Source organism: Siphateles boraxobius, unplaced genomic scaffold, assembly GCF_051911475.1.
Source record: "Siphateles boraxobius isolate OS27281-9 unplaced genomic scaffold, OSU_SipBor_1 2, whole genome shotgun sequence".
NCBI classification, from domain to species: Eukaryota; Metazoa; Chordata; class Actinopteri; order Cypriniformes; family Leuciscidae; genus Siphateles; species Siphateles boraxobius.
The window spans coordinates 728358-800446 of record NW_027508810.1 but is presented as its reverse complement, the minus strand read 5'-3'; the positions used below and the strand labels follow the sequence as shown (position 1 = coordinate 800446).

Below are 72089 nucleotides of genomic sequence, written 5' to 3'. Positions count from 1 at the left end.
AGTGAGTCAAGTGCCACCGAGTCTACCGAGTCAAGTGAGTCAACTGCCGAGTCAAGTGCCACCGAGTCAAGTGAGTCAAGTGAGTCAAGTCCCGAGTCAAGTGAGTCAAGTCCCGAGTCAAGTGAGTCAAGTCCCGAGTCAAGTGAGTCAAGTCCCGAGTCAAGTGAGTCAAGTCCCGAGTCAAGTGAGTCAAGTCCCGAGTCAAGTGAGTCAAGTGAGTCAAGTCCCGAGTCAAGTGAGTCAAGTCCCGAGTCAAGTGAGTCAAGTGAGTCAAGTCCCGAGTCAAGTGAGTCAAGTGAGTCAAGTCCCGAGTCAAGTGAGTCAAGTGAGTCAAGTCCCGAGTCAAGTGAGTCAAGTCCCGAGTCAAGTGAGTCAAGTCCCGAGTCAAGTGAGTCAAGTCCCGAGTCAAGTGAGTCAAGTCCCGAGTCAAGTGAGTCAAGTCCCGAGTCAAGTGAGTCAAGTCCCGAGTCAAGTGAGTCAAGTCCCGAGTCAAGTGAGTCAAGTCCCGAGTCAAGTGAGTCAAGTCCCGAGTCAAGTGAGTCAAGTCCCGAGTCAAGTGAGTCTACCGAGTCTACTGTGTCAAGTGAGTCTACCGAGTCTACTGTGTCAAGTGAGTCTACCGAGTCTAATGAGTCAAGTACGTCCAGTAGTGAATCTAGCCCTGTGAAGCGCCGTCGCAGAAGGAAGAGAGGGAGGACTCGTTTGGCTCGCCAGGCTCCGGTGGGCGTTCCCAGACTCCTCGCCCTGCCGGCCCCGCCTCTGCGCCTCGCCCTTCCGGCCCCGCCTCTGCGCCTCGCCCTGCCGGCCCCGCCTCTGCGCCTCGCCCTTCCGGGCCCGCCTCTGCGCCTCGCCCTTCCGGGCCCGCCTCTGCGCCTCGCCCTTCCGGGCCCGCCTCTGCGCCTCGCCCTTCCGGGCCCGCCTCTGCGCCTCGCCCTGCCGGTCCCGCCTCTGCGCCTCGCCCTGCCGGTCCCGCCTCTGCGCCTCGCCCTGCCGGTCCCGCCTCTGCGCCTCGCCCTGCCGGTCCCGCCTCTGCGCCTCGCCCTGCCGGCCCCGCCTCTGCGCCTCGCCCTGCCGGCCCCGCCTCTGCGCTTTGCCCTGCCGGCGCCCTTCAAGCACCTTCCTCCCGTGGATTTCCCCAAGTATTTTTTGGGGGGGGGCAGGAGGTACCCTGTGAGGGCCCTGGGGGCTGCGTCTACATGGACCTTTGCTAGTAGGTACCCTGAGAGGGCCATGGGGGCGGCATCTACATGGACCTTTGCTCTACTGCCTACGTCTGAGCTTCCTGGATTACTGGTTCCGGCTAGCCCAGTTAGGTGTGATCTACTCCGTTCCCGTGTTCAGTGTGCTCCGCCCTGTTCTCCTGTCTGTTGTGCTCCGGCCTGGTTCCCTGCCAAGCTTGCCCCGCCTGGGCTGCCTGCGAAGCTTGCTTCTCCGTGGTCTCGGGTCTTGCTCCTGTCTCCAGGTCCCCTGCCTCTCCACGGACCTGGCCCTCCATCCCATCCCCCGTTGACCTCCCCCCAGAGCTCTTAGGAGCGTCTGGAAGCCGCTCCTTAGAGGGGGGGTTATGTGACAATCAGCGGCTGGAGTGCCCGCATGAGCCACTGGAGGGCACTCTCTTCCTGCGTTATGTTCCACCATGGACTCATTATGTTTGATTATGGTTTCATCAGTTTCACCTGTGTACCCTCAGCAACCCTTTATCTGGACTGTTCTGTTCTGTGCCCATTTGTGAAGTATTGTTTTACCCAAACTCTGTCTTAGTTTGTACCTCTTGTTTCTCCGTGCTTGGACTCGATCTTTTGTGTTCCTTTAATAAATATCTGCGAATGGATCCGACCGCCTCAGCCTCTACGTGACAATAGTGACCACTACAGCAGCTCATCTTCTCTATTTTTCTCCGTCCAGTGTAGAACCAGTTACAGCTCTGCACTTTCAGTATTTTCTTCTCTTCTTACTTCCTCTGTCCTCACAATATCCATCTGTCTCTCCTGCATCAGCTGCCAGGACATCTGCAGCCTTCCAAAACTTTGGAGGTAGACATTTTTTACACCTACCGCAAGCTATTTTCAGCCAAATGTGCAATCAGAACTGCACAATGGAATGACATTGGGCACAATATTGCACTCTTTGTACTCCCATCAATATTTCTCACCAGGCATGAGAACTTGAAAACCGTTCAAAACCTGCAAGCCAGTAATAAACAAATAAACTTAAGATTTGTCTAGTTTCGAGCACAGGATCAACCCTTGTTCATACGCTGCCTTCACACTGGCAGTTGAAATCAGTAATACGCAATACGCCCCCGGCGGACGTCGTGCTACACCGTTGAAAAGCGTCGGAAGCGAGTAGAACAAAAATGGCGGAGAGATTAGAAAAGTTGATTCTGTCAGTGTCAGAATGTACAATTCTGTATGATCTCTCTGATGAGGGTTATAGAGACTTAAATAGAATTATACATGCAAGAATTATACAATCATATTATTACATAAATTTAATTATAGCCTACATTTTAATTGTATTAACTGCCCTTATAACGTTAGAAAATCATGACAACTTATCGTTATAAAATCATTTATTTTGTTAAAAGGTAAGAATTCAGGTTTGTTTATCAGTACCATAGCAACGCTAACTTCCGGTGGAATTGTCGGATAGGAACCGTCCGTGGCCTTTCACAAGAGTAACATTTTTTGGATGCATCCGGATGACCAACTGACACGATTTTCTTCGCACCACACTCGTTCAGACCCGTTTCGGACCCATTCGCATGCGGTCTGTGAATCTCCATATTAAATGAATGACTTCCGGTCCTTTCGGAGCCGTATCGGAGCTGATTTCAACTGCCAGTGTGAAGGCGGTGTTAGGGTTTAGAAGGTTTACCATATACCATCATTATATTATAATAATATACAGCCCATCCTTGTGTATCCTGATTTAATAGAATATCTTACAAAGAAAGTGAAAACTGGATTTATAATTTGACCTTTTGACAGTTTAACCCACTCAAACTCTCACCTCAATGCAATCAAAATATCGGCACTAAAATATCTGAAGCAATGCGCCATTATAGACCTTTTAGCCCCACATAGCAACCCACCCTCAAGCATCAACAGATTAATTCCATTCAACAGATTCCCTCTCCTTTATCATTTGTGTTCCTGAAATCAGTCAAACGGCAAGTTGGGGAGCCTTGTTTGCTCTAGCAGAAACCAGCCTTCAAAGTCAGGCCAATGTCATCCTTCCACATTCCTCAATGCCCCAATCTATCACAATTATTAGTTTGTAGTCGTCTGTTTGGGTTCCCTATTAAGGCAGCACATACCTGATGAGGAAAGGATTGGATTTAAAAAAGAATTTTGACTGGAGCTGTTGCTGAGGTGTTAGCGCTCATGCTGTGGAGCTCATGCTAATACCTGGTTTTGCCTCCAAACATTTATTTTGTAGAGAGACAATTAACAATCTAGCCTTCATTCACCACACTAATAATACGTAAATACCCTTTAAATAAAATAATTATTGAGGCATCTTATGTGGATCTCAGCCTGTAAACCAATCACTGTCATATTAGTCGATCATATTCCTTGAAGCAAAAACTGATAGCTGACTTTTGGTTTCCTTCCAGAAAGGCACATTTTGGATGCAATAAGATCACTGTATATATACACTGTATATAATGGGGCGTATGATTTGGGCTTTGGCAGACTAAGATGTATAACAAAATGGCATATCTGCCATAAAAAACAGTTAACATTTATAGTGAAACAACATATCTCTTTAATAATGTTTTAAAGCTAATTCAATCTGTCAATTTCAGTCAACAAATACACTCGGCTGTGCTGTTAAGGAGCTACTCCCAGTCGAAGCCTCAAAAATTATTCATATTCAAGTTAAAACTAAGAAATATAACAGCTCTTTCATTTTAAAACATTATTTTCACTAACTTGCTACATTAGCTTCATCGTGCTCTTTGATGTAAGAGCCTTTTATTTTTATGTAAAAAAAATAATAATTTAACATGAAAAACAGTTCCAAGAAATGCCTCTGTCTGTTGTACCATTCTCTCAATCCCATGAACATTACTTTTATACAAGCTTTTATAAGGACAAGTTGATTTTGGATTACTTAGAGCTGCATTAAATACAACATATGTGTAACCTATATGTAGAATAAAGCACAAAATCAAAAAAAAATCAGAATAGGACAACGATAACTATATACCGAATCCAGCACAGACAACAGTGGACAGAAGTGCAGAAGTACAAATGTGAATTTAAGATAAAATAATTGGAAAAAATTTTATTTGGTAAGAAGATACTCATAGTGTAACATTAATGTCCAGATGATAAGGATTAATGTCCAGATGAAAGTTACAAAACAAAGGTTTTTATTATAAAACAAACTCAAATAGTCCACAGATGAAGAACAGGTAACATAAGTGCGTGTAAGACACAACAATACCGGACAACTAAGTGAGCACACAGAGGAACTTAAATACACAGTAATAATGAGACGATGACCAACAGCTGTGATGATTAATGAGTGTCCATAGAAACTGATAACTGGCGGGAAACTAGGAACAACGGAAACAGGAAACGTCTTGGTTACTAATGTAACCCTCGACTTGCTACGGCTTGCTCCACGCAGAGGCCTAGGTGAAGGCTGCTGCTGAGGCTTAGCAGAAGCGGAGGACGCCGCAGGAGGTCGGCCTCGGCGACGAGCGGACAGAGGGTCTGCGGCCGGCGGACGGGTGTGAGCAACAGCGGTCCACCGGGGCAGGATGTGCCGGATGGCCTCCGTCTGCTTCTGGGCAGCTGAGAACTGCTGGACAAAGCTCTCAACCGAATAACCCAACCTGGGACAGATGGGCATCCAGGGACCGATATTTGTGACACGTCACAGAAACCAGGGACACAAGTCGGCAGCACAACTTTCGAGCAAAATGAGAAAGAGGTTTTTTTCAAAATTGGTGAATTTCAATTTTTTGCAGAATCTGTTAATTGAAATCACGAAGAAGCCCCTCCATGTTTGAGATAGCAGTATTGGTATATTTAAAAGCTTACATTTTGAGGTTGAAATCGGCTTGTTTTCGGAGATTCTAACATGCAGTAGGGGCGTGGCGTGTCATTGTCTGTGTGTATTTCCATACTGAATAACCTGGCGCTTTTGTCCCCGACCTCCAAGTGAACCGCATGGCTACTTATTATGCTGTGCTCTGGCCGGCTCTATCTGATATCAAAATTCAATGAAGATGGATGCCGCAAAGATTGTCGCAGACGAGCTGAACCGTGGCAGTTACACCGAAAATGTTTTCACCGCACTTCGTGGCCTCGGGAAACTGAACCGGAGGTATGGGCGCGGCGCGCACGCCCTCAGTGCTTGAATACGGCGGCTCGGCTCGCAGACAGCGGTGGCTGGCTGTTTCATGTTAATGAAACTGGCAACAATCTCCATAGAACATGAACTGGCACAGAGAATCGAAATAGAGGATGCAGTTAAGACCTTTGCTGGGATGAAGGCCTGCCGTGCGCGTTTCTGAAATGTAAGCTTAATTTGCTCTTTAGTAGTTATTTAAGATGCTGAACCTGCTGATGATATAATGTGCTTGCGGACATTTCATTTGTGTGTGTATACGCACATAAGAAAGTGGTGTAAAGAGATTTGCAACAGTAATTTGAGGAAGTGAAATGTGATTATTTGGAAAACTCCTGTCATGACTGCTTAAAGAAAAATGCCAGCAGGCATTTGCCTCCTGCATAAACTTTAATATTGTTGACATTTTGGGCACACGAGCGTTGCGCACTATTTGCGTTATATGTAGGCCTTTGGCATATTGGTCTTTGTATGTTGTTGCTGGTTTTGCGTTATATGTATATGGCATATTGGTCTGTGTGTGTTGTTGCTGGTTTTGCGTTATATGTATATGGCATATTGGTTTTTGTGTGTTGTTGCTGGTTTTGCGTTATATGTATATGGCATATTGGTCTTTGTGTGTTGTTGCTGGTTTTGCGTTATATGTATATGGCATATTGGTCTGTGTGTGTTGTTGCTGGTTTTGCGTTATATGTAGGCTATATGGCATATTGGTCTTTGTGTGTTGTTGCTGGTACGTTGCAAATAGAGGGGCAGCACAATTGTTTTTCGCCTAGTGCGCCTAGAAGTGCACTCATTCGAAGTGCAAAAAAAGCTGTAAAGCACAGGGGGGAGCTTTACAGGGGGTATGGCTTATCTAAATTAGATGTAAATGAGCCCTATTGTCACTCCCAGTAGCAGACCAGTAGGTCCCTAGTTTCCGTGACCGGTCACATTTATCGGTGTCCCTCATATCCGCCTGGTTGAGCCAAAGGTGGCTTTCCTGGACAACCAAGGTGGACATCGCCTGACCGACGGAACGTGCGGTTTCTTTCGTCGCCTAGAGGGCGGGGTCAGTTGCCGAACAGAGCTCCCTGAGTAGCACCACCCCGGTTTTTGAGAACCAGCACGGCCCGCCCCGAGAAACCAATCGTCCAACCACGCAAGCCCGACCTCCTCGGCGGCTCGGAAAAACATAGCCGCCCATTCTGGATTGGACTCGGGCAACACTACACTCACCGAAGGGGGCAACGCAGCCAAATCCTCATCTCCAGAGGACTGAAGCTCCCCCTCCTTTGCTGCAACCGACATCTGTTAGTCAAAAGGAGCTCCAAAAGACACGACTGGTTGTCTATGTGAAGGACCACCACGGTCTTTTGGAGGCTCCGTCGGCGGCAGTGTTAGTGAGGCGTGAGGGGCCCACGGAGATTGCCTCGGCGGAGATGCCCCCATGGTAACCCTCAGATCACCCTGGCTAAGCACCAAAGTAGGCCTATTCTGAGGTCCAGAATAAGCACTAGATCGGGGCATAGGCGAGGGGACTGCACCTCCCTTGAGGTAAGCGAGTCTCGATCTTAACGCTGCCATAGTCATATTCCCGCAATGGGAACATGAACTATTCACAAAGGTTGCCTCCGCGTGCTGAATGCCTAAACACGGGAGGCCGCTATTGTAATAATAATAATAACTTTATTTTGTATAGCGCTTTTAAAAGTCAATTCTCAGAGCGCTTTACATAAGTGAGAAAAAAAGAGAATAAAAAAATCATGATAAACACAATACAAAGCAAAGCAAAGTTTACAACCCTAAAAACAATGTAAAACATAAGTATCAAGACATATAATAAGCCCATGTAATACATCACATAAACCACCACTGAAATCACCTTTCACTCAAATGCTTCCTTAAAAAAAAAGTTTTAAGAGATGATTTAAACATTTTCAAAGATGATGCATTTCTTATTTCGGAAGGCAACGAGTTCCATATCTTTGGGGCTACTGAAGAGAATGCCCTATCACCCATAGTTTTTAGGTTCGTTACCGGAACAACTAAAAGACCAGCGTCGGCCGAGCGAAGATTACGTGTCGGAATGTAGGGTATTAGAAGTGCGGTAAGATATTGAGGAGCGAGTCCATTTAATGCCTTGTAGGTCAACATAAGAATCTTAAAATCAACACTAAATTTGACAGGCAACCAATGAAGGGTCTCTAAGATCGGTTTTATATGATCTCTTTGTCTTGTCCTAGTCAAAATACGTGCAGCAGAATTTTACACCCACTGAAGTTTGTTCAAAATAGATTTTGATGCTCCTGCTAACAAGCCATGGCAATAATCAATTCTCGAGAAAACCAGAGTATTAATTAATTTTTCAGCTACAGGAAAAGGCAGCATGGACCGTAATCTGGATATATTTCTGAGATGAAAAAAATAAACTTTAACAGTATTACGTACATGCAGATCAAATGTTAAATTAGAATCAAATATTACTCCCAGGTTTTTAAGTTTCGATTGGAACTATATTACAGACCCATCCACATGTAAAGCTGCAGGCTTCACTCTGCGTAACTGGTGGGGTGAAACAATGAGCATCACATCCGTCTTATCGCTATTTAGACATAAAAAAAATTCAGACATCCAATTTTTGATATCAGAGATACAGTTAGAAAGATGAGATACAGCCACATTTACATCAGATTTTGAGTGAATATATATCTGGGTATCATCCGCATAAAAATGAAAATCAAGACCAAGAGACCTCAAGAGATGGCCAAGAGGAAAAATATAGAGACTGAAAAGTAAAGGACCTAAAATTGAGCCCTGAGGAACCCCAAATTTTACCACGCCAACCTCTGATCTGCAGCCACCCAGCACAACAAATTGTTTGCTATCTGAGAGATAAAACTTAAACCAGCTCAGAGCAGAGTCAGATACACCAAAAACAGACTCTAATGAGAAAGTAAGCTACAATGATTAATACTGTCAAAAGCGGCACTGAGATCAAGCAGAATCAGTATTGATAAGCATCCAGAATCGGAAGCCATCAATAAGTAATTTGTGACTTTAACTGATGCTGTCCCAGTGCTATGCATTTTACGAAAGTCAGATTGAAGAGGCTCAAAGAGGTTATTTACAGACAAATGAGAGAGCAATTGTGAAGCAACAATACGTTCTAAGATTTTAGCAATAAAAGGCAGATTAGAGATGGGACAAAGATTTGATAGATTCTCAAAATCACGGCTATTTGTTTTTGGAACAGGGTTTACAGCGGCAATTTTAAGTGCAGATGGCACGGCACCAGAAGACAAAGAGTAATTTATAATACTCAATACAGCCGGACACAAAGAAGAAAAGCATAACTGAAACAACCCAGCTGGTATGGGATTAACATTTGTAGTGGTAGCTTTCATTTTTAAAACCACATTACACAGGGATTGAGAATCTAACATGGAGAATTCTGAAAGATAAACACCAGAAAATTTAATGTTACTTAATTTTGGGGTAGCAATTGTATTAATAGTTGTAATCTGATATCTTATCCCCTCAATCTTATTGCCGAAAAACACAAGAAACTTATTACATAATTGAACAGAAAAGGAGACATTGGAAATATTATTTCTGTTAAAAAAATATTGATTGAGTTAAACAAATTTCTTTTGGGTTATCTTGATGACTTGCCATAATCTGGGAAAAGTGAGCAGACCTTGTCGATACAATTTCAGACCTGTATTCACCCAAGCTTTATTTCTAGGCCTGGTGGTATACAGTTAAACCACTAGAGCGCCATCTGCGCTCCATTTTGCGACACTGAGTTTTCATTGCGCGTAAATCATCATTATACCACGGGGCAGATGAAAAAATTGTATTCAGCCTATTTACTTTGTCATCCAATGCATCAGATTGTGAAGTGCAGCTAATAGCAGAGTCAAAGTCAGAGAAGTCAGTAGGCGCAATAGATCTCCACTTACGGTAATGAATAATACGGGAAGTAGAAGTAAATAAATCAGGTAGCTCCAAATTAAAAAGTATGGCTAGGTGATCGGATAGCCCAAAATCGGATACAGACAACCCATACACAAGTGAACCATTTTGAATCACAAGATCCAACAAGTCACCTTTGTTGTGCGTAGGACAATCCACAACTTGATGTAACTCAAAGCACTCTAATAAAGATGTAAAGTCTCTGGATGATGAAGTGTCTTTTTTGTCCATGTGCAAATTAAAATCACTTTTCTGAAAATTTAAAACCAATACAGACAGTAATTCAGCAAAATCAGATGTAAATTATTTGTTACCCTTGGGGGCCCTGTACACAGTCACAATGACCATTGATATTGAAGCAGGAACGCTTAAGGCGAGGCATTCAAATGAGGTAAATGAAGGGATATCCACAGAACATAATCCAAGAGGCTGTTTAAACAGCACAATGATACCACCACCTCTTCCCGTTGAACGCAGAAGATCGCAGAATCCATATCCCTCAGGAGTCAGTTCCGTAAAGTGTAGACCATCAGACTCTTTATGCCAGGTTTCTGTTAAGCATATGAGATCCCAATTTTGTTCCATAATTAGATCACATACAGTCAAGGCTTTGTTATTAATCGAGCGCACATTTATCAGTGCAATGTGCAGATTATTATCAGATATTAATATCAGATTAACGGGAGAAAGGAGCGGCCACCACACACGCTAGCATACCCTTTCAACCGGAAGTTGAGAGATAATTAGTGTCCCGTGGGGACATATTGTGGCTGTCTGCTGGCGCCAGGGAATGACCGTATCCAGAAACACACAAGCGGAATGACATCCTGAAAAGGATGCAGGGTCACACTTGTGTTGCTCTTTCAGTTAGAAAATTTAAAAAAAGAGAAAATAAAAAACTCTTTCCGTTCTGAGGCACCCTGGGATAGCCGCGGTGTAATGTATACCCAATGAAACCGACACACACACACGCACAGAGTGTAATGCTGTGAAAACAGCAGTTTGTGAGCTGTAATGCTCGCAGCCACCACTGATCGCACCGTCACACCAACTCAAGAACAGAGTTCTTTTCTTGATTTCCAACAGCAGAGTCTCTTCCAGCAGCACTCGTGAAGTCAAGTAAATTCTCGGCTCCAAAGTGAAAGATAATGTGTGCGAGAGCCGGCTTCCTGTTTATACCCACGCTGCGTGTATTCTGGGGCACGCCGTTTCACGCACGCCAACGTCCATTGGTTCGTTCTGTAGACACTCGAAGATGATAGGGCTCCCTAAAGTGATCCCAATTACGTCGTCACATCAACATTACGTCGAACGTGAGCGACTGATAGGGAACTGATGATAATAACTAAAAGTCCATAAGAGTACAGCTAAATACACAGATTGTGATGCATAAACTACGAGGGAAGCAATTTTATCAGTGATTGTTTGTCTTTGTTTATTAGTTACTGTTTGTCTTTGAAGCAATATTTTATTTAAAAGGCTTAATCAAAAAATACATGAAGACTACATGGCATTGTTTTGCATTAATATTTAATGCTTTAAATTGTTAAATACAATTGATAAAAGGAGATTTTTGGGGTTTTGGTGTGGTATTGAGTTTGAATTTCCAAAAAGTCAATTCAGCTTGTTAAATTTAGTTGTCAAATGATTATGTGCTGTTCAGGCACTACTGCTAATCTAAAGTGAATTAATTATTCATGCCAACATTTTAACATGAAGAAACAAAGCAACTCCCCCCTCTGAAACCATTTCGCTCACTTGCTTCATTAGCTTCAGCATACTCTTTGATGTACTGTACAGGCCTTTTCTTTTTATGTACAAAAAAACCCCTTTTCAAAGAAATGCTTGTTCATTTTCATTTATTTACTGGATCACCATATCAATATATTGTATAAGTCTGCTAGCATAGACATTCAGAATGCATTTCCTCTATACAGTTGCCAGAGACTTATTGCATTGCAGTCAAAATGTGACTATTTCAGATTTCAGAATCATAGTTGAAATGACTAGAAAATATGAACATCCTACCCAAGTTGACTTCAGATGCTATAGCTGCAACATTACTTTGCTCAACCACTGTTCTTAGTAGCATGACAGTAGTTTAGCTGCTCTCTAAGCAGTATTGCATTTTCAGTAAAACACTACATTTTCTAATGAGTAGCAATGACCACACATCACTCTTTTAATCTTAAAACTGATGGAATAATCAGACACACTCACCTAAAAGGTCCTCTATTTTTCCTCACAAATGTAACATTGGAAAGTCAGATTAATTTTATGAACTGCTTCATCCTAAAAGCTCCTTTCTCCCATATGTAGTGCCGGGAAGTCTGATTTAATTTAACTAATCGGTTCACTCTAATCGCTCCTCTCTCTCATATAGCCTACTGCATAGAGTTGGAAAGTCATTAGGGTTGGATTCATAGAGTCCATAATACATATCCATAATACATATAGCCCTAATATGTCGAAGCAAGATGGCGGTGTACCTTCTCTTAATTAACAACACAAAAATACAGCAAGGTTTTTAAACTCTACTTCTAGAAGAACAAAGAATCATATCCTGTAATGCAAGCCAAAGGGGATATGGGATATATATATATATATATATATATATATATATATATATATATATATATATATATATATATATATATATATATATATATATGTATATATAAGTATATATATATATATATATATATATATATATATATATATATATATATATATATATATATATATATATATATATACATACATGCACACTCTACCAGTCAAAACAAAACAAAATATGTTGTGAAATAGTTTTACAATTGATAATGTAACAAAAGATTATTTTTCAAATAAATGCTGTTCTTTTGAACTTTCTATTCATCAAAGAATCCTGAAAAAAAATGTCTACATTGATAATAATAAAATTATTGATTAATTTATTAATAAAATTGAGCATCAAATTATATTAGAATGATTTTTGAAGGAACATGTGACACTAAAGACTGGATTAATGATGCTGAAAGTTCAGCTTTGATCACAGGAAATTACATTTTAAAAATATATTAAAATAGAAAACAGCTATTTTTAATTATCATAATATTTAACAATATTACTCTTTTATGTTGTTGTATTTTTAATCAAATAAATGCAGCATTGGTGAGCAAGGCTCACTTGTTTTAAAAACATTAAACATCTTACAGATCCAAAACTTTTGACGGTAGAGTGTATATATATATAAATATATATATATACACCAAGATGGTTCACTCATTAATGAGCGTTTACGCCATGTTGGAATAATCCTAATTATGAGATTCTAACATGTAAAAAGCATCCATGTTCTGGGAGAATTCATAATTAAAACTTATAATTAAAACTCAGGTAACACTTTATATTACAACGCGCAAACAACTGAGTAAGTAAACCGAAATTACGGTGTAAGTTTCTGTAATTATAGTGTACTTCTGTGTAGGTATAAGAGAACAATATGTTAAGTTTTGGGTAATAAAGGGGTACAACCAGATGTACAAGCAAATTATTTATAATGTAATTATTTTAAAACTAACAGGTACCTTTTCTGTTAATATATTCCAGGCAAAAATTCATAAAAGAAGAGCAAGAAAAGAAAGAAGAAGGAAAGCAAGAGAAGCAAATAAAAGGGGGGATATAATGTGTTACTTTGTTGTTTGAGTATAATGTAGAAAAGACAATGTTTTATTAAGATGAAAAGTGTTTTTAATTTTTTTTTGTAAACTAAAAGTCAGAAATTAAATGGGATCCTTTATTGTATATTTACTGCACTTACCCAGTAACTTACCAGAACAAGGGGGTAACAAGCGCCACTTCAATATACAGCCCGCAGGAGTTACACTTACCCTGTAAATACACAGTGTCATTGCAATACAATGTGATAAGTACTACATGATACGTTCTAAATTAAAATCATAGCAGAAACTATTTTTTTTTGGCTTAACGTTAAGTAGTTTAATAAGAAAAGCCAATAAATTCAATTTTTATCATAATGTGCTTACATACAGCTATATATATATATATATATATATATACACACGTTTAATTTCAGAGTTGGGTGTTACTGTATTCTAATTACTTTTCGTGGTAACACAGTAATGTAACTCATTACATTTTAAATTTATGTAATTTGATTACAGTTACTGATGTCAATAAAATAAAGTTACTTGTGTTACAAATGTATTGTTAAGAAACAAATATTTAGTAAAATGCATTTCTAATCACGTTTGGCCGGCTGCGTCAGCATGCGCTTTAATGAATTACCGGAGAACACGCTTCATGAGGCACACACACACACACACACACACACACAGCGCTACACGGTTTGGAGCACAGTCTGGCCGTTTCTCAATAGAAGTCGCCTACGCAAACGTCGGACTTGCGTCCTTGGTAGTTCAGACTTGCCAAGTTTGACTCAGGAGAACGAATTCCCGGGTCCGACGAAGTCCGGTTATTCTGCAAACGGAACCGCGGCGTTCTTGATCGCGTCACTCAGCTCGCTCTGGCTACTCCGGTTATCTCTTTATGTAGCTTTATATTTATAACTTTATATTTCAGGCAACAATAAAACGAAATATGGTATAAAGTACAACTCTGCCTCTTTTCGTCAACAATAAAACAAAATGTTATAAAACACAACTCTGCCTCTTTTCATTTAAAAAAATCGTAAACATATTAATGGCCACACAAATGTGGTTCAGGCAACGCGTACATTGATTATCTTCACTGCATATATTTATAACAACAAGATATATAAAACACAACCCTGCTTCTTTTTGTTTTCATTTTAAAAATATGAAACATTATTGATCATTAAAACTGACATTTGACAGAGATAGGCTTGTCATTTAATTTTATTATACATGTAAATACAGTGAAGAGAATGTATAGTAAAATAAATATAAAAATAATCTATATATTTGAAAATATATAAAATAATAAAATTACACAACCCTGTCTCTTTTTGTTAAATGTCAGTTTTAATGCTCAATAATATCCAGTGTAAAAGTATAAGTAGCCTAAAAGGTATAAGAAGCTGTATAATGCTCAATAAAGAAAACAGTTCAGTCAAACATAAGTCAGCTCTCTAATAGGCTACAAAGTTAAAGTCACCTCTCGATGCATCCTGGGTAAAAGGGGCGGATCAGGAACACATCAGGGGTCTTGAACTGGACTTGGCTAGATGTGAACTCTGAATTGGAACAGTACTTGGGCAGCGACTGGTGACGTTTCACAAGTCCACAAGAACATATTGAGAAACAGCCCTCTCTCCTGTCTCGCATGCGCGCTCTTTCTCGCTCGTTCTAGGTTCCTGGAGATTTGAACTAATTCAGGTTGTATATCTGCTAGTTACCCCTTTATTACCCAAAACTTAACATATTGTTCCATTATACCTATACGCTTTTTTTAATGAAATTTTACAGAGGCAGTGCATGTCAGATTTTGTTGTTGATTCGATATATGTTATTTAAATGTGAGTTTGGCTAGAAGTTTTTTATTTTTATTTCAGTAGGTCTATTTCCCCATTCAAGCGCATACAGGAGTTTATCTCGCTGCCCGGAGGTGTTACAAACATGGCCAACGAGTGGAATGACTACTTTGGATATTGACTTTAACGCAACCTTGGCGTTCCAGATTCTCTTTTAAAGCCCAGGCTCTGGGCTTACTCTTAGCCTACCATTAACAAGTAATGTTTTCCACATCAATGTAAACTACAAGTAGAAGAACACGTGATATTAGAAACATAAAACCAAGGACAGAACAATCAAAACGTAATAAACATGACAGATGATCACTCTTTACATGAACATATAATATCAGCAAATGGTTCAATCGGCTTTCGGTTCATAACGATGATGGCAAAGCACTGTCTATACATCTTATTTTGCAACTCGGAAGCTATTTTCATTGAATGTGCGAGACTTCCAATTCATTAGCTGTTATAGTTAAATAACTAAAAGAATAGCAAAGTGCAGTAAACGGTAAAACTATTTTCGGACTTTTATATCGGACAACATTCAACACATACCAGTTACAACATACAATAACAAAACTCAATATCATAGGATGAATGTATGACTTTCCAAACATTTATTTATGGCCAGGAATGATTGAGAAATCAATGTAATGTCTGTGCACTAAAGAGAGACGTGTACATCCATCTCTTTATAGAGAGAGCGGAGGGAATCAGGATGTAAAGTGTGTGTGTGTGTGTGTGTGTGTGTGTGTGTGTGTGTGTGTGTGTGTGTGTGTGTGTGTGTGTGTGTGTGTGTGTGTGTGTGTGTGTGTGTGTGTGTGTGTGTGTGTGTGTGTGTGCCAGTGCCTTTCCACGGCCAGATTAGATCCCCTTCTTCAGAAAAGAAGAAGCCACTTACATATATCCACTGTGAAATCTGGGTCATGTAACAAAACCAGCTGAGAACCACTGGCATATGGAAGAGGCTATTTGCACTAAGTGCAAATAGCGGTAAATGCATTTACACTAAGTGAAAATAGCAGTATTTTCTTTGCAATATTAAATTGAAAATTATGTTAGATGCGATTTATACTTCAATAAGCCTATTTGCACCTCAGAGTATATAAAGTATGTTATCAAACAATATGTAATAATGACAACATATTCAGTGTAGCTATGATTATATTTAATAAAATCATAAATTGATGCTGCTTTATTGGGAGATTAGTGTCCCTATTCCTAAAGCCCACCCTACACCTATACCTAGCCTTGACCATATTTAACCTGCTGACCAGTAAATGTGTCCTCGAAGACATGGAAGGGAGATAAAGATCGATTGGTGGTGTTATGCCCAGTTCACACTGCACGATTTTGAATTTAGCCCAGATTTTCACTCGCCGACAGGTTTTTTGAAATTGCCAACAAATGCCTGAAATCGGAGGCAAATCATTCGTGCTCGTTCATGCGAATGACAATCACGCAGTGTGAATTATCAAAAATGCAATCTGTGACAATTCGACGATGGGTCTCTGACGCCCGTGGCGTAAGATATTTGGCATGCTAAATATCTAGACCTGTCGGCGATTCAAAATCCTGCTGTGTGAAATGTGTTCTAAATTAACCCTCTCCTGCACGCATTATGATAGACCTATAGAAAAAAATATTTGACTCTTTTTATTTTCTTAGAATGGCTTAACTTGAAGTGCTGTAAAAATATATATATATATATATTTTTTTTTAATTTTAAGGTCCTTTATGATATGTTGCCATACGGCAACAACGTACAACAGTGGAATTTTTTTAGAAAAAAAAAAGCCATTTAAATTAGATTTTTTTCCGTAATAGCCTACAAATGCATTGGCAGTATGACAAGCCGTTTTAACTTTTATTCATTTCCAGGATACTAATTATTACTATCAACAATTACATTTTTACTAGGTAAAATGATAGTTATTGATATAAGGAATTAGATTTCTACTATAACAATGGCAATTTTTGATATCAATAATTTAATTTTCACTAGTGACAATGTTAATTTCTGATATCATGAATCTGATTGTTACTAGTAAGAATTTTAGACATTTTAGATATCTAAAATAATATTGATATCAGATTTTCAGATATCAAAAATGATTTTTTTACTGGTAGCAATTCAATTGTTGATATCAAGAATAGACATTTCAACTGACATTTGAATTATTGATATCAGGAATTCACATATTTACTAACAAAGAAATGATTGATATCAAAATTATATTTCTACTAGTAAGAAATCAAGTATTGATATCAACAATTGATTTTGAATGGCAGCCATGGTGACATTTTAGTGAAAATACAATTATAGATATCAAGAATTCATATCCTGGAAATGAATAAAAGTTCAAACAGCTTTCCATATTGGCAGTCCTTAACCTATGACTAATCAACATTATATCACTAGCATTAATGTTGTTATTGCTACAGCTTAACAGATTGTAGCTGACCTGTCTAGCTAGCTTAACTATTGCAATAATGTCATTCCACTATTGCACAGTGTTGCCGCTTGGCAACACAGACATTTGATCGATTTACCAAAAACTGATTTCATAAAAACTTTTTTTGGTGAATATGTCATCATAACTTAACTGAGGTGATGTTTTGATTTTTTTTGTGTATGTGATATGGGATGGTCCTTGTTTGTTACTGACGTTCTAGATTGCTTACAGCAACTACCGACAAGAGACAGCAGTCTGTCACAAATCGCGCCACAGAAAAAAATTGCATGTCATTTGACTTAACCAAAGCACATCATTGGCTAAACTAAGGTCTTCTCATTCCAACAAAAAACATTAGAATGTTTTCTTAAAGAAACATTGGCAATGAAATTAACACAAAGAGTATGTTGCCAAATGGCAACACCATGCAGTAGAGGGTTAAAATTACATCGGCGATGACCTACAGCCAATGTGAGAGCAAGACACAGGGCAGCGGGAAGTTCAGGGAGGAGTTATAGACCAGATTATCAGTATTTTAATGCAGTGCTTCCCAACTCTGTTCCTGGATGCACACCAACAGTGCACATTTTGGATATCTCCCTTATCTGATCCATATATTTCTGGTTTTGGACTCGTTAGCTGATGAGTGATTCAGGTCGGTTTGATTAGGAAGAGTTGGAAAATGTGTAGTGTTGTTGTGCCAGGAACAGGGTTGGGAAACACTGTTTTAATGGATATATTTACAATTGTATCAAACAGAAACAAAGCACAAGCATTTGCTTGACCAGCCACAGTGGAAGCACATTGCAAAATTATTTATTTACCTCCAACACATCACACAATGCCATGTCTCTCTCTCATGCCAATTCCAGTTTCGCCCAGGAACTCAAATCTCACGCACGTGTGATCTTGCGTTATTTCCTTATCACTTCTCACGTGTGTTTGGTTGTGAATTGTAAATTGCGGACAAGACAGAGTTGTCGGTGATTCTTCCTATTGTAAAGCCATGCAATGTGTAACCCCCTGTCGTTGATTCATCGTGCAGTGTGCACACAGCAGCAACTGAATGCTACCCCAGGTAGTCGTCCAGTGTGAAAAGAATAATGATCTGAAGAGTTTGAAAATCGTGCAATGTGAACTCTGCATTAGTGTAAATAGCCTTTGCCAACAATACCAATAGACACTTCGCTCTCACATATACTCTATACCATTAAACCACATTTATGTCAAGAAGATGCCAGACTGAAATGTATCACTTTGATGATAGTTCAGAAGACACTGCAAATGGAAAGTATTTGATAACCTTAAATATTTTCAGCGTCATCTTAATCTTTTGAAGCAGTCATTTTTGTTCACATCTTAGGTCAAAGTAACAAACACAGGAAACTCTGGAGATTAGCAATCCAACTAAACAGCAATGAGAACAGACAAATAACATGCAAACTGAGGAATATATAAACTTACACAAGTTGACTGAAGGAGAAAACATGAGGGTTAATCAATCAAACAATGGGTAACTATGACAACAAAGGAGAAGCAGGATTATAAGGAATAAAGGCACACGGGAAAACAAACATTAACTTAACAAATATGAATATCAAGACTTTTATGCAAACAACATACTGGGCTCGTCAGCATTTATTTATTTATTTGTAAAACCACTGATACATATTCACATTTTCTAATTAACTGCACTCTTCTCTGGAGATCTAGAATGATTTCAGCTCTCAACCCCTGAGGCTATTAATTAAAGCATACAGACTCAACGTACGCAGCCACTCATACTATCTGCCTTATCTTCACTGAGGAAATATAACAGACAATTTGATACATATATTATGTTTAATGAAATGAAATCTCACTGTAGGCTTTTAATTAGCACACAGTCATGTTCTCTGACTATGTATTTACTTATAACAGAACCATTTTTGCAGCCTGTAAAGATATTTGGTCTCTACAAAACATATGAAAAAAAAGAAAAAGATTGTGAACAGTAATTTGTGAAAACTGTCCACACTTTAAATAGCATGTGGACTATAAATAGTAGGGCTGTAGTCAAGTCCACCTATGTCGAGTCCAAGACAAAGACCAGGACGACCTAGTTCAAAGAGCTTTGAGTCCAAGTCAAGAGCGAGTCCAACTGAGACCGTCAAGACAGAAGAAGAAAGAAGAATCCTCTTCAGGACCACGTACTTAACTATCTATTCTAAGATAATCATTGTATCATTATTACGCAATCAAAAAGCATGTGTGCATATTAAAGTGTGCATATTAGCTGCCTGGTTGTTGTTTTTTTTAAATCCACCACAGGTTTAGAATAATCTTTTTATGAATAAAGGCCAGTATCACAAGGAAATAGAGCAGACAGCATTAGTGGCTGCTGTCACTTTAAAACCAGCAGCTGCTGACAGAGATGCGGATCTCACAGGGGCGCAACTACCCAGTGTTAGAGGGGTATGCAGCAACAATTTTGGCGCCCCCATTTGTTTCCATGATAAACCAGCCTTATGGCATAAGTAATGTTTTCCAGATTCTAGTCATGTATTGTGCATACCTTATATTAAGCCTACCAGTTGTTATTTTTCTGTAATACAATTGAGATATGTCATGCATGGGATTGGTACCATAGGGTTAACCATTTTGCATTAAGTTAGCAAACACTTGCCAGTCTGTTAACATTAATATTTGCAAGCCTCCAAGTTTGGTAGAAAATCTATGCATGATTCCATGGTAAAACCAGAGATATTGCATCAGTTGTTTTCCAGATTCTTGTGATTTATTGTACATGCTAACTTATATTTTTCAGTTTTCAGCTCAGCAACCTCGGTTTTGCATATTCTAAGCTAGCTAGCTACATATTCTGGCTGCTACATTCCCAGTGTTAGCAAACACTAGTCTGTTAACATGAATATTTGCAAGCCTCCTCCAAGCACAGACGTCACACTTTAAATCCTACCTGTTGCCTTTCACCATCCACTTATTTAGCTACTGTCGCATCCCTTGACATGCCATCTCCTTTTCCCTCTTTCTTTTTGTATTTTTAGCCCTGACAGCTTTTTTGCTTTATCCATCTTTTTCGAGTTTCAACGACAACTCACTCCTGTGCTGCTCACTCAGCGCTCCCGCGCCCCCGCCCGCTCGCGATATTACCCTTCTATGTCAAAATAAATTCTATGATGGAATCTTATGAGGGCGCCTGCGCCTACTCTAGCCTGTTAGTCCTCTAAAATGTATATAACTTTTTTATATTCAACTTATAAAACTTTTATATCAATTTATATAACTTATATAAATTAGATTATTTTTTTAACCATCACTTTGGCGCCCCCATGATGCGGCGCCCCTATGCGCATACCCACTTTTTGTGCCACTGGGATCTCACACGTGCCTCATTCCCTCACAACTCTTTACGTACATTTAAGACTAACTCATTTAAGACTGCTCTTGATGATACTTGACAAAACTGACATTTTGTGTGGGCATTAATGTGCGTGTTATTGTTCGTTCAAGCGCGAAAGAGAACTCGATTGTGGCACATTGTCTGTGCGCTGACTGGAGAAAAATGAATCGCATGTTAACGCGTTAACGTTAACAGCACTAATCTGAATATAAATAAATGCTGTTTCTAGAGTAGCAACATTAAATGATACAGCAGAAAAGTCACTAAATATTGTCTTTTTACTCACTAAGGTTTTATTGCACGTTCTTACAGTAACAAACTAATGTTCAGTAATGTTGTCAACTCGTTTCTTCAGGCTACACCACGACCCCTGTGTCTGTGTGTGTGTGTGTGTTCATTAGAGGGGCGACAGAGAGAGCAGGGGCTGCCGCTATGCTGCCCCACGGCCCATTTAATAGCAGGTTTTGGTGGCCATAGCTAAATAACATGTTCATATCGCAATGACACTGAAAATACGATTCATCTTTCAGCCCTACTTTCTAACTTCATAAAAAATACCTTAATGTAAAGGCTATCTTTTACGTTCGGATTGGAACATGCCTGCCGTTAGCTAAATGAAAATTATTGATGCCTCCGCAGAGCGCACACACGCGGAGCCAACCATAGGGCGGAGCCAGACACATACCAGACGACCAATGTCAATGTCCATTCTAGATGGATTGTGAATTAAACCAATATTGTTACCCGTTTTCTGAACAAGTGAACTCTTTTGTTAAGGAGAAAAAAAAACTGCTGCTGGACTCGGTCGAGACCAACTGAACATTTGGCAAGACCAATGACCAAGTCAGAGTCCAAATACCACCAACTCCGAGACAATAGAAAAACGTCTCGAGACCGGACTCGAGTACTATAGCACTAATAAATAGCATGACAAAATCTGTTAACATTTCCTGACATGAAACCTCACTTTACAATATTTCACATTCATACCTTCCCTGACCCAAAACAATTGACGTGAACATTTCAACATGTGATTATAGACAACAGTATTGTTCAAACAGGTGAACAAGAGTGAATTAAAAAAAAAGACTCAAAATAAATGTTTATTGGCAGTTGGTAATATGCAGGAGGTAGACAAAACAAAAAACAAAACTTAATTTAAATCAAAGTTATGTCATAAAAATATAAGGGCTGAATCATGTGTAATCCTATGTGTTGATTTGCTTTTCTACTTGCAGCATGAATGTCTCACACTCAGAGGTGTTTAATACTTGGTTTGTTTCAGGGGTCTCTACAAGGGCGGTTCACTTATATTTTGCTTTAAGGGCACATGGGAAGCCAGTTTCCATTCCTTCCGTGCAATTATTGTTTCATTCTGTTACATTAAATCTAGCTTCCTGTGTGAACAGCCACAATGCAGCATTGGGCTCAGACAAAGGATGTGTCCGAAATTACATACTTTTCTACTTTATAGTAGGTGAAAAACAGTGTGTGACAAAAGTAGTACATCCAAAGTCACGGTGTTCAAAAGATTAGACAAAAAGTATCCGGATGACCTGATGATTCTGGAGAGACTCTGAAGTGTGCATACAATGGACATTTTACTATCTCATAAGGCTACCCTGATGCTGTTAGGTCACATGATAATTCAACTTAGCCTCAGTCAATGGATGATTGAAAGAATCCAAAGCAGATTTATTGGAAACACAGGTGAGTATACAGGATAAGACAATGGATCCAGATCAAACAGGTATTGGTAAAGGTAATAATGGTAATGGCAGAGCAGAGCCTGGTGGAGCCAGTTGGAGTGGGAACATCAGTGTAGCCAAAGGGAAGGAAGAGCCCAGTGAAGTTGAAGGGGTGAAGGGATAAAGCATAGCTGGAGGACCAGAAATCCATGGCGCAACCAGGGTGATGACTGACCAAGGCGGAGTTGGAGGGACGAGGGAGCAAGGTGGAGTCTGAGAGATGACAGACCGAGGGGCTGAGGGACCATATAGCCAAGGTGGAGCTGATGGGTCGGAGGGCCGTGGTGATGGGATGACTGGGAAGCCCAAGGCAGATCTAAACGGCAGGGCAGAACTACAGAAGGGGGAGCCAAGGGACTGAAGGGAGACAGCAGAGGTGAGGCAGAGGAGGCACCTAATGGCAGCGAACGTGACTTGCAGATGGGCAGAGCCAATGGTGATGAAGGACACTTGAGGCTAGAGCTGCGTTCCAGTCCACTTTTAGACACGCACTTGCGAACTTCCCTAAGCACTTCCCCTCGGGGGAATCCCTGCCGCCATTTTGAAGTGCGTTCCACTTCGTGAAGTGGACGAGGGAAGTTTATATGGACAGACCCTCGTTCCCTCGATTTTGACAGAGGGAGCGAGTCTACTTCATATGTACACTTCAGGCAGTGCAATATACCACAATGCAACACAATTGTGACGTCACAATATCTCTCGCATGCATGCTCGCTCTAGAATACGGGATATTTTAACTCATTTTCGGTATAACTAGTCGATCACTAGTGGCTCAACAGGTAGATGTATAGATAAACTCATCTTTCAGCCATTTGACCGACCGGGTTGACACTTCAGCGTGAGAAATCGGGGGTTTGGCGTGAGAGCGTGTGAATTGGGTCAATTGCGTAAAGTCTCATGCTGAATGAGTGAGAGTTGACAGCCCTGTATCTTTGAGGCATTTAAGTTCACAGACTCAAATAAACTTATTCTTTGTAGTCAGGTCCGAATCTTCAAGATTGTGTAACCCTGTAGGCATTTTTGAGGAAAAGTTGTTATACCACATTTTTAGAAAGTTCAATGTCTCCTGAATAAGGATCCACCGTATAACATAATGGTCCCATTTTCTTGCAATTGTTATCGAAACAATTCATACTTTGCAGTCACGTGACTACCATGGATACCTGGCAGGCAAAAAACTCTGACAAAATGGCTACAAACAGTGGTCAGCCAGGGGAATTGCAGCCTTGCAAATTTCCAATACTACAATCAATTATATAGTGAGGCTATTTTGTTTCCATAGCACATTAACAAAACGTTTAATAAAACTAAGAAACTAAAAACAATACAATTACTAAATATTAATAATATCACTAAAATGACGAAATGATCCCGAGCTCCATATCATTTTAGTGATATTATTACTATTTAGTAATTGTATTGTTTTTAGTGTTATGTGTCATTAAACGTTTTGTTAATGTGCTAAGGAAACAAATAAGCAGTCTTTATTTCACGAACAGCACAACTCTGCCATCTGTGAAAATCAAAAGCAGCTTCAAAAAACTTGTTTAAAAAAAAAATTCATTCAGCAAAGGAGAGAAAGTACGTCCCAGTTTATGCTGTAGTGGAACAACTGCAGATGGAGCCACAGGTCCTCGAGCTACTTCCTGGTTTCCATGCTCTCACTGGGAGTGACTCAACTTCATACATTCCAGGACATTCAAAGAAGACATGCTGGGAAGTTTTCATAGAGTATTCACATCTACTAACGGGGCTTGGCGAAGGTCCTGAACTGAGTGACCACACCATTCAGAATGCAGGACTGTTTTTCTGCAAACTCTATGGTGTAAAGGATGCTGATAAAATCAATGAAGTTCAAGCAATCATGTTTGTCAAGGGCATGACAATAGAAAGACTGCCCCCAACCAGAGACGCTCTCTACTTCCACATTCAGCGCTCTCACTTCCAGGCTTTGGTCTGGCGGCAGGCCCACTTGCAGCAGCCAGTTCTGCCACCCCCTGAAACCATGGGATGGAAGACAGAGGGGAATTCCCTTATTCCTCAACTCATGTCACTACCCACAGTTCCAGATGCCTGTGAGGAGTTAATCAACTGTGCCTGCACCACAGGGTGCAAGACAGCCCGATGCGGCTGCAAGCCTAATCCATGCATTGCATCTTACAAATGCAGAACGTCCAATGATACTTGTATGAACAAATAACTTTTGGAATATCTGCGATCACGGTATTGTTGCTTGATTTTGTTGAAATTTCAGAGTTCCAGCAGCCATTTAAACATTAAAAACTTTCCCTTTTATGTTAATGTTGTCTTTTCATTGTTTACATGTTTAAATAGTCTGAGAATGCAGAGTTTAGTTCTAATGTTTAATGTTTAAACTGCAATAAATGCATTAAAAAATGTTTTTTCTTTTGGCAGCCATTTTGTTTTTATTGTTTATGCCAAAACAGTGATTTTTACAACTTGTTATACGGCAGAAATGGATTCAGCACCTAAAAATCATATAGAAACAACACTTGAAGTACCTTTCCTCAAAAATGCCTACTGCATCTTATCCAGGGCTATTTATCTATTTTGGGACTCGACTATTGCTAATGGCAGAGTTATTCTTTGAATCACTAATGATGAATGAATGGTATTGTAGCAAGGAACATCATTTCTTTGGTTTGGGAAGGATATATAAAATGAACCTGGGAGCTGACAGCACTCTCAACTCTGAATTGGATCAGGTTTGGGTTTATTATTCCACAACTCTTTTGCATAAAAGAAAGGTATTAATGCTGACACTGTAATGAAACCGTCTCCTTACACAAGCTCTTTTGGAATGTCATTGGTGCACTGAAAGCACAGAGATAACATTCCTTCCATAATGTGAAGTGGCATACGTCTCACATGATACACTATCTGGAGGACTTGTGATGTTTCAGACAAGCGGGTGGAATGTGATTTTAGTTTCACATATGGGTGGGTTTGATAGAGTCTGCTGGAATGAAAAGCATTGGTCTTTCATCACTGTTGGACAAGTCTCGTTCACTTCCATTTATAATGAGTCTGTTCAAAAGTCCATCCATTTCACTGTTCAAAGCACCATGTATTTGCTCTCTTTTTAGTTATTGCATTGTGTTTTACGCATATTTTTTGTAATGTATTTGCAATGTCCGATTAGAAAGATCTCTTTACATGTATTTAAAAAATATTTAAATTAATTTCATTTACTTCAAGAAACAATAGTTTAAGTGAGTCTAAATGACCACGTGACAGAGATCTAAGTGATTGGATTAACTTTTTTCTCATGGCATATGATAAAACTCCATATGGTTGAGTTGGTCCATACAATTTCCATATGGTTGAGACATATCTAGAGGCCAGAATATTTTAGTTTTGCACATCACTTACATTTGCTTCAGAAACTGAAAATAAGGCAACACTTATTTTGATGGTCCCCTTTAGACATTCTATTAACTATAAGTAAATTTGCAATTCAATTTCAACTACCAATAATTTGAGTATTAATAGACTGTCTGCTTAATATCTATATTTTGATAATCCCTCAACAGAGACTCCACTATAAGTAACTTTGCAGGTACATCTACATATTCTACTAACCCTATCCTTATCAGTCTACTTGTGCTCAACTAATAATTTATTGAGAGTTAGTTGACATGGAGGTGCAACATTACTTAGTCAACATCAATTCTAAAGGGAATCATCAAAATAAAGAGTAACCGAAAATAAATTTCAGTTTCACTTTTTTTTAAGGGTTTACTGTATAATTGTCCGAATATTTATTTCTTTGTGGTTGACGTGTGCTGTCTTGTCCTGCCCTTTTCATTGATTTGCATCAATATTTTGATATTACATTTCATTTTACTATAAAATTACACTGCATGTTGTCATTAAAAGCGCAGTAAATGGCTGTGTCAACTCACACATGAAGAAATCATTTACATATAAGGCCTTAAAGGCAAAGCAGCAAATAAGGGCTCATTCAACGAAAAGAAATCTCACTAAATAACACTTGATGAGAGCCATTCATACAGGACATAAACCCAGCTGGGCAAAGTGCAACAGAACAGTTGAATGAACAGGTAAAAGAAGCGTTTTATCTTGACATGCATCTTAAAAATGCAGCACTCATGGCATAAGATGCTGAAGAACAGAAAGATGCGACACGGCAGCCAGACATCAGTTTGCGTGTGTACAGCACAATCACCAACAATTAAAAAACATTTTAATTATTGAGATTCAGAAAATGAATTCTACTTAGGCTACCTGAGACAGATTGACAAATATAGTGATAGACTTCAAAAACCAGTTTCTTGCCATTATTCATAGCTTTACTAATCTACCATAATAATGTAATGTTTTTGAATTAACTTAAAATTTGTTTTTCTCTGCAAATATTGATTTAATTATTATTATTTTTATTAATTTGATAATTTGGATAATTCATAATTTAATCACAGCCCAACAATATATTAATTAATTAATTTTCCTAATAAAAGGCCTTAAAAAGTATTAAAATGTCTTAAATTCAGATTCGATGGGTCTTAAAGTAAATCTCAAAAAGGTTATGGGGTTTAAAACTTCTTTAATTTTATTGAATGGGCCTCTGGTAATTTAAAACAGAAATTTAAATACATATCGAAATCAAAAACAATGATTTCCTTCCTTAGTTTCCTATTGCAAGTGGAGGAAGTTGATTATTATGTAACCTGAGTGAAGTATAACCTCATAATCCAAATGCTGATGAGTTTCTCCAGCGCCTTGAGCATCTCCTCTTACGGCCTAAGGGGGTAAAAAGATTGGAAAGATTAGAAGTTTGGAGAAATATCGGGTAGGTGAAACGGATGAAGTCATGTTAAATTGAAAACATTTTGTTTTTGGCAATCTGGAAATGTTGGATGTGTATAGAAATCCAACCTGATTTTTTTTTTTCCCACTTCAGCCTACTTCCTGATGCAGGAGGCAGCATACTCAGCTTTATTTGAGCTGCTGGGCTATCAAATACCCTTTCTTTTGCTCGCATACTGCATCCCACAAACAAAATGGTGAACATAATTGCGTAATGAATCTTAAAGTACTCTGCCAAGCGTTAACTAGCTCTTAGTACAAGCAAGTTACAACGTGATTACAGCGCATTTCATTTCAGCCATAATAACATTTCATTACCACACAATCCCAAATCAAAACCTCAGTTTACATGAGCGATGATGCTGCCACCCCAAAGAAATAACAGACATAAAGAAAGCCGTGCTCACGTTCTAGATAGCATTTGAGAGTCTGCAATATGTCCCCTGATGTGAGGGCACAAAATTCCTTTTGACAGCTATGAAATACAGTAAACCCTCGCCCGCTGCGAGCAAGTATTTATCTATAAAGCCTCACATTTTGATGCCACGAATGTTTAAAAGTGATGACAAGCTTTCTTTTTTTATACCTCGAACAAAATATAATTTCATGCTGGATTAACTGTATTGACCAGCTGAAGGGCAAAATAATTTATGTGCATGCGTCTCCGGGTAGTAAGATCTCCAATTAGGTCATCTCTATTTGTGTTGGGTGCGAGTGTGAATGGGACATTTCTTTTGGTCCCCATGAGGAAAACAGCTTATAAATCATACTAAATGATGAAAATTAAATTTTGAAAATGTAAAAATGTAGAAAGTTGTGATTAGGGGTATGGTTAGAGTTTGGGGATAGGATATACAGTTTATAGAGTATGAAAACCCAACGTGTGTGTGTGCGTATTAGAATGATGGATACATTGTCATGATCCGGCCTTCTTGTCCTTAATTTCGCCTAGTCTTGAGGCTGGATCATGACAGACCCGTGTTTTGTGTACAAGCACATGGCCTTTTGTTTGGGCCATGTGCTTGTGTTGTCTCGTTATGTAACTCCGCCCCCTTGTTACCCTCGTCTTGTCATTATTGTCTAGTCAGTTTCACCTGTCTTCGTCATTAGTGTTCCCTATTTAATCCACTTGTGTTTGCTGTCTTGTGCTGGTTCATTGTTTGATGTTGTATCTAACCGTGAGTAACCTGTTGAAAGACTTGTCAAGAAAGAAGTTTTTGATCCTATCTTAGCTGTTAGTTTACTTTCTGAGTATTAGTCTAGTATTGTCTTTTCTGTCTTGTTTTGCCCCATCGTGGGTTTTTGTTTTCTGTTTTTGTTGTTAATAAACCCTGTGTGTATCATTTGCTGTCTGCGATTTGGGTTCATCCTTCATCCACATAACAGAATGAACGAGCCAAGAAAGAACCCAGTAGACAGCATGTCCTCCCGGCTCCGGCTACAACCGGAACAATGGTGGTTGTCGGCTCCCACCGATGGAGAGAGGGTCAACTGTCCAGCCCCGTCCCAGAGTGGGTGGATCCTGAAGAATTATGCCCGACTCTGGGATCGTTTCTCCCAGGAGGATCCGCAGACTTCTTCCTCGGGATTTCCACCCTCTGCCTGTCTGCCTGTGAACCCAGAGGGTTGTGTTTTGGCCGTTGTTTCACGGGGGAACCAGGCCAGTCCCGCCGCGACTCTTGAGACACCTTCCACGTCCATAAATCTTCATGGTAAGCGTGGAAGGCACCCGTCGTGGGAGTCAGCATCGGAGACTTCCTGCCCGGAATCCTCCTCACCTGCTGTGAATTTCCCAGTTTCTGTCACGGTTCCTGCTTCACCTCCCTCTCCGGTCCCCAGTCTGGCCACATTCTCCACTCCGCGACCCAGGAAGAAGAGGAGGAAGGGAGCTTCTGGTTCTCCATCTCTACCTCCTCCTGAGTCCGCGATGGATCTCCAACCGCCCGCTGAAGTCAAGAGCGCTGTTCCTGGCTCCGCTGCTGTAAGCGCGGTTTTAGTCTTTGCAACAAGAGACATAGTTCTACAACCTGCTGCAGAAAGCGCTGTTTCCCAGTCGGCGTTGGGGAGATCGATTCCAGAGACTTGTACTGTGAATGTCGTCTCTGAGTCTTCAGTCATGTCAGCTGAAGAGAAAGCAGCGGCCGATTCCGCTGCAAAGGCTGTGATACAGTCCATATCAGCCCATCAGGAGATGCCAGTCGTCATCGCTGCCAGAACCCTGTCCGAATATCTTTCCCGTCTTGTCAGAATTCTAGATGTCCCAGTCAGTCCTGCCTTATCCCCAGTCCCTGTTCCAGATGCTCCAGAGAGCAACGTTCCCAGTCCAGTTATTGTAAGCACTGATCCCAAGTCTGCTACACAGCACCATTCTCAAGCCAGCCGCTGAGAGCGCAGCACCCACGCCGGCCGGCCACTGAGAGCGCAGCACCCACGCCGGCCGCAGTTGGTGCTGTTTCCGAGTCTGCAACATTCAACGCCTCTCTAGAGTCTGAGGTGAGGAGTGTCGCTTCTTGGGGAAGCTTTGACTCTGATACGGCCTCTATGAACTCTGTTCCAGTTCCCGGTCTACAGCCGCCTGGTACACCACCTGTCTCGTGCCCTGTTCTTTTCCCTGCTGTTTCCCCAGTCCGGATTCCTGTTCTGCCGCCCTCCGTGTCGGTATCTGTTGCTGCGCCCCCTTCTGCAGTACCCCCGTGTGTTGCCCCGGTCAACCGTCACCATTATGCCCCGAACTGTTTCCCCCAAGACCTCTCCTCATGTGTCCCCGTCCAAGTCTGCCCGGATTCCTCGTCCTCAGCCCTCGTCCCAGAAATCCAGGACCCCCAGCCCACCTATCCACCCTGGACTATCCCCCATGAACTCTGCGTTTCCTCTGCCACCCCTTCCGTGTTTATTATTTCTGATTTGTCATCCAAGCCCTGTTGTTTTTCGTGTTTGCCACTACTGTTATTTGTCATGTTTTGTTGGTTTGTGTCAATGTCACAGTCAGTCTTGTCTCGCGTCTGATATCCTCTTGAGGAGCGTCTGGAAGCTGCTCCTTAAGTGGGGGGTTCTGTCATGATCCGGCCTTCTTGTCCTTGATTTCCCCTAGTCTTGAGGCTGGATCATGACAGACCCATGTTTTGTGTACAAGCACATGGCCTTGTGCTTGTGTTGTCTCGTTATGTAACTCCGCCCCCTTGTTACCCTCGTCTTGTCATTTATTGTCTAGTCAGTTTCACCTGTCTTCGTCATTAGTGTTCCCTATTTAATCCCCTTGTGTTTGCTGTCTTATGCTGGTTCATCGTTTCATTGTGATACATTGTTTGATGTTGTATCTAACCGTGAGTAACCTGTTGAAAGCCTTGTCAAGAAAGAAGTTTTTGATCCTGTCTGAGCTGTTAGTTTACTTTCTGAGTATTAGTCTAGTATTGTCTTTTCTGTCTTGTTTTGCCCCATCGTGGGTTTTGTTTTCTGTTTTTGTTGTTAATAAACCCTGTGTGTATCATTTGCTGTCTGCGATTGGGTTCATCCACATAACAAACATGAAATGTTAAAGTGTAAATTGCAGGTTAAATTTTTCAGGAAGATAATGCAATGTGCTTATTAAACAAAGATAAGAACCGCCCACCATTGTTTTGTATTTTTTTTATACCAAAATGCTGAATATAATATGAAAAGTTGGTACTTTTTACAGTAGTTTTAAGCACTCCATCTCCCTTCCACTAGGCTGGGCGTGATGTCATTAAAAGGGACTCCAAACCTACAGTTACAGTTAGTCTAACGGCAAGTAGGCTAGCAGTTAAATGGAGGAGACCTAACTCAGTAAGCAAAAATGGTGTTGATGATTGAAATAACCCAATCGTAAACATACTCGTGTGTGCTGGCTATGAGATTACCCTGATTCTGCCTGAAATGAGTGTAAACTATTCGCAAAACAAACGGGTTCAGGCAACATGCGTCAAAACCAGGATGCTGCGTGAGGCACGCCAGTTTAATTGATTATTTGTTGATAATTTTTTACTTTTCACACAGTTTTAAAAATAAAAAACAGACAGTACAGTAAACAGTACTCATAACTAGAGATCGACCGATTCATCGGTTTTGCCGATTAATCGGCACCGATAGTTGATTGGTGTAACTATCGTTATCGATAAAAATCTGCACCGATAGTTTGTCCGGGTTGCGTCCATTGCTGGAGCGGCTGAGAAGTGTGCGGAGTCCTTACACAGTACGAGAGCACTGAGAAGAGACTGCTGGCATTATACAGAGCGAGAGCTGACAAATAACAAACCATCACTGGCTGAGTTGTTTACGTTAGCACATGAGGCTTCGCGCAGCAAGGCGAGAAAACGCAGCACAGAGAGTGCTGACACTTCAGACGCACATTTAAAACACCGACAGCGAAACGGTATGAATACATAACACTAAAGTATATTGCCATATCATTATAAAGTATTTAATTTGTTGACTAGATGCTGCATCAGCAGAGAAAGAACAAAAGTATGTTTGCCGTCGAGGCTGAGAGGACTCTAACCTTAGTTCCTCAGTCAAGTGGTTTAAATAATGTAACAAAAACACACGCAGACCTGACCCAAATGTTTTATGTTGCAATTGTTACCATCTATTTGCATTATTTTATATCCAGCTGGTCACTTTTATGCATTCATTAGGCGACGAAGTTGCATATTTAAAACTAGTGACGTGATTGCTTTCTCAACATTGATATGTTCATGTAAGTTAGCCGACAGAAACATAAACAACTCAGAAACGCGTTCGATTTAAGTTCTTTTTTTTATCACTACAATACATCTTGTTATTTTGATTAGATAATCATCAAGTGTTATAAAACAGAAGCAATAAAGTGAGAGACCATACATAGGCTATATTACGTATACGTAATATAGGTCTTTATTTAATTTTAATGGCCATCTTTAAGAATGACTCTTTGGAATTATATGAAATGGTAACACTTTACCATTAAGTAAGATCACATTTTAAGCAATAATTAAGGTTAAGAAAAGTAGTAGAAGTATTATTCATTGTTAGTTTGTTAATTTCAACATTTACTAATGCATTTGAAATGGAGTTTTAATACTTATTTTATCTATTTTTACCTTAGTTAATGTTCTATGAACTAACATGAATGATAAAGGTTCAATTGTATTGCTCATATTAATACATGCAGTAAAAACGTATATTGCATAATTCATATAGTTCATGAAAGCTAGCTAATACATCCTTGTTAACAAATGCGACTTGCAAAGTGTTACCTATGAAATTTACGTGATTCTAGGTTATAGCTAATGAAACTTGTAATATTTTAATGTTTAAATTATTTTCTATATAGAGTTCATTCTGTAGAACTTCTTATTTTAATATATTCATATTTATATATTTATTTAAATTAGCATATTTCAGTTCAGCACTTTTTTACTTGTGAGTGTTATGTTTGTTTTTAATCCAGTATCCATTTTTAAAAATATTTTATCGGTTATCTGCATTTATGGTCAAACATAAATATTGGTATCGTAAAATCCCCTATCGGTCGACCTCTACTCATAACTTCAAATTTTATTATAATTGTATTTCATATAATATACAATAATGTAATTTTTACTTTATATCTACGTTATATCAAATGTGATAATTGCTAGTACATTTAAAATATCAAAATATGCTCCCCATACACATTTTAAATGAAATAACGATGTCATAATATTGTGAGACTTACACCATTATGGAAACAATAGAGAATGAATCGACATTCTCTGTGATCGATTCGCGCTTGGGTAGTATTTTTCGACAAGGCAGCACAAATCGTCTGAACACCGGTCGCGGCGCGGGTCGAGCTGCTTCCACTAAACTCCAAAACGCGTTGACCTCACGGCAGCACATACTCTCCACTGCTGATTCCATTGGGTGGCACAGCCCACACAAACACCTGTCAAACACAGCGATAGGGACATCGATCTCTTTTTCTTTTTGACACTGAGCATCGCTAATTAGTTGCGATTTAGCACACGCAATATCGCGATCTGTCTGCAGATGCAAAAGCGCCATTGTGCCTATGCAGTGTGTGCATCTCTACAGATCCGATTAGGACTACTAACACCATGTAAGTAAAAAAATGTCTTCAGTCGTTGTCCCTCCTTGCTATTCTACATGACGACAAGATTTTGAAAAGACTTTGGCTTGTTCCCTAATGTTATCCGGGTTAGCACCAGGTTAACCTAGGCTAGCTCTAGCTACTCACCAGGACACCTGGCCAACCCTCCACTCATTTTCCTCACACAAAGCATTGATAACTCTTTGAGGGCCATGATTTCTGGCAATTTCCTCCCCTCTCTCATGTCTGACTGGTTCAAAATTGTCCATAGTCAAGCCACAAACAGTAGGAATCTAGCAGAGTGTGGGTTGCTACTCCCTTTTATGGCGTCATCACCCAGTTACGGTAAAAAACATGCTACCTTTGAAGAAACCCCAATAAATGTTATTTTAACGCATTTTAAGACAGAAATGTTTAAATATTTACATATTGAGCACTTTAATCTACACATTAATTGGTTGTGGTGGTTAACCTGCAATTTACACTTTAAACTTCAACCCAAAATCAAAACAAAAATAACTCCACATTGTAACATAACTTTCATGATGTTTAAGCACTCCAAATGTGACCAAATTATCGGCTTTTCAACCCTCTACGCACAAAAGGCAAAAGAATTGCAATAGGCTGGTAAATGTTTCTGCTTACTCGCCAGACTGATATGCGGAGGCTGCAGAGAAGGCGTCGAGGTGGCTCTGGATCAAAAGAGCGGATCCGTGGTTAAATGCTGCTAGGGCACAAGCTGAGGCCTGATCAACCTCAGCTGGGTCGCCTGAAGGAGGGTGTCTGATGTTTCGAAAGACCCGAAACACCCAATGAGATCAGGAACATCACTGATTTTGTGCCCTAGCTTAGCATCAGAAGATGTATCATTACAACTGCCAATCTGAAGAAATCAGTGACTACCAGGAACAGGCTGGTTGACAACCAAGAATAGGTTGGGGACATCTGGAGAGACAGATGGCAGCTCGGGAAGACGGCAACCGGGGCGGTATGGGCTAGCACCCCTAGCCGCAGCCTCTGTGAAGAGGAACCCAAAGCTAGCTACGGAAAAATTAAATGAGCAATAGCCCCAGGGGAGCCCGAGAGGGGGGGGGGGGGGGGGGGAGAGAACCCCAGTCAGACGGACCTAAGGTTATCGACCAACAGCAAAGGAAAAACGACTACGAGCGCGGTTTGTCAGTGTGGAAAGATTTGTAAAAATGCAAGAGGCTTGAAGATCCATCAGTCACGGATGAAATGTCTGGAGCCACGGCAAGTACCACAATGCACAGGCATAGTGCCTGGTGAGTCAGAGGAGGAGCAGGGCCTGGAAGCACCGCATAGAGCCCAGAGCCTCCATGTGGTACAAACTGTCCCCCCAGTCATGCAGCCCGAGAAGAGGAGGATCAGGTGGCCTCAAGCATGTAAAACAGCCGAGTGGCAGAAGTTTGATGAGGATGTGGACAAGGTGCTGGAAGTAACGGCCAAAGGTGATGCGGAGAGGAGGCTGCCTCTATAACTATAACGACCATCATAGTGAGCATGGCGGTTAAGAGGTTTGGTGTGGAGGAGGTGAGAGGAGTAACAAAGCCGTACACCAAAAACCAGAGGGCAGTCAAAATTCATAACATCAGAATAGAGCTGAAAACCCTAAAAAAGCAGTACAAGGAAGCTGGTGAGGAGGAGCGTGGGCTACTGACAGAGCTGCGCAGCATCTTAAGGAAGAAGCTTGTTACCCTGCGCAGAGCCGAACGGCACAGGAGGCGGCGAAGGGAGAGGGCTAGGAGGAGAGCAGCCTTCATTAGAAACCCATTCGAGTTCACCAAACAGCTCCTCGGGCAGAAGAAAGGTAGACGCCTAGTCTCATCTAAGGGTGAAATTGACCAGCACCTTGCAGATACATTTAGTGACCCCTCCAGAGAACAAGAGTTGGGGCAGTGCGATGCCTTGATAACACCACCAGAGCCTGTAGAGGCATTCGACCTGAGGGAGCCACTCCTGAAAGAAGTACAGGAAGTAGTAAGGAAGGCAAGGTCTAGGTCTGCACCAGGACCAAGCGGAACATCGTATAAGGTGTACAAGTACTGCCCCAAGCTGCTACATCGGCTGTGGAGGATCCTAAAAGTCATCTGGAGGAAAGGGAAAACTCTAAAACAGTGGCGGTGTGCAGATGGAGTGTGGATCCCAAAAGAAGAAGACTGCAAGACCATCAGCCAGTTCAGAATCATCTCGCTTTTAAGCGTTGAAGGAAAGATCTTCTTCAGCATAGTTGCGAAGCGGTTGGCAGAGTTCTTCCTAAAAAATGGATACATTGACACCTCTGTGCAGAAAGGCGGCATACCAGGTGTTCCAGGCTGCCTAGAGCACACAGGCGTGGTTACACAGCTCCTCAGAGAAGCAAAGGAGAATAGGGGTGATCTGGTGGTGCTGTGGTTAGACCTGGCCAACGCCTATGGCTCTATGCCCCACAAGCTGGTACAGGAGGCTCTGGAGAGGCACCATGTTCCTGCCATAGTGAGAGACCTTATCCAGGATTACTATAGAGATTTCAAGCTGAGAGTCTCATCTGGGTCAACAACATCAGAGTGGCACAGACTGGAGGTGGGAATCATCACAGGCTGCACCATTTCAGTGATCCTGTTCGCTCTGGCAATGAACATGTTGGTGAAATCTGCTGAACCGGAGTGCAGAGGGCCCAAATCCAAGACTGGAATGCGGCAACCACCAATCCGTGCCTTCATGGATGACCACACAGTGACAACGGAGTCAGTGCCTGGAGCCAGATGGATCGTGAAGGGTCTGGAGAGGGTAATTGAATGGGCCAGGATGTAATTCAAGCCAACCAAATCCAGATCTTTAGTGCTAAAGAAGGGCAGGATGGTGGAGAAGTTTCGTTTTATCATCTCAGGAACTCAAATCCCGACCCTGTCTGAAAAACCAGTAAAAAGCCTGGGAAAGATCTTCGACAGCAGCCTCAGGGATACAACATCCATCAAAAACACCTGCGAGGAGCTGGAGAGGTGGCTGAAGATTATCGATAAAACTGGGCTCCCTGGAAAATTTAAGGCATGGGTGTACCAACATGGGATTCTGCCAAGAATACTGTGGCCTCTGCTTCTGTAAGAGTTTCCGATCTCCACCATCTCAGAACTAGAAAGGAGAGTCAGCCGATACCTAAGACGATGGCTGGGATTCCCGAGGAGCTTAAGCAGTATCGCCCTTTATGGAAACACCTGCAAGCTGCAGCTCCCGCTAAAATCCATCGAAGAGGAGTTCAAGGTCTTGCGTGCAAGAGAGGTGCTGCAGCTCCGTGAGTCTAGGGACCCCAAAGTCTCTGGGGCAGGTGTAGAGGTCAAGACGGGCAGGAAATGGAGGGCAGAGGTGGCAGTAGACCAAGCAGAGTCACGGCTGCACCATGGAGTCCTAGTGGGAGCAGTGGCCAGAGGAAGGGCTGGGCTAGGAACCTTTCAAGGGCCCCGGTTCGACAAGGCTCGGGGGAAGGGGAGGAGGCAGCTAGTTCAAAGTGAGGTGAGGGCAGCGGTGGAGGAGGAGAGGTCCAGCAAAGCAGTGGGAATGGCACGTCAGGGTGCCTGGATTAGATGGGAACAAGCGGTGGAGAGGAAGATCACGTGGACTGACCTTTGGCGGGCAGAGCCACACCGCATCAAGTTCCTGGTCCAGGCAGTCTATGACGTCCTCCCCAGCCCGTCCAACCTGCACACCTGGGGGCTGGTCGATACACCAGGATGCGCCCTGTGCCAGAGAAAGGGAACCCTTGAGCACATCATGAGCTGCTGCCCAAGAGCTTTGGGGGAAGAACGATATCGCTGGCGGCATGACCAGGTGCTCAAAACAATTGCAGAGAGCATCCAGGTTACTATCAGCAGCTGCCGGAGGTCAAACCCTGCAAACAAACCATCAGCTTTGTCAGGGCCGGGGAGAAGCCAGGAAAATCTCTCAGGACAACAGCAGGGCTTCTGAACACGGCACAGGATTGGCAACTAAAAAGTGGACTTGGGCAAACAACTTAAGTTCCCCCAGCATGTCGTCGAGACCACCCTGAGACCTGACATTGTCGTGATATCAGAGGCAACAAAGAACCTTGTCATGTTGGAGCTCACTGTGCCATGGGAAGACCGAATGGAGGAAGCCTTTGAGAGGAAGAAGGAGAAATATGATGGCCTCGTCAGCGACTGCCACAACCAAGGCTGGAAGGCAAGGTGCTTACCTGTGGAGGTGGGGTGCAGAGGCTTTGCAGCGAAGTCCCTCTACGGGGCCTACACTGCACTCGGCATCACAGGTGAGAGAAGGAGAAGGGCTATCAGTAATACCACAGAGGCTGCAGAGAAGGCGTCGAGGTGGCTCTGGATCAAAAGAGCGGATCCGTGGTTAAATGCTGCTAGGGCACAAGCTGAGGCCTGCTCAGCATATATATTATATATATATATAATTCGACTAAATCAGCTTATCTTTGTAAAATGGCGCATCTTTTTAAATATCTAAATGTACACTCTTAAAATCAGTCAATCAAGCATTATATTATGATATTATGACAATCAATCATTATTTAATGATAGAACTTTAGAAATTAGAACTACAACTTGATAGTCATGCATGAATGCATACTTACCATTTTAACTGAACTTAGGACTGGTGGTGATGCTTAAGATATTGTTGGTCATAAAAAATAGATAATAGTAATTTTTATTAAAATATAATAATCCTGGTACTATTAATAGCAATATACAACACATGAGCTGCTGGGTTCATGAATGTTAATCATGTTGTCAGTGTTCTAAGTGATGTGCTGAAATTAAAACAGGGCTGAGCGCCAGCCAATGAGAGTGCCGTTTGTGCTTTAGTTACACCCACTACCGGAGAAACCCGCATATCTTCTGCTTGTTCTTATAAGCTAATAATAATCCCAGATAAATTCAATTTTCGATTTTTCGCGGTATGAGACTCTAGAGTTTCACACTAGAGTTTACGGTAAGTCAAATACAGGTACGCTGAGCTGAATTTGAAATACTAGTACAGATCGCTTGACAGAGAGCGAAACTCAAGTGCTCTGTCAGAGTGCTCAGAGAGTGAAAATTATATCTATGCTTAACTTATAATTATGATCTAACACAAACAGGCGAGTAAAATCTACGAACATTATTTAGTTGCCCAGAGTGAAATTTACACGCATATGCACTGGCTAAACAATGGGTAAGTTGCTAAATGCATCTTGTTCACATGTAAGAGCCCTGTTCATGTTGGACAGACATTTTATTGCATTTTGTGTCTGTTATGAGGCACAAAGACACTCTTTATGTATATGCCCCCATAACTGCCGTTTTAGCTGAGTGGGAGCTCTGGGCATTTGCGGGAACAGCTCCATGTTGCAAGCACCCATCCGGTTCGTTTTTTTTTCTTTCTATAGACATACTCACAAAGGTATAACGATCAAGATTAACTTAAAAATTGCCCGGAGTTCTCCTTTGACATCTCTAACATAACGTTATGCTAACGTTAGCCTAACATTAGAAAACGTTAATTTCTAGCTGCATTGTACATCATGTCACTTAGCTTCATTAACGTATCTGTTAATAACCGAGATAACAAATGTTAGCAATGTTGTGCTGAATGATTCATGTAGAATGATTCACGTAAATACTGTAGCACCAAACTAACTAGGGTTGGGTATCGGTTGGGTTTTATCCGATACCAGTACCTACTCTGTATTTTTTTTAAAAGGTTCCGGTGCTTAAACGGTTCTTGAAACGGTACTTAAGAAAACGAAACCGCACACACTTTGTCAAAAAATAATACACCTTTTTTTACAGGGCCAAACTGGACACAATATAAACTTAAATCTTTAAACAATATAAATACAAGTAACATATGGTGGTAATAATAAATAAACCAATATAAAATAAAAATTCACATTAACATAATATCAAATAAAACAATATTGTATCAAACTATGTAATAATACTGGAGATTAATAGAGATTACAACCAGGGTAATCTAATCTCGACATGGCTCCTGGTTCCCATGTTTTGTCTTCTTGAGCCAGTCATGTAAGTTATCTGGTCGTTGTACTAGTTACGGCAGTGCTTAGTTTGGCGAATTTGGTATTTCGTTTCCACTGCGTCTCAGCTACGCAGCATTGAGGGAACCTATGAAAGAGAGCGTCTCTGGTTACTGGTGTAACCTATGTTCTCTGAATAGGGAACGAGACGCTGCGTTCGCTGCCAAGATCCTCGCGCTGCCGACAAGCTTCCTTTTTCGGCAGAGAAATTTGAGTAGCAGATGATGCGCGCGCTAATATAATATGACGACGTAAGAGCTTTGAGGCGGCGCCCGCGCCATCAGCTAATGCATTGGTGTGATTCTATGGCTTCAGACAATCGGCACACCCAGAGGGCGTTCTGACGCGTAATTTTACACGTGAAATGTAGCCAAACCTTGGAGCGTTTTGTCTTCGGCATCTTCATTAATCCCCTCGCTATCACCAGACGTTCCGGGAATCTCCCGCGCATGCACGGCGGAGAGGGAGAGAGCGAGAGACCTTGCGTGTGTGTGGCACATGACACAGAGAGTCAGACACCGAAATCAGGCACCGAAATTGTCGTTCTTATTCGGTCTGGTTACTACCGTTTACGCCGGAACCGGTTCCCTATTGGCACCGCTTTTCGGTACCCAACCCTAAAACTAACGGAGAGGCCCTCTTGGTAAAGATGGTAAAAAGGATTGTCCTCGAAACGTATGCAACTTAGACCTGTACATATTTAATTTGATCATGAACCATTAATTACATATTTAAGCACAACATTTTAGACAACTTTCTACCAAAACAACTGGGGAACTGTGTGTTTTTTTTTTTTTAGCAAAACATGTAGCCTTTTCACACCTCTTCAACATAACTAAATATAGCGCCTGTCACCGAATGTTGACTGTTTGTCCGAGTGAGTGGAGGCGGCGTGGCTTCGCCATTGGTGAATTAGGAAATCCTACTAAGGCTACATGGTGCGTCCTTCGAAGGACGCATGCATCCTTCACATTGGGACACAGCTGATAACGTATCTGATAGCAAAATTATTTTGAGACATATACTTCCTTTAAGTTTTGTTGAGGGAGACCGGTTTAAGAACAGAAAACGCAAAGCGCTGTTAGAAACTTAGAACACCGTTTGGTTTTCGTATTTTGTGTGAACACACCATTAGAACACCGTCATCTTTGTGTCTCTGAAACGTCTGTCAGCGCAGTGCTCTTCTCATTAGATGTTAGATGTGTGATGAAACAGTTCGGATACAAATGCAAGTAAAAGGCGTTTATTGAAGATAGTCAGGTCAAACACTGAACACAGATCCGGGAATAAACACTCAGATGGAGAAGTGACACAGGGACGTTGATGGGCAATCCGGTGAGTGGTGGTGATGATCAGCGTGCTCAGGAACCAGGAACAATAAACAATCCAACAGGCGAAGACAACGAAGAAGATCCACACGAGGAGACGAAGAGAGCCACACAGGAACAGGACACGACACCGGGGAAGCCACAACGATCTGACAACATGAGAAGGATCTTACTGACATATAAAGGGAACGGTGATGAACAGCAGCTGGCACGGACAATCAATGGGATTGGAAAACCACGCCCACACAGACACGCATACACACACACAAAACAGCAGAAAGAGACAGTGGATCCATGAACCGTGACAAGATGTTTTTTTTTTTTCATTCACGCTGCTTTAGCTTAAATAATTTTGTCATTTATATATTTTTTTTACACATAGGCCTACTGTTTAATGTTTTGAACAATGAAAACTTTAACATATATTGTAAGCTTGTTGTGTATATTGCCTGATCGGAAGCTTCAGAAATGGTGACAAAAACGTTTTAAAAAAAAGTCATTAACTTTTTCGTTAAATTTCATTTAAATAAACTAATATTTCAAATAATATTTTTTTTGAGCCTGAATATTCAAATGCAATATTTTTGAAAAATGCCCATCCCGAGTACAGACACAAAGTACTAGTATGGACCAGTTAGATCAGAAGACGAAATTCACCTGCAGAGAATAAGGATGTCACAACGATAATGAGCCACTCACACAAGGTATAAGGTTGAACTAATTGTATTGTTTTGTTTGTGTTGAATTCAAACTTGAACTCGATAACTGGAATGTATATAAGAACATAAATAAAATACAGGAAAGAAAAATAAAATACATTGTGTAGCCTACCTCCCAAACAAAAATAAAATAAAGACTCAAAGGTAAGTATAATCACTTGTCTTTTAAACAATGTTTACGCAAATCAATAAATTGACCTCTTGTTTGTTCACATTTGATCACATTTGATCAAGCAACACAGTTAAGCGAACACGAGAGTTAACGAAAACCATGGAATCCAGGAACTCCAATCCGGAAGCAACGATTTCAATGCAGAATCGACTCAACGATTCACAGCAAGCAAAGATCTCTGTTTCTTCAATAAACAACACATTGATGTGTCAACGCGTTAACAAGACTGCTTCTACGCAACTGTGTCACACATTATAATTCAATTTAACAGTCTCTTTAACATCAAACTTCACTTCTCCTCTTGCTACATCGTCTCTGGATACATGTTAAATTCGAATACATTTTTCTCAAATGGATAAATCAAATACTCAAATTTCTTTGGAGAGATCTGAGTCACGTTTGCTCTGCCGTTTAGAGAGTGTGCGAACTCTGACTGCGTGCGAAATCCAGAAACCAAAAAAATGCGCTACACAACATCCTTAACTCTCATTGGTCGGTCCTCCCAAACAAATTATTTTATTTGCCTGATTTAATACACATGAAAATAACTAATACAATGAATATATATATATATATATATATATATATATATATATATATATATATATATATATATATATATATATATATATATATATCTTCTCTTTCACCAAATTCACCATATATTTGTATAATGATGAAGTGTCAGGACATTGATAACTGGCATGTAGCACAAACTGTGTGGGATGAATTACACATGTTTATTTGATGTTTATTACTTTAGTTATATGGGTTATTTCAAATCCCTAACTTCAAATATGTGCAACATTAATTTTGAGACTTGCCTTAGGAAACACTATAAATAGAATGTAAAAAAAAAAAATTGATTGGCTTGCAAGTTTCTTAAAAATGAGAATGCCCACTGCTGCCTGTCAGGGTTGTGAAACATCCATGATTGAATTGTGTAAGTATGAAGAGGCATTATTGGTATATCGCCAACTCAGTTGTCCGCCAACTCTTTCTCTCCCGCTACTCACGATCTGTTCATCTGGCTCTTATGCCAGACACCAGCACAAATATACACACACACTGCCTGTAAATACAGTGAGAAATGGCATGCTACACTCATCCAGTCATCATTAATCATATCCCCTAAGAAAGAGTATAGAAGGAACAATAGTAACAGTGAAATATGTCATATGAAAATGTTTGATGTTTCAATATGCTTCTTCCACATCATAATTAAATATGCGGACAACCGTAAGCCAATCTGTAGGTTGATTCCTCCAGAAAGTGTAAACACTGTATCTCTGTGGTGTTGTCAAAACATCCCAACATAGGAACAACGGTTTGGGGTGGGACTATCTGTTTGTTCAACCAATAAAAGACAGGGATAGTTTTCGCAAACCTGTTTGAAAACAATCATTAGGTGTGTTCGACTTCAGCTCTCTTGGCAGGATTTAACCAGTTCCTTTAAGACAAGTCATTTCACCCGTTGGCCATCTTTGAAACGCCTCTCGGGCATGCAAGTGCAGCTCCTGTCTTTTTGATAGGGGAAACATAAATTTCTCCAAAACTGTTCGCCAAGCTTATGATTCAATTTTATATTTGAAACTACCAATGAAATCTGATAACAACTGTCTCATACATTTTGTTTCTAGATGCTGGAATCATGACAGATATATTTCAAGCTGGATCAAGCTAATGCGCATGCGCAGTGGAAGCACGCGTCTGACTGATTCCGGAGCTTCTAACGGCAGCTGCAGTGACGTGGCGATTGGCTCTTATTACTAATGCGGGACTTATTCCCCATTCATAGAAGGCGTTGCCCTTTTCCCCAAAACAACACAAATGACACGACTTGTGTAATTCTATAGTCTTTGATTTAACCGATCAGCAAGATTTGGGGGGAGTTGAAAACATAGTCGTCATGTCGGAAACTTTCTTCCCATAGTGACAATGTTTGTGTAATTTATCACAGATGAAGTGGATTAGATGCAATATTTGTGAAATATTTGGCAAATATTTGGCTTCGCTTATCCCGTGCGATTGCGCCACACGAAATACAGATGTGGTGGGGTAATTTCTAAATCACACGAGGTTCCCAGATAAAACTAATCCTGTGCGAATAAGGCTTTAAAAAGTGCACATCGAAGGAGATGCAATAATCCAATTTATCCAATAGCAATACAACCACGTTAACACAAACAATAACTGACAAAGGACTGAACAGAGAAGGTAAATGAGTAGTAATGAATAGAGGACACTAAACAGGCACAGCTGGATGAAGATTAACTAATCAGAAAACATAGGAACTAAGGAGAACTCATACATACAGTACAGGAATAACTAAACAGAACATAACTGTGACAGTTGTCATCAGCACCTCATGAAATCAAACACACCTATTATATTTACAATTCTGTTTGGAGACATTATAAGCAAAGAAATTACTTTTTTCCATCTTTAACTCTTTCCCTGCCAGCGTTCTTTCAAAAAAGTTACCAGCCACCCCCAGCATTTTTTAGTTTGATTTTTCACAAAAGTTTCATGGCCCCTAGAATATTGTGTTGTAGCTATAGCTAAACATGCAATATGTCAAAAGAAAGAACGGTGTCTTTGCTTTTAAACAAACAAACCATTTTATTCTAGCTTCATGCATTATTTTGCAATCAGCACTTGAATATGGGTAAGTGTCATTAAAAAAGCAACATTTTGAGCAAAAAGCTGAGAAAAATCATGTTTTTTTCAAATACTAGCTCCAGATCAAATTCAGAACAATGATCAAAACATTGGTGGCAGTTTTGATTTATGCTGTTTAATTGTGATTATCCTGTTGTTTCACATATGCATGTGATTGCAAATTAGATCGCTTGATTCTGCGTCTCCTTCGCCTGTGTTTTGCAGGAGATTCAGCACTCTTTCAGAAGATGTGTAATAGCGCCCCCTAACGCATACCAGTGAAAACATGGAAACACAGAAAATTCTTTTTGGCGGGGAAAGAGTTCAGAGACAAAAAAATAATAACAAAACAAATCTCAAATGCAATGCTTTTGAAATACCTTTTAACTGTCAGCATGTCAGTCTTGACCATGTTACTTTTGCCATCAGCACTTTTATGTCTATAAATCTACTGTATATATTTTTCAATTAGCGTTCAGGCATGCTGGCGTGGAGGGTGATGTTGTCTGTCAGCGGTATGACTGCCACTCTTTGGCCTCTTGCCTGGACGTGTTCACACACCCCAGTGCTGTTGAGGTGGGCAATGAGGGAAGATTTATCGATGCCGTCCTTATGTATGCTGACCCACGCAGTGCAGGAACAGAAGCAAAAGCAGCAGGGTTGGAGCCCACTGTGAAGCCATTTTCCAGCAATTAAACTGCACTGGTAATTCATGCCCATTGGCTGCTGAAAGAGAAAAGTTGCAGGGTACATGCAAAGGTGACATTAAGATTCTATTGAACTAATTTACTGAAATAAATCAAGAGAAAAAGTCTGAAATCCTCAGATTGATATCATACACCCTAAGTATGAGCAATAGTACAGATACTTGCCTTAGCAAACACAACTAATAATAACACATTTCTCAGTGACCCAAATTGTGAGGACTTCTATTTTATAATAGACTCGCTTACAGTAAAAGACCAGCAGGATATAAACTCATTAAGGGCTGCCATGCGTTGACAATTCATTAGACTATTGAGAACATTTCTTTCTTTCAACCCCTCTTGGTGACTTCATGCATTTTTTTCAGGATCAATAATAGTGACAGATCATTACAGATCATTAATACAGACACAAGGTTCCTCCACATTTAGCTTGAAAACAGATGTGAGGGTTTTTTGTTCTTTAAAAAAAGGCAATATTCTGCTTTATGTCACATTAGGTATGTAGATCTAGTCAAGGGTTCATTATTTGGAAAAACATTGGGGATGTCATTTTTAGGGATGCCAAATACATACAGAGAGCATGAATCTTGCTTCACAACATTTTATGCTTTTCAGGCAATCCAGTTTTTCAAACATGAAATCTATTTTTATGAACTGTTCAGAGAGAGAGACTGTAAAGCAACAAGCAAATTGTATTAATAAAAATGTTATTAAGTTCGGAAGCCCATTAATTCAAATAGCAATAACAATTATTTTACCCATGAAATGCTTTGTCAACAAGAAAGACCTGAAAGTCACAAGACCTGTGGTTGAGTATACTAATAGCTCCATACATGTGTTGTATTTGCTAAAAACTGTGTTAAACGTATGGTTTTATAGTGCTATAATCACAATATATTGCACAATAATCAAATCATGTGTGTGGTAACTGGGTGTGAGCTAATAATATACGCGAGATGCCTTCAGAATCAACAGTTTCTTCATGACCATCTGTTGCCTGAAAGTCATTTGCACCTGCTATTGTAAAAGTCAGAATCGAACAAGCGATGGAGCGCTGTGGCTCTTTCTAATCTAATTATTCCCAGCGACTGTCATAGCCTCTGATGTACGGACAGGCTAAATACACAGAACAGATAGCTTCATATAACTAAGGTTGACTTAGTTTATGAAGACCCCTGTTAAGTAAATAAAGAGCTGGATGAAATCGAGGATGGATTAAGCTTGAACTTCCAGAGTCTAGTGTAAGTTTGCAATAGAAGAGTGATAGTCTTTATTTGACTCGCTAAAGAGCCTGGTGTATTCTTACGGACACAAAACTTGATCCTAAATTTAACACAAGAGCTTCCATTGCTATGGAAGTAAAATAATGTCAAATGTTTTTGAAATAAAAAGCCTGCTGAATTGCACTACTTGAAAAAAAAATAGGCATTGCATTAACCATGCTTGCATTTTAATGCATTGTATTTTTAGGGCTTGCATTTTTATGGGCTGAAATTCAACATGGTTGAATATTTAAGCTGTGAATATTTCAATTAAAAACATTTCAACACATTTTCATTATTAAAAATTCAATACTCCATATTCACCCTTCATATTTCATTTCCAAAATATTCTAACTGTTTAAAAATACAACCCATAATATTCAACTGGCAATTTTCGGTCCATTTTATTCCGCTTTGCAAATTCGCTTCCACAAATTCGGTGGTTCAAATTCGACAGTAAATTCAACATTGACGTCCAGGAACTGCAGGAAAAGCAGTAGATTGCCGATCATAATCTCCATCTGCTGTTAATCGACCTCACCAGCAGGGGGTGCAAAAGCGCGTGTTGTTGACGAAGGCAAAATTAGAGCAAGTCATTCATTCATAAAACTCATTTACAGCAATGTGATGGCTGTTTTTGTTAAATTCGGTGCCTTCACGGTTACTTTTCCTCTGTAGCATACATGCATATTTCTCTACCGTGAACGAGATCATAATGTTATTCCCCGATGCGGATATACAGATCCAATGTTACATTTTTGAGGTTGACATATATTTCTCTTGGTTGTTTAGTTGCCTTAACTTTATATTGTGGCGATGTGCTGCATGCAGGCTATTATGGTTTTCCTCAATACTTCAGGATTCCCCTGCTGGACATATACAACGCTTAACGTAGCTTAATGGAGTATTGATGTAAAAGTCCAAACTCACAGGCAAGCAGAAGGACTCAGAATAACGCGCACAGCTGAGCGTTTCCCAGTGATAGACTGGCATAAAGATGGCTTGATGTTGGACATTCGCACATTTAGGGACCGTCTCTAAAGTTACATACGACTTTGGTATACACGTTTTTAACTTCAATAGCATTTGAATTGAACGACTTAGAGTCATAAAACCAACTGTAAAATGTTCATGTAGTGTCAGGCATAATGCGCACCCTTTGGATTTTTGATATTTATTCAAGTAAATTTAAGTTTGCTATTGAAGTTAGAAACGTACATGCCAGTGTTGTATGCAACTTTAGAGACGGTCCCTAAATTTGCGAATGCCCAATGTCAAGCCAATTTTACATAGTCATTTAGCAGACGCTTTTATCCAAAGCGATTTACAGTTAAGCTAACAATAGGAGGACAACAATATGCAAGTGCTATGATCCCAGTTTAAGCTAATGCAATACACGTAGGCATTTTAGAAGAGAAGAATAGAATAGAAAGTGTTAGTATTAATTGATCAAGGGTTGATTTTATGCCAGTATATCACGAAACGCTCAGCATGAAACTTTGCGCGTAAAGTTTATAATCTGAGTCCATCTTCTTGCCTGTAGCCTATATAGTAGCCTACAGCCTACATCCCCAATAAGGTGCAAGATTGGTCTTTCATATCACTGTATGTGTTAAGCGTTTTGTCCCAACGGAAAGGGAATCCTTGAGTATGAGGTATTGAGGGAAACCGATTATAATCCTGTTCATGGTAGAGAAAGCTGATGACATGTAGAATACACAGGGAAAGTAACAATGAAGTTATTGAATGAAACATAAACACACGCTTTTGCCCCCCTGCTGGTGAGGTCGATTAACAGCAGATGGAGAGTATGATCGGCAATCTACTGCTTTTCCTGCAGTTCCTGGACGTCAATGTTGAATTTACTGTCGAATTTGAACCACTGAATTTGTGAAAGCGAATTTGCAAAGCGAAATGAAATGGACCGAAAATTGCCTGTTGAATATTATTGGTTGTATTTTTAAACGGTTTGAATATTTTGGAAATGGAATATGAATATGGATTATTGAATTTGTATAATGAAAATGTGTTTGAAATGTTTTTAATTGAAATATTCACAGCTTAAATATTCAACCATGTTGAATTTCAGCCCATAAAAATGCAAGCCCTAAAAATACAATGCATTAAAATGCAATCATGGTTAAATGCAATGCCTATTTTTTTTTAAGTGCAATTCAACAGGCTTTTTATTTCAAAAACATTTGACATTATTTTACTTCCATACATTGCCATGTGAAGAGATATCCAAACCTGCATAGAAGAGCAAAGACATACAGAACTGCAAGTTTAAATATACTTCCAGTATTTAAATATTATTTATGCACTAGAGTTTTGTCATTGGCTCAAAATCACAGGATTTCTGAAACACAGCTGAATAACTCAAGAATTGCATTGTTTTTTGCAGTGCAAATTGCACTGAATGGTCAATACAGTCACGCTACATACATTTACATTTATTCATTTAGCTGACGCTTTTATCCTAAGCGACTTACAATTGCTATATTTCAGAGGTCGCACGCCGCTGGAGCAACTAGGGGTTAAGTGTCTCGCTCAGGGACACATTGGTGTCTCACAGTGGATTTGAACCCGGGTCTCTCACACCAAAGGCATGTGTCTTATCCACTGCGCCACCACCACCCCAATACATAATAACAGCTATGATGATAACGTCTCGGTTACGTATATAACCCTTGTTCCCTGAAGGAGGGAACAGAGACGTTACATCAGAATGGAACTGACGAATTTGGAACTCACCTGAGAACCCAATAAACTTCAAGTGTAAACTAAACGAGCCAATGCATGTTGGCGTGCGAGATTTGTATCATGTCTTCCCTCCGCAGTGCAAATATAAATAAGATCAATGGTGGTACAGCAAATGTGGCGACGGGAAGTAACGTCTCCGGTACCACGAATGGGATAGGGACGGGATTTTTATCAATACAGGGTTGTGTACAGAGACTGCTGACACATATTTATGTTCATAGGTCCCCTTTAAATAAGATTAATAAATGCTGTATAGACGTATTGTTCATCTTTAGTTCATGTTAAATAATATGCTTCATTAATGTTAACAAATTAAACCTTTTTGTAAAGTCTTACCAAAACTACTGATATGTCTAGTAAAAATGAGGTCACACTTTAACTATTATGTACTTACATAAAAATAATAATAATAATATTAATAATAGTTAGATAAAATGCACTTATTGTGTTGATGTATGGCAGACACGTTTTCTGCTATTGTGGTGGATAAGGGTAAGGTTAGGACAGGTTTGCTGGTATGGTTCCGTTTAAGGGTGGGTTGAGTGGGTTCATTACAAATGTAGTTACATCCAGGTATTTTTTAAATATAAAAAAATGTCAAAACATGCATGTACACAATAAGTGCATTGTAAAATGATTCATTTAAATGTTAGTGCATAGTGGTTAAAAACACAATATACCGTGGGACCAAAAATGGTAATAAAAGCCAGCTTGGCTTTCTAGATCCATTATGAGGAGGTCTGTCTTAATCTTTTATTAATGAATGCTGAAAATCATGTCTTTTGATGGTCTCCTCTTCAACATAACTGGCACATACACAGTTTTCATTTTATCTATTAATAACAGCGTGCATGGGATGCCACTCAACAGAGTTTACTTCATTACATTGTTCCATGTTCTTTTTTGAAAGATTCCCAATGCACATGTACTGTAGTGAGTCCTTACTCCGTACTTAAGCGACCTGTATAGAGAGTTTTCCAAAGTGTTTCATAAATATGTGGTGGTAATGAATATTTCAGATTTCTTCTTTTATTTATCAAATTGTGGCCACAGGACATTACCGATGTTTTATACATTCAACACTTTGATAAGGAATGTTCAAGTCCCTTCATGTTTCGCTGTGTTGACTTAAACGATAATAAAGCCTATCTGGAATACTGAAGTCTGTTCCAGCATTGCTCTTTCTGGGATGATTGTTGTCTCAGGGTGAGGTACAAGTAGCGGTGAGCGATCTGCACAGTGCTGATAACAAACACATGCAGTGAGCGCAGCGCATGATCAAAACATGCCCGATCTTATTTTCTCACAACAGTCGATTTTGTCCCAGTTCCTTCATACATGCATCTGTGTTTAGCTGCCACAATGTAGATAAAGTGACTCACTTAAGCTACACTTAAAATCTATGAATGACATTGCGTAGATAACGAAATATCACTTTCGACAAGCCTTGAACCAGGCCACACTAGTGTGACCACCATCAAACAAACCAAATGTGGGACGATTACTAAGTTTGTGTGGGACGATGTGGGAACTGTTACCAACACTAAAACATAACCTGAAACTCTTATATAATGTCAATTTAACTTAATAAAAACATTTGTATTCTGCCTTTCAGCTGAGAAAAATACTTTATTTAGTCCCTTCCAGACAACAGTTACATCACAATGCAACATAACATGTCTTTATTTTAAATGACATTTAAATTCAACATCACTGAGCCCAAACGCAGCAGGCATCATGCAGATCACTATTTTTTAAATAGTTCTGACCAAGTCCAACTAAAATCCAACAAAATAAATAATGAACAAATAATATATATATAAAAAATGAAATTATTTCATTGACAGTCTTATATATTAAGAATATATTACACCAAAAACTTTCATATTTTTAGAAAGGATGTGAATTAAAACAACCACAGCAGGCAAAAAGTTGATAAATTCTGGTAAATTAAATTTTAATTTACCAAATTATTCATTTGTTTTCTGACAAGGAACACATGGAACAAATCACAGCTCCACATTTTGATTGACAGCGTCACTGTCACGGTGTGGGTTCTGTCATGTTTCCTGTTTGTTCCCATGTCTTTTTCCATGTTTAGCAGTTCCCCATTATGTTTAATGTCTATTAGTCTTCCCAGGTGTCTCCGATTAGCCACGCCCCCTTGTTATCGTGTTTAGCTTGTTTGCCTTGTATTTAAGCCCTGTGTCTTTGAGTTCTTGATGTTGTTATTTTGCTGTTGATTGTCCTGTTCACGAGTTCTGTTCTGGAGTCTTAGTCCTAGTCTATGTCAAAGTTCTAGTTTATTTAGTAAAAACACTGCTGCACTTGGATCCTGCTCTGCATCGTCACAGTCACACCCTACTAGTGACCGTGTTTACTCCTTTCTTTTCAACCATTGGGTAGGATTTTAAAAACGGCTGTTGTATTTGTACTTCCGATGAAGCACTGTTAAATATAGGTTAAAAACTATGCTGCAAATATAAAAAATATAATGCTTTCTTAAAAAGGCAAAAGAACGCATGCACATTTTCTTAATATGATAATTAAAAACAAACAGACTGATAAAAATGCAGGACATTTTCTCAATATGCGACGTGGGGGACAAGGGGTGAAAAATGCTGTGCGGTACAACGCAAAGCGGGACAGGTGGTTACCCTAGGCCATATATATATAAACATGATGCTTATTGTTCCACTCAGTTCGCCAGGGGCCTATACCATGAAGCTGGTTTAGGTGGCTAGCCAGCTATGTTTCAGTTTAGTTTGCGTCAACCCTGGGTTTTAGGGACCATGAAAGTGGTTTGGCTTTTAGCAGTGTTCATCGCCATAGTAACTTACGCTCCACGGCCAACCTGGTCAGGTTATGTTCTAGGTAAGAGGTTGCAAACTGAACTTGGACCAATCAGCTGTGAGCAAAGTGACACATGCCTGATGCGATAAAGTCACTCCACGTGTTTCTAGTCCAAATTAAAGGGTCACTACATAGCAAATGATTTTTAAAGACAAAATTGTCTAGTTTTTAGTGATGCTTATTTAGAATAATAAATTTATATGATTTAGATATTATTAAGGCCTATGTAATTATTATACCCTAAATCAATCACAGATGTACAAATTTAGTTCATCAATTATTTATTAAGCAGTTTAAATGAATAAATATATAAAGATAATATAAATACACTCTAGCATCAATAGATGAAGCTATAAAATAACTACATGTGAGCTTAAATGTTCAATTCTCTCTATACCTTCATCAGCTGTATAAAATAACTTAACAACTTTTACTTGCACTGATATACAGTAGCGAGACTTTTTCTTTTAGTTGTCCTCTTTCATAGACAGCTGTTTTCTTCTTGCTGTGTAAATTTGTTTAAATTCTTACTATTTTAATACTTTTATTTAATAAGTGAATTGCGCTGCTTCTCTCGCGAGAAATTAATCTCAGTTTCACTCTCTCAACATGTGATTGGCCGTTTGCTACTGATGTCACACTTAAACTCCTAAACTCAGGATCAAAGCCTGAGTTGACAGAGAAAGTTGATGATCAGCATCATGGTACCAACAAAGCCTGGTTGGATTGGTTTGGTTTTGTCAACTCTAAACTAATCCTGTAACCCTGAGTTTGTTCAACTACCATCATGGTACAGGCCCCTGTATTAAATCAAACTAATATTAAAATTAATATTAATAAATTAATAAAAATTAACTATGTATTAAAATTAATAATAAAAGCACAAGCCGTCTTGCATATGTCTGCATGCTGCAGCATAGCGTTTTACATTAAATCAAAATCAAGGATTATTTTTTGGCTTCTATATCTCGTGGAAAAAAGGTTTTCCCCATAGCGTAAGATATTACGCAGTACGAGAGATACTCTCCTAAGAGAACTATAAATGAGTTCACTGAAGACAGTAGGCTAATATGTTATTCATAAAATAATTTATGAATGTTTTATTTTTATATAATAAAATCTAACCTTGTGTTTGTGTTATATTTCTTTTTTATGTGATGTGTTTTTTTGTTGTTGTTGCTTATTCTATTATACTGAGCTTTTTCCTCCCAAAAATGGAGTTTTAGAAAATTGAAGAAATTATCCATTTTAAAAAATGAAGTTTAACAATGCAAAGCATCCCTCATAAACAGCTGGCCTGGTTGAATCATCGTGGGCACGATTTGTTAAACCGAGGGAACAGTTTAAGAATTCGTGAGTACAGTTTATAAACTGAGGGTACGGACTGCACAACCGTCGCCACGAGTTGATTTTTTCCCCCACAGGAGACTTTCCGGGCTCCGTACTATGGGAATATAAAACCCAGTTGAATATAAAAAAGTGCAGTTCAAATGTTACTCCCGCTCTTCATCGGTAGCTGTCACAGTTGCTAGGCGACAAGAACAATCATCCGTAATTTTTTTAAATAAAAATGCTGTCGTCACCGGCGCGCAATGACTTATGGGGTAGGATCGGGGAGGATAGACCGAGAAGGCTCCATTTATGTATCCTTCCTTTCACGGGGAAACGAAGGGTGCATTTGGCGTCGCTTTTGAATCAGGGTAGCATTCGTCGTGCCGCGATGATGCAACTGGCCTTTGACTACGGCCTTCGAAGGATGCTCCCAGGCTGATCAAACTATCAGAGTACATCATAACAGAAAGGCTGCAGTTCTTAGAACTTTGAAAGACTTAGTAAAAAACACTTCACTACACTTAATCTTTGATTATTTTTTTAATCATTATTTGTCTAATCTAAGGATAATTTTTACGATGTCAACATTCTGATTACCTCGATTGATTCATGTTTAAGATGGGTTCAGACTACAGGAGTATTAAAATCCTAACCGATAATGAAATCTGGTTGCATCAGACTCACAAGGAGAGTCTTTACAGAGTGTCTTCTCAAATCTCGAACATGCACACACTACAAGATTTAAAAATAGTGGCGCATCACAGATAAGATTCTGAAAGGGATTTCACCAAGTACAACATTTTTCTAGATCTTTGTTGATCCTGGAACAACATTCCAATCACCCAATCAGATTTGATGGACAAGTTTATGGTTTGTCAAGTTTAGGCTTACAACCAGGGCTAGATGCTTCTACATCAGTGTTATTCACTGTTAATCATTTCATTATTGAATTTATGGGATTGAAGTGGTTGGGTTTATGGGTAGGGATAATTGCGTTTGTTATAACTAAATTTCTGGACAGGAATGTTGTTCTAGGATCAACAAAATATGTTGATCCAGGAACATGTCTTGGCAAAATCACAGTGACAGGGCTGGGCTGGACAGCGTAACCGACCAAAGTCCTGGACAAGATTTTTTTCTCAAATTGTCTGGAGGGGTAAATCGGTAATAAATCAGCCTCAAACTCATGTAGCTTTATGAAACAAATTATTCTGTAACAAATTACTTAATTTTCTCTCTACATCCATTTAGAATATATTTGCAAAATCTAATGAAACTTTAAAAACTTAATTTAAATTAAGATACATAAGACATAGATATCTTATAGGGCTTAAAAAGGTTATTCTTTATTTCACTTACTTTCTTGTTATATTTGCTGCTTTACCTCAGAATTGCTTTTCCTCAAAGGACCAACTTGTCTATAATAGTTCAGTGAAGGGCAGTGGAGCATGCCTTCTCTCCCGGAGGTGCATTGTCTATTAATAGGTTTATGGGACATCAAGCACCCTTCCCCCTATTTCCACCAACTCTAGTTCATGTGCCTCAGCGCAGCAGCGCTCTGTGGAATACTGGAAACACTTACAAAGCATCTCCTGGAGTATCTTGTGCCTCTGTGTGCTACTTTCACATCTGCACGTCGCCTGAAGGGTTCTTTCCCCAAAGAAACACGAATAAAAGGTTTTGTGTCTGTGACAGCTAAAGGAAGCTGCCTTTGAAATGATTATTTAAGGTTATGATTGACAGGCTGGAATGTTACAGTGTTTTCAGGAATTGTTAGATCGCTGCAGAGACAATAGCGAGATCAAACTCACAGAGGGTTAGAATCATAGATCTCACTCAAATATAAAACATAAGTCTATAATACTAAAGGCATGTAGGGGCGATTCACTAAACAATCGCGCCACTTTTGCTTGTGACATTTTGGCACAAAATGTGCATCTCATTCACTAACCACATACAAATTTAGTGATTTAGTGAAATGAAACATCTCTTTGCTTTGCTACAAACTAATTTTGTTTTAAAAAAGCGATATGTTTGCTTTCATTTTCTGTTGACCATGGCAGCAGTTATTCATCAAATGATGGAGAAGGCCATTACAACTGGGTTGAAGACTATTCAGGTGTCTGGACTGCAGTGTTGGAGAGATGCTGTTCAGTTCCTGCAAAATATGCCTCATGTGCAGCATCCTTCAATGGGAATTGAGCCATGCAAATTGTGTCGCTGAACAGTGTGATAGACAGCCGATAGTGCTTTTCCATTCCTGGATTTCAAAACTGTGTCCTTATTGTTCTTGATATTATGCATTTTATAATTATTTATGTGGAGTTTTACGGTTTTATTTCATGGTATTAGAAGAATGGGCATAACCTTTAGGGAAGTGCACACCGTGGGACTAGGAGACATCAGTTTTGTGCAAATAACAATATTTCTTGTTTTTCCCATTCCTCTTCATTGTGTATATATAGATCGTTTGTAAACTCTTGGGTTACACTTTATTTCGAAAGTTCACATTAGACAATTATCTAACTTTAAATAACTTTGCATCTATATGTGAACTAACTCTCATTAATTTGCAACTACGTGTCAACTAACTCTTAGTATTAGGTCAGTGTTTGTAGACCATTAGGTTAGGGTTAGTAGAAAAAGGGGTTTGGGTTAGTAGAATAAGTTGACGTACCTGTTACCAGTAGAATGTTTGTCGGGGAGCATCAGATTAAAGTGTTAGCAGATATTTGTCACATGTATGTTGGTTTCATTGGGGTGGTTTCACGGACAGAGACGTCCTAGACCAGGGGTGCCCAACCCTGCTCCTGCCGATCGACTGTCCTGCACAGTTTATCTCCAGCCCTAATTAAACACACCTGCCTTTAATTTTCAAGTGATCCTGTAGACCTTAATTGGTTGCTTCAGATCCTGAAGACCTTGATTGGTTGCTTCGGGTGTGTTTGATTAGGGTTGGAGATGACCTGTGCAGGACAGTCGATCGGCAGGAGCAGGGTTGGGCACCCCTGTCCTAGACTAAAATGGCCCTTTAAACCAGATCAACACATTACTTTTCCTGTCATGGTTTTAAATATTCCTAGACTAGTCTAGTCCAGAGTTTAATAAGCTGGTTTCCTGGATGAAGACTAGAGCTACTCCAGGACTAATTTGAGGTTTAAATAAAACACCAGGTGGTAGGTTTAACTTCAGAATAACTTTGTGTTTTAAATTAATTATTGTATTACCTGGATTCTTACAGTTGTGGTCAGAATTACGAGCACCCTTGGCAAATATAAAGAACATTTTCAGAGAATAAATCACAAAAACCTAAATTTTCATTGAAGTTATACATACACACACACACACACACACACACACACACACACACACACATATATATATATACTGTATATATTCTGACCCCAAGACAACTATTTCTACCAGAAAGACTCGGAAGAAAATATATGATATCACAATGACATTTATTAATTATTAGACCAGAAAATGAAAACGTCTCGGGTTAGGACTGTAACCCATGTTCCCTGAGAAGGGAACGAGACACTTCATTAACTACGACACTTTGGGGAACGCCCTTAGTGTAACGCATCTCAAGTATGAATGAAACTAATCCAATCATGATTGGTGTTGCGTCATGACGTAACATGTGACGGCATACACAGATACAAAGGGACGCCGGCACACAACAGAGTTAGCTTCTGGGATGAAGCAAGTCGCTCAAAGACAGGGGAAGGCGTGGCGGAGGGATGCAGTGTCTCGTTCCTTTCTCAGGCAACAAGAGTTACAGTCATAACCCGAGACGTTCCCTTACGAGGGAACTCGAACTGCGTTGACTTTGGGGAACGAGTTCCCACTTTGCCACAATGAGCCCTGCCTATCCCAGTGTGAAGCTGCGCACAGGCACACTTAGAACGAGAACACTAGAGTGCCTGGCATAGAAGAAATTTCCAGGCTATAGAATCTGATAAAAGTATGATGGCCCATCCTGCTGCATCGCACACTTCTTGGATCGGGACCCCTCAAAGGAGAGCTCTAGAGCAGTGGTTTTCAAACCCTGGGTCGCAAGACTTAAAAAATGGGTCGCCAGTGATTTAAATTTAAAAAGAAAAATGTAAATTCCGTTTTTTTTTTTATATTTTAAAATATATAAGTACACTAAAAAAACATTCAAATTCATGCACAATAAATAATCCACATGTCACCTGACCAAAATGAAGACAAAACAACGAAACAAAACTGAATGCTTCTCCTGACATGCGTGTTGCCATCTCGTCCTGCGAACCGGCTTGGGACCAGATTATGCAGAATAAGCAGGCCCACCCTTCTCATTAATATACACAAAACACGCACTCGTTCGCTCCATCCGCAACACACACACACGTTCGCTTCATCGGCAGCATCACACAAACACTCGTCGATCCTTGCGGCTTCCGCAACACACTCTCGTTCGCTCCATTGGCAGCAACACACACATTTCAGATCAATATATTTGTTTTCCTAAAAATTTTAATTAACACTAACTTTATTCTCATTTGAATTATAAATATGTTTGCTTTTAAACTGTGTGTGATTTTGGTTGGGTGACAGTTGTAGGTTAAGTTTGACAAGAGTTTAGCTAGTAGTAGCGTAAGCACCGCTCAACTGTGATGTTTCCATGCACATTTTTGCGCATGTGAAAAGGATGATTTTTTCCTGTCGATATTGCAACGTGACTGAAGTTGCTACAAAGCCAGTGCTCGAAGTGGGGCGGTACTCACCGGTACGCAGTACCGGCACTTCTACATTTTACTCTTAAGCATACCTGCACTTTTTCTTGCGTAGCGCTACTTCTCGCATGTAGCCGGTTCTCGACCACTGACAGAAAAAGCGCCAGGGTCACGCCCGTTAATATACTTCGTTTGCAGTGCGTATGCAGTGCGTATTTTTTCTGCACCCATGTTAACAGGTTCGAGCTTTCACACTGCACGCGCATGCGGTCCGTCATGCGCTCCTGGTGCTGTGCGTATACAGCAGTGCAGTGATCGTTCCGAGTCTATTTTTGATGTGCTGCACGCGCTGAATTAAAGTGACAGCTCATGGTTCGTGGTCAAAACACAGATTGACATGAAAATATAATCACCATAAATGCATTTAATTAAATAAAATGTAGTAATCTAAATGTATTTTTGGACTTGCAGACTTGGAGCAGTTCCGTTTTCGCACGCACGTGCACACACGCATGACTTGTTTTAATACATTTATGTTGTTAATACATAACAATAAGTTGTGTTGTAAGTGTTGTTTTTCACTGTAGAAATCTCAAATGTCATGATTTGCCTATGCAAGAGAGTACCTGTTAGGTGCTGAGAGATGGAGGACCAAAAGGCGAGATTCACAATAATACAGTCTTTAATGAAAATGAGAAGAGAATCACTGAATCAATAAGGAACAAATCTTCTTAGGATTCTCAGGAAACAGTCAAAACAGAAAACTTGGCTCGTAGTAATAGAACATAAACTGCGAGTAGATTGTCACAGGATCTCCTGATGCGCAGCAACGCGTTAGGCGAAGTTGAGGTCCCAGTGGAGACTGCAGAGGGAGAAGAGACCCTCCGAGAGCGAGGGTACCGTCGACTGGATACCACGTCTGGTCAGGAACTCAGCGTCTGAATTGGCAGGACAGAGTTCAGTGAGCGTGTAAGAGAACAGATAAATATACCTGCTCGAGGAGAGGCTTCCACACGAATCTCACAGGACAGGACAAGACAAGACAAGACACGACACGACACGACACGACACGACACGACACGACACGACACGACTCGAACAGAGAGGTAAGAGGAATGTACTCTGAATGAATAGCTTGCAATAAACTGACAAAGAGACAGACAAAGAGAGGGTAAGAAATAGTAAGAGGCATTAGGGGAAAGGAGGAACAGGTGAGCGGAGATTAAGGTAAACGGGAACAGCTGAACCTGATGAGACTAAAGTGATGGTGTAGAGAATGAGTGTGTAATGTGACCACAAAAGGGAGACAGAGTAGGGAGGAACCCGGATCATGACAGTACCGGCACCTTTCTTTTCCCACTTCAAGCACTGTACAAAGCCTATAATAAAGAATAGTTTACCATCAAATACATCGCGATACGCGAATGTAGAAACATTTTGATTCTAATGAGAGAGTTACGTGAGCATAATGCCCCTTACTTTTACTTTCGCTTTAAATTATTTCGTTTTGGCTTGTTTATTTTTTTTTTTTTTTAATCTTGTTCTGTTCTGAATATTACATTTAAAGAGTTTGTTGTGGAATATGTTTTGTGTATTTTTTAAGCATGCAGCAAACGATAGGCTATTAATTGGTTAAAATTCCTGTATGTAGGCCTATAGCTTGATCAAATTAGTTCAGAATCGACTTTGCGTTGCAATCGCAAGGATCAGCAAGTGCACGTGCATCATCACAAGTGGTTAAAAAAAAGTGCTGAGCTGATTTTTTTTCTGCGCACAAGCCTAAGGGTTGCGTAAAAAAAAAAAAAAAGGGTCCCTCTTGAAAAAGTTTGAAAACCACTGCTCTAAAGGACGGCATGCCTCTTGAATTAGCCCTCACGGCCAAATGTGAAGGCAAGCTGCCATAGAGGTAGCCATAGAGATAGCCTGAACGACCCAGTTACTGATGGTCTGTTTGGATGCTGGAAGCCCCTCCTTGGGCGACCCGAAGCACACCAGCAACTGGTCTGACTTCCATCATGAAGAAGACCTCTGGACGTATATCTTAAGAGCTCTGACAGGGCAGAGCAAATGAAGTCTTTCTTCATCCGCCATCACGTGAGGTGGAGGATGAAAGCCTGCAGGGGGCTCGACCAGCCCTTCAAGAACCACTGCCAGGTCCCATGTGGGAACTCTGGTACGAGCCGCAGGTCTCATCCTCCGAGCCCCACGGGGGAAATGTAAGACCAGCTGATGTCTCCCCAGAGGTCCATCACCCAGAGGAGCGCGGAAAGCCACAATGGCAGCCACGTACACCTTGAGTGTGGAGGGGGTAAGACCAGCCGAGAGGCGATCTTGGAGGAGCTCCAGCACTGAAGCCAACCGGGCAGTTAACTGGGTCCACCTCACGCTCTCTACACCAGGTGGAAACACATTCCACTTTAGGCCGTACAATCTCCTCGTGGAAGGAGCTCTGTAACTAAGTATGGTCTCAACCACTCCAGCCGACAGGCCAACCTCTAGGTACTGAGTCCCCTCAGGGGCCAGGCCCAAATTTTCCACAGGTCTGGTCGAGGGAACATTGAGCCCCTGGCCTGTGGAAGCAGATCCCTCCTCCTGCCAGGAGTGCTATGATGTCTGAAAACCATACCCGGGCCGGCCAATACGGGGCCAACTAGAAGTAGACTGATCCCGTCTCGACGGACCCTCTCCAGAACTCCCAGGAGCAGAGCGATCGGGGGAAAAGCGTACAGGCGTAGCCTCTGCCACGTCTGTACCATGGCATCCATTGCTCTGAGATAACAGCTTCCCCTGAGACCACAGGAGGATCTGATGCACCAATCTAGATAGAGGGCGCAATCTCAGAACCCCCGGATGAATCAAGAAGGAGAGCACCGACACATTGTCTGCGTGGTGACCCCTGAGGTCTGGGAGGAAGCTCCTCAGAGCCCTGCAATCCATGACCGAGCCCCAGCCCGTGAGGGAGGCGTCTGTCGAAGCGGCGTTCCGGTGACATGACGCTCCCAGCACATGGCCTTGGGACAGAAACCAAACTTTTTTCCACATAGATAGGGAATGAAGGCATCTGCGCGTAACCCTGATCATGCGGAACGGGTTCCCACTCGGGGAAACCCCTTGGTTTTCAACCACCACTGCAGGGCCCTCATGTGCAGTAGGCCGAATGGAATGACATTGGACGCTGCTGCCATGAGCCCTAACACTCTCTGAAAATGTTTTACAGTGATGGCTTGGCCTCGTGTGTCTCGTTTTCGATACCCTGAAGTGGAGGACCGGCAGGGAATTTTTGATGTGCAGAAGGAACACTGCATGGCCGCAAGCCTGTGGGGCAGACAGAGCAGTGTGCGTTCGCTGCTCATCATTTTAATTCCTCAGAATTAAATGCAGCCATAAACACGGTCTGAATGGTAGGCTGAATTAAAATATCTAACTTCTTAAAGTCAGATCATATTTCATCATTTTAATTTCTTAAAATTAAATGCAGCTATAATTACCAGACAATACTGTTTTAATGTGTTATACGGTCTCGTAATCTACACACTGCCTCGGCAAATGTGAGATTTGAGTCGTTACAATATATTTGGCTTTCATTCCTCAACAAGAAAATCAACAGGTGCGAGGCTGAAACATTCAACAGCGCACGGATATACACGTTGAGATATTTCTCAATGAACAGCTGCCAGCACCCTCAGGAGCTGACTGTGAATCCCTCACACCCAAACAGTATTATTTCAGTGTGTCCCTTTTATTGCAGACCTGTAATCTATGCGCTGCCTCGGCAAACGCGAGATTCGAGTCGTTCACAATATATTTGGCTTTCATCTCTTGAGAAGAAAATCAACGGGCGCGAGGCTGGAACACCCGAAAACGCATGGCTGTGCACGTCGAGATATATCTCAATGAACACAGCCAGCACCCTCAAGTGCTGACTGTGCATGCCTCGCACCCACACAGAATCTTTATTGCAGAGTAGACCCGTAACCTGCGCGCTGCCTTGGCAAACGCGAGATCCGAGCACCTATAGATTCTGTATTGCATTGCAGACCTTTAATCTATGTGCTGCCTGTTGTGTTTATGTACTTGTCAGGAGATGGCGCTGTAGTCCACATGTGGTTACCTATAAAAGGTGTAGAGTAAGAATGGAAGTTGTTACACCTGCTGCCTAATCATGTAACCACATGGCACGGTTGTATTGCTTGTGGGTTTGAATAAACCTTGAAGAAGTAAAAAACTTTCTTGTCTTCATGATTAACAGGACTTAGACATAAATTGGCGATGAGGATTTTTCCTGTTCACGTGAAAGATGTCTGCTGTTGCTTCTTTTCCTACGCCATTCTTACCATGTCCTGGTGAGCCGTCTATTCCTCTTGGCGTCTGGTTAAAGATGTTTGAGAATTACTTGCTTGTCGTAAATGCATCATGAGACGAGTGGCCAGTTGCAAGAAAGCGAGCTTTATTTCTTCATTGCCTGGGAACAGAAGGTCAGAGAATATTCTATACTTTACCAAACCAAAGAGAAACAATGGAGGATGCTATTGAGACTTTGAAACTACACTTTATTCCTCGACTTACTGTTGTGGCTGAGCGTCATGCATTCAGAAAACGAATTCAAGTACCAGGGGAAACAATTCTGCAGTTTGTTGCTTCTCTTCGGGACTTAGCCACCACATGTGAGTTTGCATCTAAGAGTGATGAAACTTTGCAAGATCAATTAGTGGAGAATGTAAACAGTCATCTTATTAGAGAACGTCTGCAATTAGAGACTGATTTTACTCTTAACAAGGCTATTACGATTGCTACACAAATGGAGGCTGCTGGTGAACAATTTAAACATTTTTCAAATCAGACGTCAGTACCTGTGCAAGCAATACAAGCAACAAGTGTGCCTGCTGTTGATCGTTACAAAAGACAATCACCTTTGAAACCTATGTGCCTTCAAAGTCTTCTGCTAGTTCCTTGGCTCGTGCATGTTATCGATGTGGATCTACAAAACATCTTGCAAATGATTACAGATGTCCTGCAGTTTCTGTAAAGTGCAATAATTGTGAAAAGTTGGGACATTTTCAAGAGTGTGTCGTTCACAGCAAGCACGTTCTGTACATGAGATTGAACTGCCTGAGCTTCAGATTCTTTACATGCATGATTCAGTATCTAATAAGATAAAGTGTACTACTACTATCATGACTGCATCAGCCTCTGTACCTATAGATTTGATTGTGGATTCAGGATCTTCCGTTTCCATTCTGCCAAAATCTGTGTATGAAAAAAACTTTAAACAAGACTTTTTGCTGCCTCCTCCTGTTAAATTGGTGACATATTCAAGAGATCCAATACCAGTGCTTGGTTGTCTGCCTGTTACTGTTACCAGAGATAATATGCACTGTAATACATTCAATCTTTATAGTTGAATGTGGCTCTGCTCTTTTTGGAATGGATTTAATGAATGGACTGCATCTCAAGTTTGAAGGTTCTTCAAGGTTCTACAGTTATCCTTTCCCCCATATTGATGAGATGATGTCTATGCTGCATGGAGCAACTGTCTTTTCTACAATTGATTTAGAGAATGCTTATTTCCAGCTTTTGTTATATGAAGAAAGTCGTGATCTGACTGCATTTATCACCTATGAAGGATTATTCAGATTCTGTCGAGTACCATATGGCCTTGCTTCAGCTCCATCTGCGTTTCAGAAAATGCTAGCAACTGTACTACAAGGATTGCCAAGCGTTGTCACAGTGTGTGGTTTGTGTTCCCCGGGTGTCCACTAGAGGTCTCTTCCCCATACTGTCACCATTCACTCTGGAACTGCATCCCCCACAATCCTTGTCTGTAAGCCACAATCCTTGTCATGTAACCACCTGGCACGGTTGTATTGCTTGTGGGTTTGAATAAACCTTGAAGAAGTAAGAAACTCTCTTGTCTTCATGATTACCAGGACTTAGACATAACACTGCCTCGACAACGCGAGATCCCAGTCACAGAATCTTTATTGCAATGCAGACCTTTATTTAGGAAAATTCTTATGGGAAAAACAACACCAAATAGGACAGACAGTTTGACACAGAGCGCTTGCTGAAGAGCAAAAAGCTAACTCTGTTGTGTGCCGGCGTCCCTTGTATGCCATCACATGTTACGGCATTACACAACACCGATCAGGATTGGATTAGTTTCATTCACATTTCAGATGCGTTACGCCAACGGCCGTTTCACACCGCAAGCGTCAGCGGCGCGTGAGCAGCGCGTATTTTTTTCGGCGTGGATGTTAATCAATGAGTGCGTTCACACCGCGAGCAGGAGCAGCGCGTGAGCAGCACGTCAGCGCAACTACATCGTCACTGAAGCTGCAGACGTGCGCGAGTATTCACACTGGAAGCGTTTGTACAGCGTCACAACAGCGGCTCCCAGGCTACACATAAGGCTACATATAAGCAAGCATTTCTTTACAAGGACTTTTGAAACTTTTGTTTTTAGAATTTGGTGGTCATAAACACATTTGAAGTTTGTTCAAAGCCCAAACTAGGGGTGGGCAATATAGCCTCAAAATGCTATCACGATATTTCAAGAATATTTGCGATAATGATATTTATGACGATATAGACACTTTTTTTGTTGTTGTTGAAAATTTCCTTATTATGTTTATCTCGCCTAAATGTTTGCTCACTCATTGCGTTTTTACAATGTGGTAATTTTGTTGTTAAGAGTTTACACAACACAGGAAGCTTGATTTCAATCTTTGAATTAAATGTTAAATGTGTGTAGGTCTAACACCAGTATTCAGAAATACTACAGAAACATAATAAAGTAATCAAATGTAAAATAACACAGTCTTTTAGTTCTGTTTCCTGATTTAATTAAATACATAGGCTAATAATTCTCATTCATTACAATTAAAGCTATCTTTTGTTGTTTTGACGACAACATTAATGACAGACGCATAGCCTATGGCTGCTGTCACTTTTACAGCTAGTGCACGGATCCATTGCTGTTTTCATTATACTGTCTCTCACACTGTCACATGCGTTTTATACATAACCGACTGTGTTTATGAGTATACTTACCAAGACCGGAAGTTTTACACAATTTTGCGTTTTTCCCCCCATTAAAGCGATATAATCCGCGAAAAATAACTTTAGTTTCTCGCGAGCTGTAGGCTACTCTATGTATGCACGCAGTGCAACTCTCTCAGAGAGTGCGCGAGTAGCTTACTGGATAGTTTAAAACCGCTTGAATGTTTAAACTGATAAGAATTAAGAAGACTTGATTATAAACTTTAGTTACGATGCACTGATGGCCCGATTGTGCAAGAGACCATTCAGTCACGTCCCGACTCCTAAACGCGCGCGAGAGAAGACGCGCGTCGGCAGCCCCGCTGAACACTCAAGCTGTTTGTGAAATTGCTAAATCGTCATCGGAGGCTGACAGGCTGCTCTCGCACTCAGACAGGTATTGTTGTTGTGCGTGCTAGGGAACGTAAATGCGCCAAACGTCATGCGTCATATGACACTTTTTTATCATGTAAAAATGTATACCGGTATTATCGTGGACGGTATGATATGGCACACCCTTAGCCCAAACTGAATAATTAAAAACAAGTTTGATGGGTACATTTTCTATAAAATTTTATTTTCTTTATGTTAGTCTTCATTTCCTTTTCTGACATACTGCAATTCTTGTTAAAACACACTAGACATGCAAATTCTATGCGTTTTGGGCACTTTTTGTGTGAAATCATATTAATTGTGTCCATCAAAAGTGTGCTTTCACTTTAATTGAGCGTGAGCAGCGCAGCAAAAATAGACTCGAAGCCGAAACCCCCGCTTCACTGCTGCTCACGCGACGCTCCTGCTTGACGCTCAGGCGCTGTTCCTGCTCGCGGTGTGAACGCACTCATTGATTAACATGCACGCCGAAAAAAATACGCGCTGCTCACGCGCCGCTGACGCTTGCGGTGTGAAACGGCCGTTAAAGTGAAAGCAGACTTTTGATGCACACAATTAATATGATTTCACACATAAAGTGCCCAAAACGCATAGAATTTGCATGTCTAGTGTGTTTTAACAAGAATTGCAGTATGTCAGAAAAGGAAATTAAGACTAACATAAAGAAAAGAACATTTAATAGAAAATGTACCCATCAAACTTGTTTTTAATTATTCAGTTTGGGCTTTGAACAAACTTCAAATGTGTTTATGACCACCAACTTCTAAAAACAAAATTTTCAAAAGTCCTTGTAAAGAAATGCTTGCTTATATGTAGCCTTATATGTAGCCTGGGAGCCGCTGTTGTGACGCTGTACAAACGCTTCCAGTGTGAATACTCGCGCGCGTCTGCAGCTTCAGTGACGATGTAGTTGCGCTGACGTGCTCCTCACGCGCCGCTCATGCTTGCGGTGTGAAACGGCCGTAAGGGTGTTCCCCAAAGTGTCGTAGTCGACGCAGTTCGAGTTCCCTCAAAAGGCAACAACAATATTGGCTGGTAAAGTTCTTTGGCGCAGGCCTCGTCCATGGTTCACATTTGGAGGGTAAGGGACTCGGGCAGCCGATCCCCGGGGAAGTAAGGACAGGGTCATCCTGATGGTGGTAGGGAGGATGGAGGTGAAATGATCTTTTATACTCCAAGTATTAGATTGTGATTGAATCGACCAGAAATTAATGACTGACATAACATTGAGTCTTCCTGGCAGAACTTTACGCTAGACAAGCTTTCATTTTCTGCAGTTCTCAAGCTGCATGTAATCATTGGAGAGTCTTTGTGCCACTTAAACTATTCTCCCTCTTAATTATTGCCCTGATGGTTGAAATGTAAATGTTCACACTATTTGCTTAGATTTTTTTCACTTTCTATTTTGTGCTTTTTTCTTGACTTTGTGAAGCTCTATGTTTTACTCATTGTGATGAATGATTCATCAATGATTCATCTGTATAGTATTCATTACAGACAGATTTTCAGGCATTCCTTTAATTCCACAGTTGATATGTGTAGTTTATTTTGCCTGATTTAAAATAATTTTGTTTAGTATTTTTTTTTTTTTTTTGGATTGATGCATTTTTCTGCTGCCATTGTTTTCCTTGGATTTGCTTCTCAGTTCCATGCCATTTTAAGCATTTATTGGTTTATTGCATGTTTTATAGGCAACTTCTGTCATGCTAATTCAGATTATCACAGTTGGTTTTAAATTAATCTTGTTTATTCTAGTTCAGGACCCCATTTTCCAGAAGCCTGTTGCATGAAGCTAGTTGAACAAACTCTTGAGTTTTAGAGTAGTATTAGAGTTGACAAATCCATATACATCCAACCTGGTTTAGATCAGGTTCAGCAGGCTCACAGCACTTGGTATAAATGTTCTCTGTCAACACAGGTTTAATCTAGAGTTTGCGACTAACTCTAAAATATTTTATCATACATTTATATAGTTTCACAAAGAGCTCAGAAGAATACATTTAATCTGTTTAAGGCATATATTTGAAAGCTTGCATTTAATATATTTATATTATTTTAAAAGCAACGTTTGATATTAATTGATATAATATAAATATAATATAATTAATATAAAATAAATACAATAAATAATTAGTAGCCAAAGATAAGAAATGTTGTCTGTAATTTTTTTTTTTTACTCTAAACTGCTTTAATTTGGAGTGAGAGACACAGGGGGAGTGGCTTTAATGCATCAGATACATTACATCACTATTGGTCCAGTTTTGGTCTGCTATCTCTAACCCAGAATAAATCCTGCTCCAGAGCAGGTTAGCCATGTAGTGTAAGGCTGTGTTTACTCTGTCAGTCCTAATCCGATTATTTGGAATCTGATCTAAAATTATTGATGTCCACACTGTGTGTCACAACTGTTCAGATCCCATTTGTCTGTCCATGCAGCTTTTTTGTTTTACGGAATATCTGCATTGGTTTCTATGGCAATGATATTGCATTGGTAGGCCTACGCAAAAAAACAACAACAACCACAACATGGAGGGGTTTACAATAGAGATGTTGTCTTATTTTAAATTTACAGCATGGAAATGTGTAGCCGCCATGCTGGACTACTGTGTTTTCTGAGGCAGAACCGTGTGAGGCTGGTATAAGTGGCTTTATTCCGTGCTGTTGTCTCTGCCGGCATATGTCTCTGTTATATTGTCATTTTCTGCTCGTCAGGTACTTTGCACCAAAACAGCATTGTTTTGGCAGAGACTTTAAGCATGTTTCCTAATACAACGTCTGACGTTTACATGTTACGTGGCATGAGAATGTCACATAATCCACGCGAAATCCGGTCAGAGGGGTCAGACTGAAACGGATTTCCAGAAATGCGATTTACATCGGATTTCAAACCACATATAGATGTAGGCAAGGCAAGGCAAGGCAAGTTAATTTATATTGCACATTTCATACACTATGACAATTCAAAGTGCTTTACAGAAATGCAACAGGCCACATACAAGAAATGCAACAGGCCACATACATTAGTAATCTGTACTTAATCTGTGTTTCAGAAACTATTCTAGATTAAGGACTACCCCTGGCTTAATTTAAACCCTGTCCGGGACACTGCCCCATTGTGTTTTGGTTTGATTTAGGGGCTGTTTACACAACACCATTTTCAATTAAAAACATTGTTATGCGTTTTAGCCATTCATTTACATGACAACGGCGTATTGGGTAGCTGAAAATGCTAACGTTTGAAAACTGGTTTCAAAGTGCAAGTTTTTGAAAACGGTCTCCTTGTAAACAACAAAAACTGAATCTGTGAAGACGATGACATCATGCACATGCGTATTCCCACATGGAAAGAACCTATAAACATATATGTTTTAATATAGGTTTTGATATAGGATTTGTACACATATATACGTGCATATATGTACTTATATAGGTGCATATATGTACCTATATAGGTGCATATATATATATATATATATATATATATATATATATATATATATATATATATATATATATATATATATGCATATATGTACCTATATAGGTGCATATATGCACGTATATATGCAGCTATATGCTACCTATATATTAGTATAATTATTAAAATCCATAGCTACTAGGCAACATAAATAATAGCCGGGTCATTATACGAAAACATGCCATTTCCCACTTTTAATGTTTGATTTTCAAATTACTGTTTTGAAAATCTTTAAGCCCCTTTTTCGATGAAGTAGATCCTTACCTCTCAGGAAAATGTGCCGTGTCATCTCAGGCTATCCAATTTTTTGTAAAAATTTTTCATATAACCAACGTAAATGTGTGTGTTTGGTCAACCCTGTTACCGACATATTAATTACTTTTTGAAAAGGGTTTACATACATATATAGAACAAATCTGATATACTGTGAAAGATGACCCCCCCCCCACCTTTGTCAACCCTGTTACCTTGGAATGGTAACAGGGTTGACGAAAAATGTTATTGGCGGCCATTACTAGCCATGAGGTATAGGTAATGACACCATATTATGTGCCTTAATGAGAGGCTTAAATGTTATATATGTAAATTTTTAAATATGTACACATAACTTTTTAACGTATGCTTTTCTGGTAACAGGGATGACACAATGGGCGTGTCCCCGTCTTTAATACATTACATAAACTCAAAGAAAATTAATTAAAAGAAGAGAACACTTACTTGTCTTCTACCATCAACTTTATGAAAGGCAGATGATGTCACTTCCTGGAACCGATGCAACTTTTGGAAAAGTCCATTATCTTTAAAGAGGTGTTTTCATAAAAAGTAACCGGGTTGACGAGAACCTAGGGACCCGACTAAATTGTGCTTTTTTTCAAAATTTGACACGTTAAGAATAAAATCCATTCATGACTAATGAACTGACACTTAAGGCTTTATACAAGTATATGTTTTTTTATGATAGTTTGACTTTTTTGGCCTCAATAGCAAGTAGAAGTAGAAAAATCATACTGAGGGACAGGCCATTTTCAAGATTTCTGCAAGATACTTTGCTCAAAAATGTGATTAAAATCCTTTAAAAACAAAAGAAACAGAAATTAATGTATTCTTATATTATGAGACATATTATGGAAACTAAATTATAAAATATTTTATTTGTTTTATGGTTTATTAAGACTTACAGAGCTTTTTTTTCCTGAGGGACACAAAATGGCACGTTTTCGTATTATGACCCAGCCCAAGATGTAGAAATTTTAATTATTTATTTACTTAAGAACAATCAAATATTACAAGAACAAAAATAAGACAAAAAACTGAACAGAAAAAAAAAAACAATTTATCTTGTTGATCTTCTCAGCTCTGTGAGCTTCGAATTGATCGATGTGCCTATCTGTCCTCGGCTGGCTGCCAGCCACTTCTTCAATGTAGCATCTAGAGAAGACAAGAATAATAAGACAGTATAATAATAATAATATAGTCCTTCATCAGGAACCCAAAGTGCTTAAAGTACAGCTGCGATTGGACACATATTTTGGATAAAGGGCTGATCATAATAAAAAATGCGTCATGTAAACACGTCAATTGGAACATTTTGTTTGGATTCTGCTAAATCTGAAAGAAATTCTGATTGGAAACATCAGCCCCCCTTTTTTTTAGCGGCATCGTTCTTTCACATGCACGTCCGTCATGGGGACTGCTGCATTGTTAACAGTCACACGGTCAATCATGTGCATCCAAAGCAGAGAAAATTCATGGATAGGAAAAATTCAGAAATGTGGCTATAGAAGAGGAAAGGTAGGATCAAGAAGTGAGCAAGCAATGAATTAGTATTATAGGTTCCAAGCAGATACATGCCTGATAAACATTGATACAAGTAGGCTATGGTTAAAGTGGTGAACTTATAAAGTCTTAAAAGTTTTGTTTTCCTTTCTCAACGCATTATGCATTTACTCACCAATAATGGCTGCCTTTTTAATTTGGTCAAGGGCGACCAGCTACTCCCCATCCCCTCTGGTTGGCTTCCCACCTTAAAGCAATATTTCAAAATTATTATGAAAGGGGGGTAAAATGAAGGTGGTGAAAATGATACTCGGTTACTAACGTAACCTCGGTTCTCTCTAGAGAGGGAACGAGTATTGCGTAAGTTTAGCTTACGCTACGGGAAAGATTAATCTTCTCGAGATACTGAAGCCAAAAAATTATCCTTAATTTTGTATTCCTTGTCAACGCAGTGCAGCAGCTAGCAGACCTAGAGCAGGCCATCTCGCGTGCTCATTGGCTGCCCTGCGGGCAACTGCTGCAGCCTACCAGTGAGCCCGGCGTGACGTCACGCCCAATGAAGGGTGCCCGCGCCTTCATAGCGTCACAGCCCGCCAGAATGGGCGTGGCTTAGCGTATAACACTAGGGGCTGTAGGCTGACTTCCCTGGTTTTCGTCGACTGAAGCGAAGTCGCTCGTGGCGCGAGCACGGCCGGTTACGCAATACTCGTTCCCTCTCTAGAGAGAACCGAGGTTACGTTAGTGACCGAGTATCGTTCTCTTACGAGAGGTTCTCTCGTATTGCGTAAGTTTAGCTTACGCTACGGGAACACTTTGTCAACGCCGTGCGCGCCAAGCATCCACATGAGACCCCGAGCTTTCAGGGGAACCCCATAAGTGGAAAAAATAAGGTGGCCAGCCACGCGGGCCATCACTTGTACATAAGCACACATAGGGAATACAGAGCAGCGCGCCGGTCTGTATAGGCACATGGCACATACCCTACTTAGTGCAGCTCAACCAGGAGAGCTGAGTCATGTGAGAGTGATCTGAGCAGGAGATCTGGGCGGAATACACCTCTCCTTCAGACTGACAACAGTTTAGCCTGCAAGGCAGGAACTTCTAGGTTATAAAACCTGACAAAGGTAGACGGGGAGCTCCAGCCCGCCGCTACATCTATGTCATGGATAGAAATTCCACTGGACCATGCCCACGAAGAGGCCACGCCTCTCGTGGAATGAGCCCTGATGCCCAGAGGGCATTGCAGACATTTCGACTCGCTGACAGACAGCACATGCAGGTCCCCTACACGTTTTACTGACGACAGTGCAGTCAGAAAGACGGTTTTCAGTGATAGATATTTCAACCCCACGGAGTCTAGTGGTTCAAATGGAAAGCTTCCAGGGCCTCGAGGACCAATGAAAGATCCCACATGGGACCGACAGGGGGCGCGGCGGATTCATCCTTCTAGCTCCTCTAAGGAAGCGGATGACCAACTCG

At 40.3% G+C, this 72089-nt stretch overlaps 1 long non-coding RNA gene and 1 pseudogene across 1 annotated transcript in view; one reads left to right on the top strand and one right to left on the bottom strand.

Moving 5' to 3' along the window:
- The first annotated feature begins 34598 nt into the window (after window positions 1-34598).
- Window positions 34599-40614, top strand: LOC143744167 (uncharacterized; annotated as a pseudogene).
- Window positions 40615-70078: 29464 nt separating this feature from the next.
- LOC143744176 (uncharacterized) overlaps window positions 70079-72089 on the bottom strand; it is a 7203-nt gene continuing 5192 nt past the window's right edge. Inside the window, exons 3-4 of the long non-coding RNA XR_013205786.1 lie at window positions 70786-70857; window positions 70079-70262 (exon numbers count right to left, since the gene is read on the bottom strand). This is a non-coding gene — a long non-coding RNA (uncharacterized LOC143744176). The remainder of the gene's footprint in view (window positions 70263-70785; window positions 70858-72089) is intronic.